At 43.7% G+C, this 72089-nt stretch overlaps 1 protein-coding gene across 4 annotated transcripts; it reads right to left on the bottom strand.

The window, feature by feature from the left end:
• Positions 1–21399: 21399 nt before the first annotated feature.
• Bach1 (BTB domain and CNC homolog 1) lies at positions 21400–56333 on the bottom strand. 4 transcript variants are annotated; one of them, XM_028756361.1, is made up of 6 exons: positions 56241–56333; positions 39909–40202; positions 35083–36426; positions 32772–32978; positions 24947–25377; positions 21400–24773 (listed from the first exon to the last, which is right to left on the bottom strand). In XM_028756361.1, exons 2-6 carry the CDS (start codon positions 40140–40142, stop codon positions 24746–24748), a joined length of 2244 nt encoding a protein of 747 aa, XP_028612194.1. In that variant the 5' UTR covers positions 40143–40202; positions 56241–56333; the 3' UTR covers positions 21400–24745. The 4 variants fall into 4 exon arrangements, with proteins under 4 accessions (XP_028612194.1, XP_028612195.1, XP_028612197.1 ...); XM_028756362.1 differs by lacking the exon at positions 56241–56333 and adding an exon at positions 41645–41725; XM_028756364.1 differs by having other exon boundaries at positions 21400–25377.
• Positions 56334–72089: the final 15756 nt, after the last annotated feature.

Raw genomic sequence — 72089 nt, 5'->3', positions numbered from 1 at the left:
GTTTACATTACCTTATAGCCATCTGTTTCAATGTTTTTCCACTGAGACCCAAGACTTGGTGTTTGTATACATGTATGACAGGCCTATTGCTGATTTTAGGCCTATGGCTGATTTTAGGCCTTCAGTGTGAAAGCAGGGCTGCCCCTGACATCTCCTCCCTTCTCTAAGTATAGAAGGGCTGTGGCAATTCTAAACTTGCGAAGGCGGGGATAGAGGCCTGACTTCCAGTATTTGAAGGGTACCTTGTAATGGCTCCAGTTCCCCTGTCGTTGTCCAGTGAGGCATGAGGGCCATACCCGTCCCGATGTCTTTTTCCTGGAGAGGGGATACTTTTGACATCAACCCCTATGCAGTCAGGCTTGTCCCTCAGGGAACCCAAATAGATATTTTTATCTTTTATTTATATTCCTTTACAGTGCTTAGCCTTGCAGCCTAAGCAAGAATTCAGATCTCCTGTCAGAGGGGGTTCTGGGTGGCCCCTCTCTGCTTGGTCTAGGGGCAGAAGTCCCCCCTTTTAGGTTGGGTGAAGATGGGTTTTGAAAACACCCTGTATAAAGTAACAACCTCATCTTGAGTCTCGTGGTCCTCCATAGCTAACTTATGATAATGTATCTGAGTAGGTTTTGCTACCAAATTATTTATCTGTTGTATCACAGAGTTAACCTGCCTATTTGAGGGCCAGGGACCAGCAGAAAAAAGCAAAAAGAACCCAAATAATGGTCCCAAGATGGGAGGAAATAGGGTTGACAACCTTGGAGAGGATGAAAACCAATTCTTGTACCAGTATTCATCTGTCTCTTTCTCTCTCTGATTTTTCTTAGGGCCTTCACTGACCTATTTCATGCTCTCTTTAACCCTCCTTGTCTTGTCTATGTAAAGGCAACCTTGTTCTTTAAGGGCTGTACACAGTCAAGAGCTGTACACAGCCTTTTCTATTGTAATAGAGTAAATCAAGTCCAATAAAGATCTTTGCGATTTTAGGAGGTCTCTTCAGACAGCGAAAGGAGGGATTTCTTCAGATTAGTGATGTCAATCTCTAGCTGTTTGATGTTCTTGTCAGTGGCCCTTCAAAGGTCTGAGTAGTATAAGTTTGGAGGCCAGCATCTGGATTAGAACTTCTAACAGCAGACATCATGGGTGATTCATTTTTACCTGGAAAGGAAAAAGAAGGGGATTCTCAGGGAGATTCCTCCCCCTGGATGTAAATTGTTATTCATCGTATTTATGGTTGGGCCTGGCTTTGTGGGGGTATCTATTTTTCTCATTAATCTTTTTGGTAGCCAGTTAGCTGTGCCTTCTGTGGTATCAAACAGGCATATCAATCCTCGGCCCCATAAGGGAACTGGGTCTGGGCCATTCCCTTTAAGGGTAAGAGGGTCCTTCTCCATATCTGTGGCAAAGTTTTGTTGGTCTCGGTGGTGCCAGAGGCAGTCAGCAGCAGATTTGCCATGAGCTTTCAGCTTTAGAGAGATAAAGGTGAACAAGGCATGATGGAGATTATTTCAGGGGGACTCCTTCTGAGGGGGTACTGTTCCCCCTCTTTTGTTTTTAAACCCAATTTTTCAGAGTTCTTGTAAAATCAGGGCAGAAGTGCCAACAGTCACTCTTTCCACACTCAGAGAGTCATGAAGACCCTATTTAAGGATATATAAATCTATATTAATAATCTTTTGTCAAAGGACTGTTATAGCACCACTAACAACTAATCAGACTATATAATATATCAATCAGTAATAGCTTCTTCTACTTTTTGTGAGATTACCTCTCTTTTGTCAATTAATTGTTGAGGAAAATTAGGATTTACCTCTCTCTTGAGAATATTGAACAGAGACTTAAATTCTTTTGTGGAGAGTTTAAAATAGGATCTTAGCCAATTAGCAACTCCTAGAAACTTTTAAAAATAATTTAAAATAAGTAAACTCTCTCCCTCTCTCTTTCTATCTCTCTCTTTTTTTTTTTTAGACCCTTTATCTGGGATGCTGCCTGAGTTCAAGCTCCTGGGAATCCCTTTTTCTCTCGGTTTTCTGGGGTTGGGTACAGAGCTGCAGCCTGTGACCTGCTCTATCGTGAATGAGCTTCTTGATTCTAGGTGGGGAGTCTGTCATTGTGTGAACAAAGAACTCACAGGAGGGTAAGTTTACTGGGGCATAATGAGTGCCTTCTATCTCAAAGAGAACAAATTACAAGATGATTCAAAATAATATTTTTTCTACTCACAAAAGGAGAGAGCAATGTATGCTTTGTGTATGTATATGAATAAAATGAGTGTGCATGGAGAAATATATATTTAGTATATATATATATATATATATATATATATATATATATATATATAATTTGGATTACGCTATTGGGAAATTTCAATATTTTATGTAATTTTTTAATTAAAGTAGTTGAAGAAAACATGCATGCATGCAAACATAGTTTGTTACAGCATTCTCTTCCATTGGATGCTTCTCTCTAGTGTAATGAATGAGGTTATCATTCTACTTCATGCATAGGAACCCTGCTTTTATTAGATTATTTTATGGAACCAAATTCCTCAGGATAAAATTATTCGTGGTCAAAACTATGACTACTTTCACCTTGTACTAACTTAATTTATATTTCTAGCCCAATTTATAATAATCATATGTGAGTATATACATATATAACATGTAACATTCTTATTTTATAATGTTAGCTCAGTTTAATTTGACATCTAATCTGTGAAATTAGGGTGATGTTTTCTTCTAACATGAAAACAATTATTTCCCCAAATAAACTTAAGAGCTTTGAATTAAGATAAGGAAGCTACCTTTTAGTATCAAAGTACTATGAACTAGACACAGTACAAAGGATTAATAACCATTTGTCTGCATTTATACCAACTTATGAAAGAAATAGCCCCTTTCATTGTTAGCTGCAGCTGATGACTTGAAAAACACCCTACAGTCTGAGAACCTCAAGTAAAGAATTTCCTCAACCAGATTGGCCTGGGGGGGATGTCTGTGAGGTGTTTTCTTAATATCTAATTGATAATGGAGAACCCAGCTTGCTGTCATCCCTAGGCAGGTGGGCCTAGGCTACCTCAGCAACTCATATGGAGCAAGCCAGTAAAACCATTTCTCTATGTTTTCTGTTCCGGGTTCCTGCCTTGGCTTCCCTCCAAGATGGACTGTAATCTGTAAAATGAAATAAACCTTATCCTCTTCTGGTTTCTTTTGGTCATGTTGTTTAACACAGGAATAGAAACCAAACTAAGACATCCATCCCAAAGCAAGGAAAGTTGATCAATGAAATGTAAGAAGTATACAGGTATACTAGACATTAGCAGTAAAGCTGCCTGCGCTCACCAACCGTGCTCTGACAATTGGAGTAGTGTCAGGATCCTGTTACAGCCTCTCCTTCATGGGCTTCTTTCAAGTCTTTTAAGCTTTAGGTTCTCCATCTGCACACAACAGAGCTCATTCCTTACAGCTCTAGGACTGAGGAAGGCAGCTGTAAGAAACTGAAGACTGGCACCAATGCTGCTATCCTTTTGCAGGGGTACACCCAGGCCGTATGCTTTGTGTAGGTGCTAATTTTTCTGCCTTGAGTCTGTCTATGTGACTCACGTCAAAGACACATGTGTAGAAGTCATAATTTGTCATGGTGGAACTTGCAAGTTCTTACACATTCTCATGGAACACATCCTAACTAATCTGCTGTATTGTAAGAGGCATATGCAACAAGTATATAAATCCCAAGTATGGACTGCAGGCATAGACAGCCAGGCTTCTGCAATACAACTAAGCCAACCTACATCTTATATGTGTGTAAGCTGCACTGCTGGGGCCAGCTCATCCCTACCACCAGACCTGTAGATACAAAACTGACAAGAAGATCAGGGCATATGAATAGTAATCGCATCTGTGAAAATGAAGATCCCCGGAGGAAACAAGATGGCAGCCTCCGCCTTAGGAGAGGAGATGTCAATGAAACCTGAGGACCCCAGAGGACTTGGCAGAAAGAACCTCAGTAAGTAACTAGCCTGGTACCCTGAAAAGAAAATCTGGAGATCATAATTTTCAGTTAGGTAGCAAACAAAAATAATCACTACATTTCACTACTTAGTAAGGGGTATTTTATTGATACATGATCCCTATAACCTACTCTTGGGTCCAGAATGAATTCAGTTCAATCCGCAGATAATCAAGAACTCAGAAGAGACGGTTGGGTCAGAGTTATCACCGGGCAACTACTGGAAACCCTTTGGGATTTAGCTCCTAAGAAAATAACGTTACGTCTTAATAACTGTGGGCATATGTTGATCCAACTTTTGATATCTGTAGTAGGAAATAGGGTCAGGTGCCTAAAGTCTTCCCTTGCTTGTCCCTTTAAGAAGTTCTTAGGACAACTACAAAGTGATTCCACTTTCTTTGAATTAGTAAGAGCAATAGGCAAGTTCTCTCTCTCTCTCTCTCTCTCTCTCTCTCTCTCTCTCTCTCTCTGTGTGTGTGTGTGTGTGTGTGTGTGTGTGTGTGTGTCAGGCTTTAACTTACAAATAATGTACAAATTTTTTTTAGAAATTTAGAACTAGGGGCTGGAGAGATGGCTCAGCGGTTAAGAGCACTGACTGCTCTTCCAGAGGTCCTGAGTTCAAATCCCAGCAACCACATGGTGGCTCACAACCATCCGTAATGAGATTGGATGCCCTCTTCTGGTGTGTCCGAAGACAGCGACAGTGTACTCATAAATAAAATAAATAAATAAATCTTTAAAAAAAAAAAAAAGAAATTTAGAACTAGAAATTTGGGAAATGAAGGTTTACCAGGCTTGGCCATTCAATCAAAATGTTTTTCATTACTGACACAAATACCTGAGACAATCTGTTTGTTAAAAGAATGAGCTAGGAACTGGGGCCTAGAGAGATGGCTCAGTGGTTAAGAGCACCAGCTGATCTTCCTAAAGGACTCAGGTTCAACTTCCAGCATCCAGGAAGCTCACAAACATCTGTAATACCAGTCTCAGGGGATATGCTGCCCTCTTCTGGCCTCACTGGTCATTGCACATATACATGGTACATAGATGTGCAGGCAAAACACACCCACACATAAAGTAATAAATATAGTTTTGTTTTGTTTTTAAGAGAAAGAAAGATCTTTGTGCTGAGGAGATGGGGTAAAGAGCTTGCTGCACAAACACAAGCCCCTCAGTCTGAATCCTCAGAACCCACATAAAGGCTGAACAGAGCAGTGCAATGCACCTTTCACCCCAGCATACCCACTGTAAATGGAGAACAGAAACAGGAGAATCCCCAGAGCCTTGCAGTCCAGCTAACCTGGAATACTCAGTGAACGAAATGAGCCTGTCTCAAACAAGATGGAAGGTGAGAACTGAGGCTGGATGCTATCCTCTGACCTCTTTAAAAATATATGTTATGGCCGGACGGTGGTGGCGCACACCTTTAATCCCAGCACTTGGGAGGCAGAGGCAGGCGGATTTCTGAGTTTGCGGCCAGCTTGGTCTACAGAGTGAGTTCCAGGCCAGCCAGGGCTATACAGAGAAACCCTATCTCGAAAAAGAAAAAAAAATATATATATGTTATGTATTATATAACATATATACATATAGACACATATACATACACATACAAACACAATATATGTAATATATATTGTTATATATATGTATATATGCATATACATAAGTACATATACATTTATATACATATATACATATATACATATATGTATATATACATATATATATGCATATATATATATATCCTAGCCACTCCCCTGAAGCTACAACCAAGCTTCAGCGGCCTTTGGGCCATACCATACCAACATGAAATTCAAGCCATACCAACATGAAATTCGCATGTGGGGGACTCACTTGACATTTCTGCTGGACAAAACTTGTTGAGAACCCTAACTCCTGCGCATTTTATGAGAATGATTTCTGGCCTTTCTGCACTGCTCTCCAACAGCAGTGAAATTAATTACACAGATTTCTTAAAATGCAGTATATGGGCATAGTAAATTCCAAATTCCTCACCTGAGTAATTTACTCAGTTAAGCAAAGTTTCATCTGTCTGTGTGTCAATCATACTTAACAGATAAAAGTCTCACTTTAGCTTAGAACGGGGAACCAATACCATCTTGAAAGAGTGGCTTCTTTTTATAATAATTGTTTTTCCACTTGCCTAGTGTGGAAAAACAAAGACAACATATGGAGAGCGACTTTTATTAATGATTACATAAGAAGAGTACCAATCCTGAAGAGGAAGATTTTGCGTGTATTTCATGCAGATAAATCGCTAGAAGCCACAGTGAATCTTCAGAAGTGTGTGGCCGGGCTTTAATTTAATAAATCCATTGGGTTATAAATATCCTGACCTTGTTTATAAAGGAAGCCAGTTTGTTCACTTAATGAAGACATCAATTTGCCATTCAGCCTGGACTGATTGCTCATTAGCTGCTTTCCCCTGACCAACAGCTCTAACTTTAGCAAACCCAAACTCTGTGCCGTTGTAGGTGGTGATGTGCTGCCATCTATAGCCGTAAAGGGAAAGATGCCGTGCAGCACATTCTGAGAGCCACAGCTATAGCTAAGAAATGGACAAGAATATACAGTACAGGATGGTGATGCTGCTGCTGCTGCTGCTGCTGAAGATGATGGTGAGGATAGGAAAAAAAATGCAGTCCCCAGTTCACAACTGTGGCCCTTTCACCATGTTAAAATCAGTGCAAGACACTCGCTCCAAGTCAAATCAAACAGATAAACCAAGCAATAGAATGTCACAACTGCAAAGTTTTAGCCCCATGACTCATGGTGGGGAAGGCGCAAAAGGGAAACATGAAACCTCTGATGGCTCAAGATCCACTAGAGTAATTTTCCAAGTAAATCCTGCTTGTGTTTTTACAGAATTCCTCCTGCCAGGGATTCTCCCCACTTTCTTCAGTGGCTTTCCTAGTCTAGAATGCCGTCATCAGCAACATTGTGCTGGCTGGTTTTATGTCAACTTGACATAAGCGTGAGTCCTCAAAGAGGAGGGAACCTCAATTGTGAAAATGCCTCCATAAAAGCCACCTGTAGGGCATTTTCTTAATTAGTAATTGATTGAGGAGGTGCCACCCTTGGGTCATGGGTTCTATAAGAAAGCAAACAACAGGGAGCAAGCCAATAAGCAGCACCCCTCCATGGCCTCTGCATCAGCTCCTGGCTCCAGGTTCCTCCTGCCCTGTGTGATTCCTGTCCTGACTTCCTTCAAAGATGGACTAAGGTGCAGAAGCCTAATCCATATAAACCCTGTCCTTCCCAGGTTGTTTTTGATCATGGTGTCTGATCACAGCAATGCTAAACCTGACTAAGGCAAATATTCAAAGCATTTCTGAGACCTTCTTAAGTTCCTGGAATCCTAGGTACCTGAGATATAACATGGATGAGACAGTTCTCTTGCCTCTGAGATGCTTATATCTTACTGGAGTGAGAAGAGTGGAGAATACACAGACATACTGTGCACTGTATAACATAAGACACCCGATTCTGTAGTCTATAGAATGGTGGCAAGTGGCATGCAAAGAGTACATAAGCAGTGTATGGGGCTGGAGTCAGGATGGCACAGTGATTACAGGAGGATGCATCTAACTAGGGTGGTCATAAGTGGCAATGTGCAGAAGTCACCCAGAAGCAGCACGTGGGATCTCCAGGGAAAGCAGAAGGTCTTCTGTCCAATGTCCAATAAAGAGATGGTACCTAGAATGCTGGAAGAGGCTTCGGTGCCTTGGGGCATTAGATTGAAGGACATGGGGGAAGTCCATGGCCTTGAAGGTAACTGTCAATCTATCAGCCTCTCTCTCTCTGAAAACCACATGGACACTTTTAGTATGATGTCCCAAGAGTCACAAGCACTCAGAATAAATTTTAACAAATCACTTCAGTTTTTGTGAATATCATTTCAACATTTTAATTGATAGATAGCTTTGAAGGTACCTGGCTATAACCATACTGGATACATGGGCATCTGGCCTTTATATTTAACACTTATCTTGCTCATTTATCTCGAATGTTTTAAAGACATCTTATGTTTCTCATAAACATTTTAACGTCTGCATAAGATTCTTCAAGAGGGGCATCTGCCTTTTGATGCTATTGTGATGATCAAGTGAGGAAAATAGTTACAGTGTCTAGTACAAGATGGGTCCTCTATAAACTACCACACTGTGTAAATATCCAGTGATCTAAAAGGTTATCCATGGCCATTGGCTATGAAAAAAAATGATGCTATAATGAAAGTCTTGGTAGAAAGGCATTTTATTGACTATGCTTCAATATACAATTCCAAGGGTCAAGGGCTATAGTAGTTGTATTAATTCACTTTTTTTCCTGTGATAAAATACCATGACCAAAGCAACCCAGGGAAGAGAAGAGGACATTTTGGTTTATGATCCAAAAATATTAGAGGAACGTTACACTGGGAGGGACAGCATGGACTTCTGGCAGGAATAAAGGAAGCTCAGTGGTTATTTTTTTTATCAGAATTTCAAAAGTTGGAAGAGAACAGGAAGTAGAGTGAAACTATAAGCCGTCCCAGCCCATCCCCCAGTGACGTACTTCCTCGAACAAGGCTCCACCTCCAAAATGTCCCATAACCCCCTGAAACAGTGCTGAAACAGTACAGACATCATGATGTTCTGACATTTTCTCTGCCAAAGAAATCAATCCAGTACGTTAAATTTGGCTTCAGGCAAGTGCTTGGGACACGTGCAGAATGCAGGCAGACTCTTTGTCAAAGTATCACACAAATGGTCCCCAGCACCACTGCTAATAGCCCCCTTTCTCCTCTGAAACCACATGAGACTGGCCTCTGCTTCCTGCGTTTCTCTCAGCACTGCTGGCTTCCAGGCTTCTTGTAGAACTGATAAATAGGATTACATGACTCTGAACAGCTCTGCACAATGGAGGGAATGATCACTGGAGTTAGAAACAGCTGACAGAATAGGAAATGGTCTTTTCAAGCCATATGTAAGACATGGTATTATAGTCTAAGATATATACCCAACGGTAAGGACATGGGAGATGGCTCAGTCAGTAAGGTGCTTCCCGTGCAACATGACGACCTGAGTTCAGATCCCTAGCACCCATAGAAAAACAGGCTACTACAGCATCTTGTAGTCCTAGCAGTGGGGAGGAAAAGATAGGAGAGTCCCTGTGTCTTACTGGCCAGTAACTCTAGCCAAATTGATGGGCTCCAGGTCCAGTGAGACTCTGCCTCAACAAACAATGTAGAGAACGGCTAAGGAAGACACACAATGTCAACCTCTACTCTCCATGCTCACATGAACACATAGGCATGTGTTCCCACATATGTGCACACATGCATATTCACACACAAGTCCATAGGCAGAGAAAGAGCCACAAAGGGTTAACATGCAAAACCCCAACCAATCAATGAGTTAATGAACTGAATAGAAAGAACACCAAAGAACAGATATAAATGGATACGCAGTAATATGTATATGTATTATATGTATAAGATGCTTGCACATCTATGATTACTGCTCTACTAGTCACAATAGCTAGGAAATGCAACCATCTCCCACACCCATCAGCAGGTGAATGGATAGAGAAAAGGTGGACATCTGCACAATGGAATTGTATTCAAATGCGAGGAAAAATGAAGCCATCACATCATGACATTGGCAGGAGGGGGGTGGGTAGAATTGGAAATCATTGTGTTAAGTGCAATATGCCAGGCAAAGAAAGATAACCCTGTGTTTTTTTCTCATATGTAGAATCAGATTTAAACTGTGTGTGTGTGTGTTTGTTTGTGAGTGTGTGTGTGTGTGTGTGTGTGTGTGTGTGTGTGCAATAAAAGTATAAGGAGAGCTATTCGGGGAGAGGAAGAGATCTCGAGGAGGTGTTGAAAGGGTAATTGAATAGATGTGACACGGAAGCTGATGATTTGTGGGAAGAAAGGAGACCAGAAAGAGTGAAGGTGTTGGAGAGTGAAGCTGTATACAGGAAACATAGGATTGAAATTTGTATTAAAATGTCACGAGGAAACACATTACTTTGTATACTGACTTTAAAAATAAAAGGAAAGGAAGCTAAGTCTGCTGTAACAGATACATAATCCTAACACTAGGAGGCTGAGGCAGGAGGATTGTAAGTTTAATGTCCTTAAACTTACAGGGCTACAGGGTAAGTTCAAAGCCAGTCTGAGCAAATAACCTCAAAAAAAAAAAGGAAGGAAGGATGGAAAGAAGGAAGGAAGGAAGGAAGGAAGGAAGGAAGGAAGGAAGGAGGAAGGAAGAAGGAAGGAAGGAAGGAAGGAAGGAAGGAGGAAGGAAGAAGGAAGGAAGGAAGGAAGAGAAAGAAGGAAGGAAGGAAGGAAGAAGGAAGGAAGGAAGGAAGGAAGGAAGGAAGGAAGGAAGGAAGGAAGGAAGGAAGAGAAAGAGAGGGGGCTGGGGATATAACTCAGTGGTAGAACACTTTCCTATAATGTACAAGGCCCTGGGTTCAATCCCCAGTAGACAAAAATTTTTTAAAAAATTAGTAAGGAAGGTTTGAAAAATAAAATTAAAACCATAAACAACTTTTAAACACATTATTCTTTGAAATTCCGTGTAGCTAGGCATAACCCTCAACTATTCGTACTTCAAAACAAAAGGACAAAGGAGGACACTTTGTCCCCTAGCAGCCCTGAGAGCAGGGGCTGCAGTCATTCACTCTTCATGCTTCTGAAGTCTTTCCTCCTACTGCAAAGTGGTTTGTCTCATGCAGCCACATAAAGCAAGCACAGAAAGCTCACAAAAGGGCCACTGTGTTATTTAATAGCTATGACTTAAACATGTTGACCCTTTGAACAAAAGAACTGAAGTGTGTCAAGATCTTGGAGTCCCAAACAAAAGAGTTCAGCTCCAAATCTTCAAAGGGTGGCTGGAATGGTACACACCATACTCATAAATGCACCACACACTTACACACACTCACACACACTCATACATATTCACACATACCACACACACAAGCACACCACTCATACACACACTCACATACATACCACACACTCACACACACTCACACACACCACACACTCATATACACCACACACACACACACACCACACACCACACACTCTCACACACAGCACAGTTTCTCTGTTTTGTAATTGTTTTGCTGAAAGTTGGACACAGATACCCAAATCAGCCCTACAGAAAGAACTTTGTTGGATTTCAGTCAATGGCTTCATACATAGATCTTCTTGTCCATATTTCCCTGGCTTTCTCATGGGATCACGCAGTTCATGTCCATCCCATCAACTCCCTAAAACCGAAGCTCAATAGCTGTATGGTCATCACTGGGTTCTAATAAAGTTCCTTGAACCTTTGCCCTTGTGAGTCACCATCTCGTTATCTCCCTCGCTAGCAACATCCTGCACTCTGTCACGAAACAAGTATGATACTCTTCCAGCTTGTAACCCAGCATTTCCCCGTACCTCAGATCTCTCACTTCCCACATTCCATGAAACTAGCCACCTTTGTGCTACCACAACTCTGGTGTGACCATAGCGACATACACAGCCTACAACCACAACCACTATCTTTCACATCCAAGCTTAATGAGACCCTCTAGCTCCTCTCAGTACCTACATAGGCCTTTGCCTAGGTGCTGACAACCAGTCTCCACCTGCTGCTCATCATTTTTATTTTCCCTGGCTTGCATCCCTCCTCAGTCCTAACCTTGAAGGTCAATCTCATCTTTCTTCTTTCACCACTATCCCGTTCCCCAGAAGCCCGCTGTGTGGGACAGAATGTAGAGGGAGCAAGGAGATTGGGCTCAGTAGAGAGATAGAAATAGCTCAGAGCGGAAGCTCGGCATCATGTGAGGAACACATAGATGCTCTACATATGGTTCTACTACATATGGTTTTGTAGCAGAAGCCACAGGCACTGCTGGTGTACCGGGGATGAGAGAGAAAGTAATGCACGGGATGACTCCAAGGGTTTGAGTCAGCAAAGGAACCAGCATACGGTGGTGCAATTTGCTGAGATGGAAATGACTGGAAGATGTGCAGGACCTATCAGGAAGTCACTCAAAGAACGTCTTGGTTATCCTGTGTGAGGCGATTATGACACATCTAAGAGGAAAGACTGAAAGAGCAACTGGAGTCCAGAGTATAGATGTGCCAACACCTCAGACTGCTCCTACGCATCGAAGCACCCCAAAGCATGGTCCTAGACAGCAACAAGGTTAGCTTGTTAACACTCAGTCTCTCTGAGGCCTAGGGGCTGGTCTCTGTCCTGCAAACCTGGAGCTTCGGCTGGAAAAGCTAACATGGTACAATGGCTGGGGTTAAAATTATCTGGAGGCTTCACTCAAATATGAAGCCCTATGCTTGAAGCTAGGCTCAGTGGGTATTGTCAGTGGGTGGGGTGCATACACATGGTCTTTCCATATGGCTTTCTCAGTGTGATGACCTCAGAGCATCCCTGCATGCTCATTATGACTCAAAGTTCCAAGAACAACTATTCTGGAGCTGAACAAAGGGACAGATCATCTTGCCATCACTGCCATAGAACTTCACCCTAGTGATCATCCTACTAGACAGTAGCATGATGGATGCCCGGTTAGACAGGAGGAAATGGTGCATTGCCTTTAAAGAATCTACAACATCAAGCCAGGGACTTGTGAGATCAAGAGTTGAAGGCCAGACTGGGCTACATGAGACTCTGTTTTCGTTGTTGTTGTTCGTTTGTTTGTTTGTTTGTTTTTAAAGAAGATAGGTTATCTCTGCAGGTGATGAAGAAAATGGAGAAGTGCTTCTGGGTTTAAGAGACCTGCTTCATGTTCATCCTGGAGGTGCAGCCCACAGTCTCAGCCTCTTAAGAGACTGGGCAGGAGAATCACAAATTCAAAGCCTGCCTGGGTTATAGAGTTCAAGGCCAATCCAGTTCACACAGTGAGACACTATCTCAAAACAAAAACTAGAAAGAGGGCAGGGGATAAAGTTCAAGAGAGTGTTTGCTTAGCAAGCAAAACCCAGAGTTCCATGCAGTACTGCAAGAAATGGGAATGAAGAGTTGAAAGAAGGGAGGCAAAGAGGGACGAGGGGAGCACCTTCATGTGAGAAGGGTCAGGAGGAAGGAGATGAAGTGCAGCTTAACTAGGAATGGCCTCAGGCTAACAGTACACATAGTCGCTGAGAGCAAACCCTTGTGCTAAGACTCCATACCTAATGGGTAAGATCAGCCAAATGCAGGAGATGTGATATGGTCATGTTTTATAAATAGTGCCTTCCTGCCTTTTGATGGTTGGAGCTGGGGCAAGTCTCAACCCTCCACCAGCAGATGTTGACTGAGAGGTGTGTAAGGATGGTTTTAGTTTCGAGGAGTTTAAAAACTCAAAAACAGAATGTTTAAGATATATGCTAGCTTTGGAAACTGGATCGTTTGACATGGAAACAGCATTCCAGCTGCGTTTGAACACCTTGTACCACTGCAGATAGCTGGCGCACAGCAAGCCAGCCCACGCCCCTGCTTGTCTCTCACTCTGTGAATTCCATTCACTTCTGCTTGATCTCGGGACCCTGGGATCAGCACCAGGAATGGCATGTGGTTCAGTCCTCCTTCATGGGCCTCATAGTTTTTTGGGCTGTTGATGCCTCGTGTTGTGGCAAGCCACCAATTAAGGAGGCACTGACACCCTATGCTGAGCCATGGAGAGGCATCTTGTAACTAGTATCCCACAATGGCCACTCCACCCAGGCTCTTCCCTGTACAAACACAGACTTTGTCCCTTGACACGAAGGCAGGTGCTTTATATGGCTTTAGACTGGCTGACCCTTGAGGCACACTTATAGTTCACCCCTACGTGGGCCCCTTCAGGGAGGCTATGAACGACGGACGGACAGGCTGCTTTTCTGTGTCTCCCTGAATGTTTACATGAGTAGCTCTGCCAGCCTCTCTGCCATTACATTTCTCCAAGGAGAAAGAGGATATCTGGCTTGGTAGAGACCTATTTCTCAAACCACCTATCAGAAGAACTAGGGAGACAGCTCAGCAGGTAAGAGTGCTTGCAATCACAAGAACCTGAGTTCAAATCCCCAGCAGCCACATTAAAATATATATGACCAGCAACATCTAGGTATAACTGCATGCCTGTAGAAGGAGGAAGGGTAGAGACAGGCAGATCCAGATCCTACAAGTTCTTTTCCCAGACAGTCAATTTGAAACACTGAGTTTCTAGTTCAATGAGAAAGCCTGTCTCAATGGAATCAAGTGGAGAGCAATAGAGGAAGGCACCCTGGTATCCCACAATAGAGGAAGATACTGTACGTCCTCCTCTGATCTCCATTTATGCATGCATGAACATGTGTACATACACACATCTATACAACACAGAGACATACAGACAAGTCATCATGCACATGCATAATAAACACACAGCATACTTTGATATACACATACACACCATGCTTTGCACATGTGCACTTTCATACACACACACTACACATCAGCTTCACTCAAGAACTATTCAAAGAACAGAAGGCTCACCCAAGGTCACTAAGCTCACGTGAATCTAGCAAAGAGTAAGATCTCAGACTCTCCTGCACCTAGACAAGCCCATCTCTATGGTATTACTCTATAGTACTCTCCACTCCTAGGAACTCACTTAAAGAATTTGGACTCTTGATACATCATGGGTTCTCCTATATATGCTGGGGAAGCAGAAACAAACTGGCCAAATGAATATTAGTACTAGTTTTAAGTCCTTCATGTGTTATTGTTGATCTCTATCCCCTGCCCCACTGTGTGTCTGTCTATCTGTCTGTCTGTCTGTCTGTCATCTCACTATCTGCCCTTTTCTTCCTTTTCTCTTTTTTACTTTGAGATAAGGTCTCACTCTGTAACCAAACTGTCTTTGAACTCCTTATGTAGCCCTGGAAACTGTGGCAACTCTTCTGTCTCCACATGTCAAGTGTTGGGATTGTAGATATGTCCCACCATGCTCAGCTGACATCTCCAGTATGTGGGGGACACTTGTCTCCTGTGTCCTAAGGCTTGTACTGAAATTCCAAGGTGGCCACATGCCAGCACACCCCATATTCTATATACAGAAGCATTTCCCTTGATTTATCAGTGTGACACATTCTAATGAGCACTGCCAATGGAACTTACCACAACAACAGTGAAGTGAATCTAAGTGTGTACTGTGGAAGAAACTTAGCCCAGTGAGCCCTTGAAATGTAGCCAGTGAGAATGAAAGATCATGTCGTTACCAATGTTCATTAATATTAAATAACCACATGCTTATTCTTGTATCACCTTTATCATCTAATATGTGCATATTTTATGCTTCTGTTAATTTTTCTTCTATGTTATAACATAAGTTGAACCTTTGTCTCTTTCTTTAGTGGTTCGCAACCTTCTTGATGCTGTGACTCTTTAATACAGTTCCTCATGTTATAGTAAACCCCGCCATAAAATTATTTTGTTGCTGTAACAAAGTTACAGTTATGAATTGTAATATAAACATCTGCTATGTGGGATATCTAAAATGGGACCTCCAAGAGGGTAGTGACCCAGAGGTTGAGAACCTCTGTTCTAAGGGATCTTTGGCTTCTTCTGGTGCGTGATGAAGGTTTTCTTTGTGTATGAGTGAATTATCTTTTAGGTTAGGCAGGAACTCCATGGAAGGAATGCAATATCCTCAACTCAGTGGATTTCTGAGTGAAGATCGGAAGAGAACCTCGGAGGTGGAGCCTGAGGGAAGCTGGACTGCTCTGTGGATTGCAAAGAGAACCAATCAATGAATAGAGAAAAGGAGGAGGGGCCAGTGTGCAGAGCTACAGCTACTGTAGCATGCGCTGGGCGGGCTCGAAAGCTCTCTGGCGCAGCATTCAGTCTGAAGCTACCAGTGTCCCTGAGATGTAAGCTCGATATCTCCCAGATTTTCAGTCAAGTCTAATCTGATCACAGAATAATTCATTTACCTAGTCAGATGGCGCTCAAGCAAGTGTTGGAAGGAAATGTAACCAGCCATGTTAACCACAAAATAAGACAACTGAAAAGCTGACTGGGTTTGCTGCAGCCGGCATCCAGACAGGGTGGTCATGAGACTCTAAGTCAGGCATAGTAATAACACCCACACATGCTACTGACAGATGAAAAACACATAAGGAAGTCATGTCCAAGAAGAATTAGTATTCTTTTAGCTGTACAGCTGTCAAGCTTCAAGCCCGGGCTCCGGAACTAGATGCCTCTTAAGATCAGGTCTATGCACTTATATTCCTCCTGGTCCCTTTAATGAGGGCTTAGATTTATGCCTGAGCCACTGCCCAAATCTGTGTCATTCCTTTAGTTCTTAAGCGCATACTTCACACTGACTATTTCAAGCATGCCACAGCTGTCTGCTCTCCCAGACTCTGGAAAACACAATCTATTAAGTTCTTCAGCTGGCCAACTTCTCCCACCTTATCTGAGCAGTTCATGTTCCACCCACACCTCATTTCTATAAAGTTTTAAACTCCATGCATGGTTCTCTGGTGAGCTCCACTCCTGCTGCTCCTCTGTGTAGCTGAAGCAGAGCCATCTGAGCAGGCATCCCTGAGCTCTAGGAATGCCATGGAAGATGTCTTGGCAGATTAGGCCTTCCACGGTTCCCTAAAAGTCACCCTTCAAATACTGAGCGCTTGTAAAGCTCAACCAAGGCCAAAATGTGTTTTAAAATGATCTTCCTCAGAAAACTTTCCGTTAAAGGCACCAGTGGGCAACCCTCTACCCAACATTCAAAGCTGTCTAAATCAAATGAAACTTTCTACATGATTATGTCACAAACCAAGATTCAAGCAGCACTTCCTTGTACATGGTGAATAGCATATCTGAAAACTGCTATCATATCATATATCATATAATATTGCAATAAGAAAATTGTTTGGGTCCTGGTGTTCAAAAGAAAGTTAACACTTCAGAAAACAACTGACTTTCTAAGAATAACTAAAAGCAAACTCAGAGTTGAGAGCAGCAAATGCAGAAAAGACGGCTGTGTTTAAATGAATAAGAAATGCACTCTGCTTGGTCCTGAAAGCCCACTCTGATCGCTTCCTTTAGACCTGAAGAACAACATATGGAGCAGAGGCGAGCGAGGTGGAGGGAATGTCTCAGGGGTGAGCACTTTGACTTTAAAGCTGGACCTGTGTCCGTTGTAGAAGTACTGTAAAGATGGGAGGGCAGGTTCAGGGCTTTCATTGCGGTCTGCCTCTCTTGAGGCCACCTCTCTATTTTCTCTAGAATTTCTCAAAGCTTCCAGATTCACAACTCCATGTAATTCTTCTCCATACCTCTCCCAGTGTTTGGACAAAGAGTTTCCCCTTAACCATATTATTCACTGCAGCCCTTGGAGGTGGAGTGCCCTAGGTGACTGACATTAGGGAGGAAACTTGGTAGCTCTCATCTCTCCTTGGTCACTTTCCTCCTTCGAATAATGTTCCTCTCCCGAGAAGCAGTATAATGTTGGGGTTGGTCTGGTATTTGTAATCCCAATGCTAACTACTGGCCCCCAAGATCTGGTTACCCCATGAGATCCTCACTCTCATGTACACCAAGTGATGCTATGTAAGCCTTGCTCCCCAAGTTGGTCAATAAAAGGCTAAAGCCTGTGATAGAGCCGTGGAGAAAGGCGGGACTTGATGACAGAATGGGAAGTCTCAGGATAGACCTGAGGAGAGAAGTAAGGAGACAAAAGGGAGGATGAGGCTACCATGAGAGGAGATGGACCATGAACACGTGGCCAGGAGAAACAGGTAACAAGGAACATTTGGCTGGGATGTAAGTCAGAGTAGCTCAAACCCAATCTAGGCTTACATCTGCCTAGCTGAATATATAACTACTTTTACAGAATAGGTCATGCTGTGCTGCTGGGAGGAGACCTTCTCTCCATGAAAATGAGCATAGGGAAATTCTTTCCCTCCAACAAGAGAAAACTGCGAATGGAGGTCTATTTGCCTAGTTCTGGAGTCTGACACTCTGCGCTTGCGCAGAGCAACTCGTCATCAGCAATTGGGATTTAATTTGGTTTTCCATCTCCTACCATTCCCCTTCTCTAGTTTTAACCGTAGGGAAGGAACATGAAAGATACCTGAGAGGCACAGTAGAGAGAAGGCGTGAGAAACAGACTGTGAAGAGTACTTGTGTGTTTAGATCTGTGAGCCCCAGCTCTGCGCAGGCTCAGAGCACAGCGTGTTGCGCAGGCTCAGAGCAGGCTTTTGGTAGCCAAGTTACTGCTGGTCTAGGTGGGCATTTTTAACCTGGAAGGTTGCCACAGTGTAGTGTTTTATCCAGCAAATGTGAGTTCCTGTGGAGGTTCCTTCCTGCCTTCCTTTCGCCTTAGCCTTAGAGAATGCCATGTAGACACTTTTAAGCCAAAGTCACTTCACTGGATCCTCAGCAGAAATGTGATCGCCATTCACTGGAGTGAAAGTCCCTCAGGAACACCATTATATTGCCATGACTCCGAAGGGACTATTCACTGTGACACACACACACACACACAGAGAGAGAGAGAGAGAGAGAGAGAGAGAGAGAGAGAGAGAGAGAGAGGATTGTAGCTCTGTCACCTGTGTTGAAGACATGCAAACATACAGGTACTCATAGCAGCCTTGCCAGAAAAAAAAAATGATATTCCTATAATGAAGCACCCGGAATGCGCAGTACTTTATGGAAGACGCCCAATGTGTCTGTAGAAGGGAATGTCAACAGGGAATACCACTGCCTTGCCATGCTTTGACTTCTGCCCATCATTTTCGTCTCTGGAGAATCTACTACATACGGTATTTAAACAGCGGAAATCCCTCCCAGGCTCCAACCCAACTGCAGGAGGCCTTTCAGAGTGTGCATTGTACCTGGCTAAATAGTGAGCAGCAGACGTGGGAATCCTCTCCAGCTCTAGCAGCTGCTGTACCAGTCACTGCAATGCCCTAGCAAGCTTTGTGTGTGACTGGAGGTGAGGACCTGAGATTCTGCAGCTGTGGTCTTCAGTCAAAGAATTCAAAGACCTTGAAGTATAAATGGGAAGAATATGTACTGATTACTCAGTTTCCAAGGCAACTGGGTTCCAGTGAAAAGTAGAACACTCTTGAGGTTCTAGCTTTTGAGAGATATTTCTGCAAAGCCAGTGGGACACACTAAATTCCATCCTATTGGCCATGGAGTGAAGAGCAGAGATTTCAGCCCTGACTGCAAGCAGCCCCTCTTCAGTACTTCGTGCTGTTTAAGCCTACACAGAGAACAGCCAATCCCTAGGCAGCTACTTTTTAGGCCACATTCCAGTGACCCTGGCCTAATCACAAGGTCTGAGAGAGTTTGCTTACTCAGGCTCCTTCAACCCATGCCAGAATTGTCCTGTTGGAAAGGAATTGTAAATTAAGGGATCATGCAATGGTTGGTCTGTCTCCTAGCACGCTTTCAGTCAAAACCTAGCCATTTCTAAGGAGTCCCAACAGTCTGAGCACAGGTTGTGAGTTCCAGAACAAACAGTTCTCTCAGAAGCAGAAGCCAGTATTTTTTCCCCATGTACTATTGAGTTCTCTTATCATGCTGACAATAGTAGGTATGAGTTCAGAGGCTTTAGTTTTATCTGGGACAAGTGATTTACATCTTGGTATTAGCTTACTTCAAAGAAGTATAGCTGTGGGGCCACAGCTGTGATAACTTTACCAGTCCACTTCCATGTGCTAAACCACTGGTTCGCAACCTGTGGGTCACAACCCCTTGGCGGGGAGGGGGCAAATGACCCTTTCATAGGGGTCACCTAACACCATCAGACAATGAAGAAATTTACTTTATGACTCATAACAGCAAAAGAATTAGTTATGAAGCAGCAACAAAATAATTTTCTGGTTGGGGATCACCCAGCATGAGGAACTGTATGAAAGGGTCACAGCATTAGGAAGATTGAAAACCACCACTTTAAATGGTGATCTCATCAGACTCTAAGCCTTAGTCTTAACCCTTTCCAGGTTCCAGGAGGAGCTTTCACGGGGCAACAAAGCTGAGGTTTCCAGAAGCCCCATTCCATCCCAGGCATGAACCATCCTGCTGACTTGCAGGGCTGTATGAGGTGCTAGTTTTCTTAAACTTTGAGTTCAGGTAGGCAAATTATTTACTTCTTCTAGACTTCAGGACTGATTCTTTGAATTTGTCCTGACTAAAAGCTGAATAGACTTTTGTTCATCTGCAGAGTGTAACTACTGTAGTCCTTCATGGGCATCTTTCTCATGGGTAACTTCCTGTGTTGGTGTTCCTTGACTCCCAATGCAGAATCTCTGATATGCTATCAAGGTTCGAGGCAAGGAGGGAGAAAGGGGATTGATTACAAATGGGAAAGATGAGCAGTGTAGTTCTTGTGTAGTTCAGAGTACACAAGAAACATCTATTTATTTAGTTAACTAGTGTGTTGCTGGGTCCACTTTACAGTCCTGCATGTGACAGCTGGAGCTGGAACCTGGTGGGGAAGTGACTCCCTCTTCCCAGCGTGTCAATGAGAATTCGCAGACAGCAGCTGTGTCTGCAGACTGACAGATTAGAAGTCGGAATGTTACAGGCACAAATGCTATCCTATGTGGACCTGTGGCAGGCTAGCTTCAGCCCTCTGAAAACATCACACTACTTGTCACCTGAACATTTTCAGATCTCTTAATGCTGTATCAGTCTCCTCAGCATTTCACGTCAGTGTGAGCAGATGCCTCAAGACAACAACTGGTGAGGGCTGGTTGCCTGTTACTGTAATGTGCATCCTACACCAGAACAGTTGAAAATCAGTGTTAACAGAACAGGCTGTGGCCTTGGATGGCCACAAAACCAACCAGCTTCTCAAAGTCCTTGATGAATAGATTTGAGAATCTTCTGTGTGAATGTGTTGTGTGTGTGTGTGTGTATACACATGTGTGTTGGTGCAGGCATTTGTCTGCCTGTATCCTCACTGGCCTGGAACTTACTAAATAGGCCAGGCTGGCCAGTCAGAGAGCCCTAGAGACATGCCAGACTCTGCCTCCCTGATTCTGTCATTGTTAGGCACACATGGCTCAAGGACCAGTGGCAATGGTCTGGAATTTTTTTAATGAGTTCTGGAAACTGAACTCAGATCCATGGCCAAGCTGTACTAACTAACATACCTCCTCACACCCTGATTGATAAACACCCTTTACATGTACCTACTCCACACACTGAAACTAAGGAAACCAAATGCAAGACTAAAAAAAAATCTGTGATCCTTCTGATACCAGAGAACTGGGAGGATTTGTTCCCCCCCCAAGACATAAAATATTCAACTAACAAAAATTCTCCCCTATCAATGCATAATCTGACTTGTAATCTAATGATTGACATGGTAAGTTCTCATGAGCAGTGAGACAGGAATGTACAACTGTAGTCAACTGAAAGCCGTGTTAGGAACTTTATTAACAGTCTAGCATCACCATCTAAGACTTATACTGGCACATCCAGACAAGCACATTTGAAAGAAAATGTAATTAAATATTATAAGGTATACTACTAATGAAACATGGGCTTAATAGGGCAGGAATATATAAGTTCAGTGGTTTTATTTGCAGTTAGAAAAATTATATTATGAAAGATACAAAAAAATTATTATTATTATTTATTTTACAATCAGTATGCCATCTTTTACCATTATGGCTTAAATTTTCATTCTACCCAACAGGTGTCAAAAGAATAATTTAGTCCATGCCTTAATAAAACAGTTAAAATATTTACAAATTCAAAATAGATGTTTTCATAACTGAAAAAAGTTCACCTGAGAATTCACTGTAACATCGCCATTTGCTTCTCTTTCTTTCCAAGTTGTTAACACAGCTGAGAACTCTCACACCATCTCTGCCATCCCTGTATCGTGTATGTTGAATTCCTAACATAAAATTGGCTAAGCATCAAGCTACAGTAAATTGTTATCTTCATATTTATTTTGAATAAAAACAATTTAACAAATTATTTTGATTGTAGCTACAGTATTCAAATAAGGGGCAAAAATTTAAAATGACATTATTGTATTGAGTCAGACATAACAGCTTTAAAAAAAAAAAATCCCTGGGCCTTGAGAAGGCCAGCTCATACAACACGGAGCTCTGATTGTGTGACTATGCAAAACGCCAACTAAAAACATTGTCCAAGCCCTGCATGAAGGAAAAGGCATACGTTGTACACATATGATCCTATCATTTGTCTTCGGCATCCCCCACCCCCCAAAAAAATATTTCCTTAAAACAAATTTTCTTAGTAAAGAAAACGTTTTAGAAGTTCACGTTAAAATAGGCATAAATGTATAATGCTATGCAATATATTTCCATTATTACCCACCTTACGGCCCAAAGACAAAGGTAAATCCTGTCCTGTCCACCTAATACAACTTGAAAATCACGAAGGTATGAGGTAGTGTAGTTACTTGTATTACATGCTGGCTGTTAAAAGTAATGCTAAATTTTAAGAAATATTACACTTGGCCAATTACCAGACACCATTAGAATTAACCCTTAATGCTAAACTGTTCATAGATAGAAATTTAAACCAAGTGTCATTAAAAAAATACCTTTAAACTGAGGAGAGAACTGGATTTTATCATAAAATGGTAACTTTCCAAAGCAAATATTTACATTTAAAGCAAAAGATGTGACATATGTACACACAAGAACCGATGACAGACAGCCGAGTGTACAGTGAGGTAGGAAATCCATTGGCTTGTATAAGATTTTACACTTTGTAAACCAGAGAAGTTTTCATATTATTTTATGTTAAGTTGAAGTCTAAACTTACAAATATCAAATAGCTGCGTGGGGACATATACATACATATGTATATATATGTATGTATATATATGTATGTATATATATGTATTTATACATATATATACATGTGTGTGTGCGTGCATATATGTATATGTATATATGCACGCACACACACACAGAGACAACTCTTTTGTAACATGGGAAGCATTATCACACAGCGAGCACTCTTTCCCAGGCAAACTGAGTGGACTTTTCAAAATTTCTAGGAAAGAATTCCAATTTAATTTTCTCTTCCAAAGATGAAACACATATTCCCCTCCTCCCTCTCTTGCTGCACCTCAAGGAAAAAGGGCAATATCTGATAAGTCTAAAATCATAAAATATTGCTGCTGGTCCCCGTTCGTCTCATGGCAAACATCAGCTTGCCAGTGACTGGATACCACTCAGGGTAGTGTGCACTTTCTCGCCCCCGTCCCTCCCCCCTCCCTCTCTCCCTCTGTCCCTCTGCCCTTCAGTAGATGCAGCATGCAGTGCAGTGTCTCTTTCAGGTACATGACCTGGAGTGACCTGGAGAGACGAAGTCCTATTGACTGTTGCCCTGCACCCTGACACAGGACTCTAAGTGCTCCTGGGAATGGACTCCCTTGTTGGAGATGTCTGATGCAGAGCAGCTTCAGACTTCAGGCTCTCCCCTGCTCTCAACAGGGTAGGAGAGCTTAAGGGTCAGACCCTCCCCAAAGTCTGAAATCCTATGTACCCTAGGCATATAAAGTAGCGTTCAGAAGACTTTGCATGTACTGTTTTGACTACAACCTGCCTCATGAGATCAGGACTGAATATCCCACATCTCGGTGCTCAGAATACCTCCAATGTTAAGGCATCTCACACTCCTTGAACAGGGATATTGAACCTGTAAAAACAAGGTTTTGTTTCCACTGCTGAGATCTACAAGGTGAGATTCCAGAATGGCTAAGAATCACTGAAAATGTTACGGGGGTAACTGCTCAGATTCTTATCAATTCATTTTCTACCAACATTAAATAGGCACAGACTGATCTTTCAATGGCCAAGTCAAACTGGTGTGTGTGTGCCTTTACACCATACCAAATGGAGGAATAGGAAAAAAAATAAAGTAAAAGGATTAAATCTGGTTCTCAAGTGCAAACCCATAATGGCCGAGACCGAATTTTATCGTTTCAAACGCCAGTACAGTCTCGGATGTTTGCCTCAACACGGCTTTTTTACAGACCACAAGTCTTCACTAGGATACCAACGAGCTGCTCTTCTGGTCAATGTAGACATTTCCCTCTCCTTGACCCCAACGCCCTCAAGGTCATCCGTGACCTGCAACGAGACGATTGACAGCCTCACACAGAGTGAAGCTCTCCCAGACTGTGGCAACTACGGTTCTGGCCAGATTGTGTGCACACTCAGGCCGCTTCGGCCTAACTCCCAACTTCTTCCTCCATGGGACAAGAAAAGTCAGGGAACAGAAGATTCCAAACAGCCTAGACAAGGTGGAGACTAAAGAGAGGAACAGAAGTGAGAGCAGAGAACATTACACTTTCTGATTTGTGCAGCCAAAACTCCTGGTCAATACTGAGGACAGCAGAGGCCTCCAGCTCAGGCCAGCTGTGGCCTTTGACTAGGCCCTGCCAGGACAGCCTCAGTCACCAGGTCCAGCCCATGCTGGACTTTGGTAGGAGCTGAGGAGCAGAGTGTTAGAGTTCAAAGGAGATTTCTTTTCCACATTACAGCTCTGCATAAACACTGAGTACCCCACTTCTGGGGAGATCACCACTGCACTGCTTAGGGAGGATTCTTCTTTCTGATCAGTAGGTTATCCCCAGCCCAGGAGGACTGTGTGCAGATGCTTCGAGCTGTCAAAATGAATACTGTAGCTTCCATTGCTGTAGTTATTTTGAACACTAGGAGATTATTACCTGGTCACTCTATATTTTCACATACAATTTCCCATCATCCAAGAGATAGCACGTCAGATCTCCTAAGAAAACCAAAGAGAACTCAGGGTCATCTTAAAGAGAAATTCCCTCAACAGAAAGCTACCAGGAGGAAACAGGGCTGCTAAGCAAGAAGACACGGCCACACTAGGCTCTCAAGACAATGCCAGCACATCAGAGGGAAATCCATGGGCTGAAGGATGCTTGTGTGGCTTACTCATCAGTAGTACACTTATCAGACATCTGCTGACAGAAGTCTGAGATCCCAGCACTCTGCTGACAGGGCTCCAACCTCGTGGCCTGCTCCGGGACAGCTGCGGTGGTTGGCTGGGACTCCTGTATAAGCTCCTGGCTGGCAGAGCTGCTTGCTCGTCCACAGGGAGGCGGTGCAGTTGGAGGCATGTCAGACACACTGAAAACTGATGTAAAACCAAGCTCACTATCGGGAGTACTTTTCCCTTTCTCAGAAATTAAGAAAGAAAGCGGGCAGTCTGAGGCCGAGTACTTGGCGAGGATCTGAATCTGCTCTGGACTCAGAGCGGCTTCCTTGCACACTTGTTGACAAAGTCCGGTAAGGTTCTGCTTTGTCTCCCCCAGCGTCGACAAAATGTGATCTCGCTCCTTCAGCAAGCTCTCCTTTTCACTTTGCTGTGCAGAGGGGAGAGAGAACACAATGGTGTTTATTGTGTCCACTGACATCTCTAAGGCAATCAAACACTCAGTTGTCTACAATGTCGTCTTCAGTAAGATCATGCTGAATGCTGCCTTTCAATCAACTCAAACACACACCCATGCCAACTCACCACAGACACACACGCAATGTTTGCTGCAGCACTACTCACAATACCTAAAAGTCAGGAGATCGACCAAGATGCCCAACCACAGAGGAAGGGGTGGCGTGCATCAGTACACAGTGGAATCTTTTCCACTATAAAGAAAAACAAGGTTATGTTGTTGCAGGAGAGCAGATACTACTGAAGTTTACAATAAGCAAATTAACCCAGTGTTCGAAACACAAATGTTCTCCCTCATATGTAGGTCCTTGATTTTTATATAGACACATAAAAATCACATATGATATGAAAGCAGAAACAAGTCTAGAGGAACAAAGAAGACTAAAGGGAGTGGGAGGTAAGACAGGGATGAGGACGACGTTCTCAGTGTACAATATGCGCTCATATGACAGTGTCCTCATGTAATGGAGTATATATATACTATTCCAAGTACATAGTATTCCACGCACAAGACATACATAAACTGAAAGTTAAACACACAGACACAGACAGACACACACACAAACACCAAATACCAAAGGCTCATAATACTTCATCCAAAACCCGAGTCAGTCCCTATATTGGAATTCAATACAGGTATGCACACAAGTGCTCATATGTGTGTAAAGTTAGCACCCACCACCAAACATCTTTATACTCTTAAATGAAACACTGAAATATCAAGTAAGGTAGAAAGTAGGGGAAAGAACTTGTAGCTGGTTATCAAAATGGGCTGGGTTCTGGCCACGACTCCAAGACAAACTCACTGTCAGAAGTGCTTGGGTTTGAACTGTGGGTAAGTACAGACTTGACCCTGTGTGGAGACCAATAGAGTTCCTAGATTAGCCCCTGAAACTTATCTCACCGCAAGACTCAGCTAATGCCTGCTTTCCTGAGACATGACTGTGAACCCAGCATTATGGTCAATGTCTTAAACATGCTACCTCATCTATAGAATCCATACAGTGACTTAGTAAACAGGAGTAAGACTTCAGCATACCCATACAAGATGCCGGGGAGGTCAGTTCCTATAGCGTAAGCAGTGACAGGGTTAAGAAAGTGTACCACTTAAGTAAGTTTTCCTGGTCTGTCCCTTCTGCCCACACCAGGCATCACTGCCGCATTCCCTTTCCCCCTCATCCCACCTCCTCCTTCACCTCCTACCGCTCACTTCTAATCTCTTACGTGCTAGGCAACCTAATCATCGCGCTGCTTGTAAACGAGAGTTAATGCTAACTGAGGGCCAAAGGTTCCCACATGAAAATGACTTGTGTCTTAGGGAACCAGAGGCCACCGCCGTCTGCTTTCTGCTCACTGACAGCTCTACAGAGCCAGGGTTGCTGGAGACCACTGAGATGGGGTATTTCAGCAGTAATTTCTAACTGTCAAACTTTTGGTCCCTCAGACACAAAAACAGTTTAAGGGTAGTAAGAGCTCTGCTAGATATGGAAGTGCTCTTATGGTTTCATATTCACAAATATATTTCTACAGTGTTATGTGAGAATTCAATTATTAGTGGTGTTTGTAAAACATTAAGATTATATCATATTTTAAAATATGCGATGAATAGAAATTATTGTTATAAGCACAATATAAATTTTTATAATTCAAAGCAATTCTCCAATTTGTTCGAATTTCTATATTTCTTTTCAAACAGGAGCAGGTGAAGAGTGAACATGCACATGCTCGTTCGTGTGTAAGCTGGCTCTCACTCAGCCATTTCCTCTTACACCGCATTTGTCAGCTACAGACTTCAGATCAAATCAATCTGCAGGTGTCAGGAGGAGAGCAGCACTGACTTCTATTCCTGAGAAGAGACACATTTCATACCATCTGTGCCCTCTTTTCTTTGCACCTCTCTGCAGCTCATCCTAGTGGGAGCAGAAACAAGACCCTGAAAGAGAGTAAGAACTCTCTTTACTCAGTGACAGCAATACCAACATCTGGCTTCCTCTGTCCCAGCTGAGGTGAGGCCATTCTCAACAGCAGTAGACTAACTGTCAAGTACTGCCAGCCTTTTAAATTAGGAAAGGTTAGCTGTAACGGTGACTGTGTGGGCTTCCTCCCAGAAACCAAAACCACTGCTCAGAGACGTTAGATCACAAATATTATGTAATTTCTGTATCTTCATGTAACTATCTGTCTATCTATCTATCTGGCCCCTCCACATTCACATTCACACTGCAACACAAAATAAAAATGTCCAAGAAGAGTCAGGGGACGGCTCAGTGGGTCAAGAGTGATTATTGCCCAGACATAAGGATCTGAGTTCAAATCCTCAGAACCCAAGTAAAAAGTTAAACTGCACTGGGGGTGGAAGGTCTTAGAATGACTGTTGTGGCTTGCTGACCAGGCAGCCAAGCCAAAACACAGCAAGCTGCAGGTGTGCTCAAAGGGCAGAGGACAATGGAGAAAGAACCCGAATAGCCTCTGGCCCCTCATGAACACACGGGAATAGGATGCACTCGTGCCCTCCTCCCACAGACACATAGAGACAGACACACATACACACACACCAAATGCACCCCAAACATACACCACAGACACACACACACGCACATGCACACGCTTTTAAAAATAACAATGTCCCACAGAAGAGGACTTGTGCCCAGGTACACCACGAGCTCTAGAATCTTCCTTCTGCTCCTCACAGTCCAGCAAGTCCTTCACAGCCACATCTGCAGCAGTTAACTGGTGTTTCCATTTAGTCTATTTTGAAAACATCAATTTACCTGGGCAAGTCAGAATAGTTGCTAAGTAGTAAAAGGAAACCAACACACCACTTCAGAGCATTGTGAGTACTGCCCAACAGGGGAGCAGCAGGAGCTCACAGTGAACCTAGGCAACTTCAGTGAGACACCACCTGGAGACTTCTTCAAAATGGGGAAGGCAACAGTCACGGCTTGCTTAACATCTGTGAGGCCCTAGGCTCAGTACTGGGGCGGGGGGTGGGGGTGGGGGGGGGACAGTGTCTGAGCACCCCAACTTCAAACACGCGTTAACTTCTGAAGATTATAATCATGTGATCCTTAACAGGAACATGCTCTACAACATGTCTTCTGAGGCAACTAGACCGCTGTACAAACATGGAAATGGTGCCCCGTGCAACACACCTGGGCTGAGATCGAGCCTGTTAGCTCCTGGGCTACACACCTGAACAGCGTGTTCCTTCCTGAAGCTGTAAGTGTTTGCATATCCGCACCTATCCAAACATGAAAGGGCTCCGTGAAGACGTGGCTCAGAGAATATGCACCTGCACAGGCCCCTGCACAGTGGAGCTCCCAGGACTGGGTGCTGCTCTGGCTGGAGGGAAAGCCAGCGAGCCAAAGGTTTGGACATGACTGTGTTCACCAGGGCCCTGGCAAGCATATATTCAGGCTATCCTAACTGCTTCAGTGCATCGCATTTTTTTCTTCAGTAGTAAACCTAGTTCATTATAAATTGTTTACTTTATACTTCAGGGTTATTTTGTAACATTTGAAATAACATGGCAGCCGGGCAGTGGTGGCACACGCCTTTAATCCCAGCACTTGGGAGGCAGAGGCAGGCGGATTTCTGAGTTCGAGACCAGCCTGGTCTACAGAGTGAGTTCCAGGACAGCCAGGGCTACACAGAGAAACCCTGTCTCGAAAAACCAAAAAAAAAAAAAAGTATTGAAATAACATGGCTTACCATACAAAAATAAGATAAAATAAGACGGTGATGGCAGAGTTCCAAATGTACCTAAAGTTAAGTACAAATACTGTGCAGCTATAGCAAAAGTATTTTTTGTGTCCTTAGCCTTTCTGTATTCCTTTTTAAAGTACTTTCAAAGTATTTCATAAAAAAAAAAAAAAAAAAAAAAAAAAAGCAGCACATGCTGGCCTGGCTTGCATAGAATTAGCAGTACCAGTGTACCTGATGACACCACGACACCTTGCCCCTCTGGAGGGTCTTCAGGGGTGTGACACACATGGAAGAACTCTTGTGATAACTCCGGTTCCACCAGCTCCCTTCTGAGGACCTGCCTGGGGCTCTACTGAGAAGGGCTCACCTTGCAGAGACAGGTACAAGGTAGTGTGGTTGGTTTGTATTGTGTTCTCCATCATCCCCGCAAATAAGTAGGTAACAGACGCTCCTCTCTGTCAGGGAAGCTTTTCAGGGGCACTTGTTTCATTACATTAATTTACTTGGAGGACGGTCAACGTGCCATGGCACATATGTGAAGGTCACAGAGAATTCTCTCAATCCATCATGTGGGTTCCATGGGTTAAACTCAAGCTGGGCACCAAGCTCTTTCCTCACTGAGATGGCGTTCTAGTCTGAGAATCAGACTTCTAAAGGAATCTGCTGTGGTCTATAGAAGTTACCACTTTCTCCATATGTTCTCCTGCAGATTCCCTTCCCCCGCCTCACCCTATGTATGGTGACAGCAACCTGTGAGCTTCCCCACGGTGGGGAAACTGATTCAGCAGAGCACTGAATCATGCCATGATGTCACCATGTGCCATGCATCTGTAGTTTAAGCATCACATTTTATACTTCCGGCAGCTTTCTCATTATTATTTGCTAATAAACATACTTCTTGCCACCCCTCCTTTTGGAGAAGGGCATGTGAGACAGGAAAGCAGGACTGACATTTATGTGGAGTGCACCCCTTGGCTCTGCACCTAGTGTTTGTAAATGACTAGGATGAGAGAGGTAAGGATTGAGTGGGGTTCAGGGATCCCACACCCACTGCCCAGCTCGACCACACAGAAGCCACCAGGCTCTCCAGGCAGGGTTTTGTGACAGAACTGAACTGTGAGAACAGCAGACTCCATCAGCCGTATGCGTGGGCTGCTCTGAAAGATTCTCAGCTCTCTGCTCTGGTCTCTGTTCTGCAGTCACACACAAGGACATAAGCCTCATGAGGTCAGTCCTCCTCCTTCCTCCTGGGGCATTTAGAGATGACTGGAAGTGTTACCATGTTCATGAATGCCTTAAGAGCTGGGAGCAACCCACTCATGGGTTCCTAGCTCCACGCTGTTCACAAGACCTGGCTCTGTCCTCCAGACTCCCCCTTAGAGCAGATTACTCCATCCACTCTGAGGATGGTTCCTGGGTACTGTACCCAGAGTCTAAACCAATACAACAAGTAAACAGGACTAGCTATTTTGATTTCTGTGTTCACAATAAGGCCACAAAACTGGAAGGCAATGACCTTTCTCTGTTGATAAAAGGAGCCCTTCAGGGCTGAGAGGAAGGGAACAGAGGAGCCCCGATCAGAGTTCACAGCTGAGCTGGTCAGTCTTACAAGCTAGGGTCATCCCAAAAGGAACCTCAGCTGAGAAAATACTTCCGACAGATGGCTTGTAGGCAAGCCTTGATTAATTATTGAAGTGGAAGACATCTACCCACTATGGGCAGTGCTACCCCTGGGCAGTTAGTCCTGGTTAGCTGAGCAAAGCCACAGAGAGCAAGGCAGTAAGCGGCACTCCTGTGTGGTCTCTGTTTCAGCTCCTGCCCTGACTTCTCCAGATATGGACTGTGGACAAGGAAGAGAAGTACACCTCTCCTCCTCAGGTGGCTTGTGGTTGTGGTGTTCAGCATAGCAATAGAAAGTGAACTAACACATTGTCAGGAGGAGACATGAGGAAGGAAGCCAACAGAGGCCTGGAGAGCTGTCTGTAAGTAAACAATGATGTGGCCGGAACAAGAAATCACTTGGATTTATTGGGTGCTGACTCTAAGTGATCCTTGGGAGTTCTGACACAGCAAATCATTCGCTCGTCACAAACGAACATCTTAACTACAAAGTGGTAAGTAAGATCCCACCCACCCCACACTTTAGACTGCATCTCCTATCCTCCTCATCACCCTAGATATATAAACTCTGCTTAGAAAAAAAAGTTATCCAGCAACCTAGTATCTGCCTTTAGTCACCAAATATGGGACCTCTGAGCCAGGTAATGGCAACCTGCAAAACTACTCTGAAACACACAGCCCATGCCCTGTGCATAAAATACAGTGACTCTTCAGCAGACGTGTTTATTTTCTGGAGTGAGAAGACTGTGACGCCCAGCTGGGGGAGAGTTATGCAGGAAGCAGGGGCAAGTGCTCTAGTTCACTCCTAAGACAGCCCCACGTAACCAATAGTGTAAATAGCATACACCACAGTAACGGACAACAAAGACTACACGCTCATCCATCCAGAGGCACCCAAGCGCTAGAGAGGGATACGAAAGACAACCAGAGTGTAACGGTACTTGCAGGCCTGCTGCCTGTGTGAGTCTGCTCTGTGGTCCTAGGAACTCTAGTCAGTCTGAGGTCTCACCTGACTTCTTCATCGTTCTACAGAGTTATTCTTGTACCTTTCCCCTAAGTATGTGTGTGGTATATACATAATAAAGTACTCTTAAAACCAATCGTTCTACAGAGTTATTCTTGTACCTTTCCCCTAAGTATGTGTGTGGTATATACATAATAAAGTACTCTTAAAACCATAAGAACATCTTTTACATCTTACTGTTGCTAATCTTGCTCAGAACTACAATGTTCTTGAAGTGCTTGAAGACCAATTATAAGCACAGCTTTAAACTTTCACCCTTAATTAGCAAAGACACAAAGCTGAGTATCTGAGGACTCTCTTTACTGTCTCCAGCTGCTGCTGCCCTGTCACCTAGCCCATATGTGGCCCTCAGTTGGCCTACACCCTCACTATCCTCTCACACAATGGAGGAAAATTAATAATTTTGCAATTAGCTTATGCTTTGAAGCTGGAAGAGATAGATCCAATAGGCAATCACTCCGTGCACTGAGGATCGTGCCGCAGCTCAGAGGTTTCTACTCTAACCACATCACGTCAGACTTTTCCCTTGGCAGAGAGAGCCTGGTTCATCTGCTTGGTCTTGGTACCAGAACAATTCAGGTCCGTAGTTCTACTCAACTGGAAAATAGCTTTTACAGGAATCAAACATCATAGATTAAAGTACTGTATAATTGCTTTAATCTTTATTCAACCACTAAGGATTAGATAGAACAGTCATTAAATTGAAAAATCATTAAAAAAAAAATACCCAGAAATACTTTCCCACCTACACATTTTAGTATATCATGCTAAAAATGTAGAATGCATACAAATACAAAGAATTAATGAAAACTCTATTTTATATCTTCTAATCCTCCTAAATATGTCCTAATTTCTCTTAAATGGTACTTGAACTCTGAATCTTACCTTGGAATTTAAGTAATTATTCTACAAACAGAAAGATCTGGGCTTTAATAACTACGAGATATCTACCCACTCACCAGCTTCTCGATTTCTGATTCAAGGTTCTGGATACAGTCAAGCTTCCTCTTGCGACAGCGCTGCGCTGCGATTCTGTTCTTACTCCTCCTGCGGATGTCATGGATACAGTCCAGCTGCTCTGGGGTCAGTTTGTGCATTTTCAACAAGGACTGGAAATCATTTCGTGAGAGTGAAATTATTCGTTGAGCATTGAATGGCAGTTTCACCTAGAATGTGAAGTAAACATTAGGACCTACTGCAGAGAAGTCACGCACTGCACATTAGCTACACAGGAAGACACACATTACATTTTTCAGAGACTTTAGCACATTACAAAAGACACACCTTGGGTTGGAGGAATGGTTCAGAGGTTCAGGGTGCTGCTGGCCCTGTAGAGGAGCTGATTTCTATGTTCAGCCTCCATATTGGGCAGCTCACAACTGACTCTGACCCCAGCTCCAGGGATCTAACACCTCTGGCTCTCTGTGGACACCAGCGCGCGCGCACACACACACACACACACACACACACACACACACGGACACACATATGCACCTAAGTAAAATAAATCCTTAAAAATTAGTTTCTACATAATCTACCCCAGTAAGAACTAATAGTCCACCTGACACTATTGGCCTGGGAGAGCATTCAAAAGTCAAACAGTTCAGCAAACCAGACACACCAGCCAAACAGTAATGAATTTAAAACGAACTTACCTTACTACTGTATGTTAGTATTTTACTAGTTAATATGTTACCAACTTCGTTAGGTTTTGCCTAAAGCATTTTTAATATGTGTTCCTCAAAAGCTAAACATCTCACTTGCCAATGAAGAAAGTATTAGAACAAATTAGGAATATTTTTTCCTAGAATATTTTTGGTCAGTCTGTTTTGGAGGTGCCAGTGACTGAACCCCAGGCCTTACAATCCATCTCCCTTCAGGAAAAGCAGCTTTCTCAGACTTACACCCTCTAATTGCTACAAAGCAAAAGACAGTGGTGAAGAACGGGACACGGAGAAATGGGTCCCGATACAAGGATGCCAGGAAGCAGTACCGATGCGATGAAAACCAGCATCAAGTTTCAGGAAGATTAAGGTGCCTGCCACATAGTCAGTACTTCCTACCCCCAGGTACCTGTCCAAATGAACTGAGTTCAGACCTCAAAGTCCTTTCTACACGCACTGCAGCACTCTCATTCACAACAGCCCAAGCAGAGAGACCACCTGAGCCCTACACATAGCTCAGTGGACAAAAAAAAAAGAAAAAGAAGAAAAAAGGGGGCGCATGTGCACTCTGTGGAACTCGGTCAGCCATACGAAAAGGAAAGCTGCGGTCTGAAGAGCATCATTACACCAAGCAAAATCAACCAAATTCCATAGAATGAATCCTACATTATCTTACCTATTACAGGTGATAACTAAAACAGTCAAATCAACAGCAACAGAAGAGCGGTGGGCCTCACGCTGGGAGGTGAGGTGTGGCAAGGGCGTTCAGTGAGTTTCAATTACAAAAGCAGGTTATAGAGATACAGCATGCTAATGCAATGAACAGAGCTAAAAACGCCATGCTGTGCACTTAGGACACTTGCATAGGCAGGCCTCCTGTTATCACAGACTTGAAATGCAAGTAAAACACACATAAAAAGGAAACAAGTATGATTGAAAATTATTTAGAGAAGCAAAATGAGAACAGCCACTGTAAAGAGAAGCTTGGCTTTTGACAACTAAAGGTTCCTTATTTCATACGCACGGATCCCTACTTTCTATTACTGAAACATATTTTACAGAAGCAAACATCAAGCAGTAAGTACAAACTTCTATACACTGAACGCACAGATGAAGCTTGATGTGGTTAATATAAGTTAGTAGCTGCAAGTAACTCATGCTAAATTATTAAGATATTCATTAAACAAATACTTAAAATGGCTAAAGAAAATAAAATAATAAATAAAATCAATAGCTATGAAAATTAATTCAGAGAAAGCTTTCCCTACACACCACAATCCTACAGCTATTCACAGCCAGCCACAGCTCACATACCAGACTGGTCTCAGGTTTGACAACCTGGGGACTACAGGCACTAGAGACTAAATGATGCTCTCGCTTAAAAGTTACCACTTATGAAAGACTTGCTGTCCGGTCTCCTTACTGAGGAATGTGATTACAAGTTACTCAAGCCTGAGTTGTGGTCTCCTCCACAATTAATACGCCCAGCAATGTGCAATGCATACACACACTCCACTTCACCACGCGGGAGCTTGTCACGTGGTCTCCCCCTCCCCGCATCCCCATGAATGGCCTGGGTGAACAGCGAGCGCACATGTCCACTCACCTCACAGTCCTGCTCCCTGGCAGAACAGGACTCGCTGTCGCCTTCTGTGTCGGTCTCAGAGTCATCTCCCAGGCTAATCACACAAGCATACGGGCAAGGCTCCTGCTGAGGCTCCGCAGTGTAATCATAGTTTCCAATTTCCAAGTTGCTTGAGCAGCCTTCAGAACTCAGAGTACTGATAAACGGGCAGTTGACGGAACTGAGAGTTGTGAAGGTCCGCTGGCCTGGCTCTGGGCTCTCGCTGATCCTGATACCCAACCAGGGACACTCAGACCGTCTTTGCGAGTAGCCCTGTTCTAAGCCATCTTTGGCCACAGCAGGCGACAACTGCATTTGGCAAGGCGAGTCCGTGCTGCAAATGTCACTCCAAAAGCCTTTGGCCAGGTGCTCTGCCACCTCTCGCTCCACACTACTCCGATCCTCAGACGCAAGGCTGCTGCTGTCTTCTTTGGGGCCCATGTTAGACTTCAAGTATAAATCCTGATTTTCCAATGGCTTCTCATCCTGGCCATCTGGACCCGACAGAGGCTTTTCTGTTTTCACTGTTTTACTCTGCATCCCAGCAAAGCCCACGTCTCCTGACTGCTCATATGTGTGTAGGACTGACAGGGAGTAGAGCCCGTGAGGTCCTGCAGAATCCTGAGGCAAGGACGTCACTTCGGTCTGCTCTGCAGTACACTGAGGGGTGGGGTCTTTGCACTTTGTGTGTTCACTCTCCATGGCTGGCTTCATTCCTTCACATTTTAAAATCACGTGTAAATCTGCACAGCCCTGTGCTCCCCCTAAACACTCAAGTTCGGATGTCTCATTTGGCTGGACAGAGGCAGTATGGACATCTCTGATGCTGGATTCTAGAGTTCGGATCTTGTCAGTTCCAAAGGCTTTCTGGAACTTTCTATATTTGGGGCATAAAGATGGCAATGCCAGGGCTCCATCCTTGTCCACGCACATGGACTGGCATGTCTGACTGGCACTGTCTTGGAGGGGAGGGGATGCTTTTACATTGCCCTGACACCTTTGGGAGTCACAAGGAGGAGTCTGAACACTTTTCTTTTCCAAGAATTCATCTGCTTCATCAATTTCTAGGTCTTTCTGTTCTGAAAATGAAAATTTAAAATCTGCCTTCTGACAGTGTGAGGAGAAGCATTTTTTTCTTGCACATTCCTGCTGCTCTGAGGTGGAGTCCAAAAACTTAAACTTGAGAAACTGAAAGCAGGATTCCTCGATATTGTGTACGCTTAGAAACTCCACACACTTGTACACTTCGTCAACATTGTCTTTACTTAAAATGAGTTTGGCAGTGTAGGCGAACTGAATTAAAGGTTCAAATCCTTTAACTGTTACCTGTTAATACACAAGATAAAGATAAACATGTGGTTCAACAGCTGTCTGATCGAGACAACAGAAGCAGCCGAGCAACAGGGAGAGCGCAAACTGATCTGGGATCACCAAACAACAGACACGTCAATTCCCTAAGAAGAGATAACCCTGTAGGACATCGAATGACCTTTTCACAGGGGTCACCTATCAGATACCCTGCCTATCAGACACTTACAATTCATAAAAGTAGCAAGATTGCAGCTATGAAGAAGCAACAAGAATAATTTCACAGTTGGAAGTCAGCACAGCATGAGGATCTGTGTGAAAGCGTCACAGCATCAGAAAGGTGGAGCTCACTGCTCTAGGAAATGTCAAACTAAGGTTAGGCAGAGTACAACCCCTACTCAACAGGACTAAACCTCCAATTCTGTAACATCACATCAATCCGTGCTACTCCTAAGACATGACCACGATTCCCCCATGTGGAAACAACTCTCCTATGAAATAAAGCAGGGCGGATCCACCCATTGCCCTGCTAGAAGAAAAAGACAATGACTGTGCAGGGTGTGTAAGGATAGCATAGCTCCCAGAGACCAAAAATGTGAGCAGCAATAAGCCACAGAGGGGATTTTTAAGAATGAAGAGCATTGCTGCAGAGAGAGCTCCGAGATCACAGGCACCAGCAGTTCTTGCAGAGACTCTGAGTTCGATTCCAGCACCCCACATGGAAAGGCTCACGAATGCTATCACTCCAGCTCTGGGAGATCGGATGCCTGCGCTCGCACCTGCACTCGTATCATACAGATACACATAAGCACATAAACATGTAGCTAAAAAGAATAAAATAATAAAAATAAAACAAACAAATAAATAAATAAATAAAACAAATCTTTAAAAAAAAACAGAACTACTGTCTTGTGCCAAATATATCTAATAGTAACATTTTTAATGATCCAGACTGCAAAGGTTCTAAAATTCTGTCTCCAGGCACTGAGCAGCAGAACCTTTGAGCATATATTTGTGCATTTATACTGACTCTGTATTTGCCAAGCTGGGCAGAAAGAGACTCAAAATGTGCAGAGAACACTCAGCCTCACATTAAATATGTAAATTACTCCAACACTTTTGAGTTACTATCAAACTGATCAAAAATACTAAGACTTGTCTAAAACATGCTAACTTTATAGCATTTAGCTTGAAACAGCTAAAAAAAAAATACACACCAACAAATTCTTTAAGAAGAACAGAACTGGATCATTTTCAACGCTGGTGGAAAAGTCCAATGGACACCCATTTTAAAAAGTCACTTGGTCATTTCTTATAAATCTAAATGTGCAACTACCTTATTAGCAGAAATTCACTTCTGGTTTTTATTCCTAATAAATGAGACCGTGACAAAAAAAAAAATTCTATACCAACTTTTATCTGTACCAGATAAAAACTGAAACTAGCCGGGAAGTAGCGTCGCACACCTTTAATCCCAGCACTTGGGAGGCAGAGGCAGTCGGATTTCTGAGTTCAATGTCAGCCTGGTCTACAGAGTGAGTTCCAGGATAGCCAGGGCTACACAGAGAAACCTTGTCTTGAAAAACCAAAAACAAATCAACAAACAAACAAAAAAACCTGAAACTAATCTCAGTTCCTTCAATAAGTAAAAGGTTCTAAAAAGAAGAATTAAGACATAACTATTATAGCATTCATCAGCAACTCAGAATAAACTGTTGACACATGAAATTGAATAATATCAAGGGAATGATCCTAAGTGGGAAAAGGGCAATGCAAGAGGGGCACACAACCCTCAACAGTCCCACCTACACACCTGCTTGGAAACAAGCAAACTTCACAAGAGGAAGACAGATCTGTGGTGGCCAGCATCTGGAGCCAGAAGAGGGAAAGCGGTCCGGGGCCAAGTGTGGGGAGGAATTAGTGTAAGGAGCACACGAACACTTGGGTGCTCGGCTGCTCTAGATCCTAACTGGCCATGAATACAGGAACCATCACAGAACTCTACAGAAGCGAATTAATGCATATAACAGAACAGCCATCTGACTACCAGGTGTGAACTGTGTCTACAGCAACATTTCTGTGAGAACACTATTAATTATAAAACGTGAGCCATAGAACACTGAGCAAAGACTAAAAGGAAACTCTGCATTACTCTTTGCAACTGCAACAGATATATAATAATCCTAATAAGAATTTTGGTAAGAATTTTCCAAAATATGCTAAAACTATTAAGTAATATATGCAATGTCTGCAATCTACTGTGATAAAACAGTTAAAATATTTGAAGACATGTGACTTATACTTTGTCAGAATGAACGTGAAACATCCAAATATATGCATTATATGTATATCTGTGTATAAATATATACACCTCTCAAAAATCCATTAAACAAACTTTGTTCTACCTGCAGAACCTCCTTAAAGAGCCAGAAATGTGAGCTGTAGAAAGCACGCCGCTGTGACTCACGTCCCTTTGTAAAACACTGGGAAGGCATCCTTGACTCACACCTCAACACTCCAGCCACAGCCACACAGATGCAGCACCAGCACAGACTCCCTGGGGGTTAGTTTGGAGATCATCCAATTATGGCCAACGGGGGAACATCTGCATGATACCTCATATACAATCCATTCTACACACTTCCTTCTCCTCCTCTTCCCCTTACAACTCTGTGTCCAAAGTCAAAATATGCTAATGGCCATGACTACCAAAGCACATACTCCAGTAAACAGAGCCAGGAAGAATAGTGCAGCCAGCCCTCCCCCACCTCAGACAAGTCCCTTGAAGCTGAGACAATGGCAGAGACAATAATATTTATAAGCTTGAGTTATACAGGCAGGGTGGAAATGCGTGTGTAAAACAGGGCTCCATAATAAGACAACAAACCACTTCTTATTTTTAACATTTATTTATTGGAAGGGGGATGAGGAAGGGTTACGCCACCATGCATGGAGGTCAGAGGACAGCTCGCGCGGGATTTACTTCTCTCCTTCCACCATGTGAGTTCAGGAAATTAAACCAGGTCAACAGCTTAGCCAGTGTGTTTACCTGCTAAGCCATCTCACTGGTCAAGACAACACATCACTTCTTTCACTAAAGCACAATGTTAAGAACAAGAAAGAAAACAAGGAGAAATCCACTTATGCATTGCCTGTTTTTCATGGGAAATGTCTCAGGAGAGTGCACACATCCTGAACCAGTGTGCTGATCCCTAATCACACAGCCAGCACCCCCTAAGCCAGAAGCTGTCCAAAAGCTTATACTCCATCAGGTGGACTACGATGTAGGGATTGTATCAAAATATTCCACTGTTCAATGTTAACATCCAAAGTGATAATTTTACGTGTAAATATTCCTACAACAAATGCCGGAGAAGGGTTGCTACAGTGATGCTCCTTGGGATACCCATCTCCCCAGGAGACTAGGGTTTGTTTCAGTTCATAACCAGAAGGTAGCTAGGTAACAATAGGTTGTAATCACCACCTCGGTGGCCCCTCACCTCTTCAGGCAGTGTGATGGTGAGCTCTGCGTCAGTCTGGCCTACGATTCTCGAGTGGAAGTAGCTGCTGCATGCAGCCAGCACCGAGCGGTGGGCTCGGAAGCGCTGGCCCTCCACCAGGACAGTGACATCGCACAGCACGTCCTTCTTCCGCTGGTCATTGAGGCTGAGCAAGACGTTGGTGCTATGCACAGAGGACTCGTAGGCAAACACTGCACTCTCACTCACAGACATCCTGGGTGGCAAATGGGATCAGGGAGAGCAGTGGAAAGCATGCTTCTCACTGTCATCGACCTGCAAACACACATGGAAGATGTCACTTAACAAATCCTGTGGGAACTGTGTTTTAAACGACAAACTGTGAGTATAAATTAAAGTATGTACTTGTCTCTGACACACACAAAAAAAAATGAAACCAAAGTCTCAAAGGAACCATCTAAATTCATTCAATAAGCTTCAAGTAAAGCACACTGACGATAGCAGCAGCTCTACTTTTAAGGCAAGAATCTGAGAAAGTGCAAGAACTTCCTGAGGCCGGGGCTGCCTGGATATCTGAAAGGAAAGACAATCCACACTGAGGACAGGTTTGATCTGGGCAAAGGGCTGCCAGAACCTTCAGCCAGAATCCCACCTGCTACTCAAGAGTCCACTGATATGAACAGGGTGGGAAGGTCACACATTTGGGTATGACAGCCTCCCCCCGAACCCCCATGTTCCATTCACCCACAGTGGGGCGAGATTAGGAAAAGGCTGTGCCTTCCATCTAGAGACTCCAATCAGCACAAGGTGATGTTGGGTCACCAGCACGGGAAAGCGGCTCCTCAGGACACAGAAGTTGAGTTCTACACACTGCACTCTGGGAGGTCAAAGTCAGGCAAAGACATGACATCACCGAGAACATGGTCTATAATGCACAGAAAGCCTTTCCCTTCCTCGAAATGTTACAACATAAGAGAAAGTCATCACAACCTATTTGGACATAAAGTGGCTTCCAAACATTTGTGATCACATGCATAATAGTGGCACTCGCAGAAAGGAGGTAACTGAAATACACGCATGGCTATTTATCTCTGACATGACTGTTCTGATACACATACTCTGAGACACACAAGAAACTGTAACTGAGAGTCTAAGAGTTGCCACTTTCCCGCAGGCCCCTCCCCTCACCACGGTCTGTATTGAGCATGCCCAGTAGTGTGAATCCCGCTGAAGCAGATCAAGCGCAGAAGCCCCTCTGCATCGTTCTTTTCTCCTGACACCTGACTCACTGCCTGGCCACCAGAGGGTAAGGGAAGGAGACACTGTCACTCATTCAGGTTTGATACAACAAAAGAGAGAAAGGAGAAATCATAACTACTCTCACAGTCCACACAGAGCACAGGTGACTTCCACCTCCCAGTCCTGGTGTTTTAGCTATAAACACACAAAATCAGTTCAAAACTTCTCTTCTGCTTCGCATTTGCTTTTACACAGGTAAAAGATTAAACTCCTTAGAAGTGTAAATGAGAGCACTGTCTTTCAGTATGTGGTTAAACTCTGTATCAGGTTAAGGATCCAGCCCGCCTTTAGCAGATCCAGCCGAGCACACAACAGCACAGTTGACTATGAATTAAACATGAGGGTGAGCAGAGCTTGGGGTTGTACTTCTGCAGAAGGAACAGATAGATTCTTTATAAATGGTTTTTCGTGTTTCCATCATCAACAAAAGGAATAACTAGGTACTGCTAAGCAATTACCTTTCCAATATCCTATTATCCAATGAAGAAGGATGGGAGCTCCAGGGCCAGGAGTGTCCTCCTTCAAGGCAGCTGTCCACACTGACCTTCCAGTCAAGGCAGACTCCACAGCTACCATCTGCCCCATGATGGCTCTTACACCTTCCTGCCTCCCAACTTAAAAACCTTTAAAGGTGTGTTACGTGTCCATTTAGCACAGCCACGGAAAAGCCTAGAGACGGATGTTACCATCAGTGTGCAACGTCAGGAGCTCAGCCCTCTCCACCAACGTTCTGTGTATGCCCTTGTCTCACCCCACAACAGCTTTCCAACTTGCCATTTCTCTTCTCCTTGGAAAGACAGCAGGAGCTGTGGGCAGAGAGCATCAGGAACTGATCTGAACACCATGAGAACCCACTAAGAAGGCTAGGCTCTCTCCCTCCCAGAGGATCAAGTGCTGGTCCCATTTGGGATCTCAGTGCTCCCATGGTCCCCCGCAAAACACTCCTCACTTAGGCAGATACAGATACACAATGATACAATTCTGTGCTGAGGCCTGGGGCCCTTGCCTCTTACCCTTCTCTCCAGCTCTAACCCAAGTCCTCATTTGTACAAATACTTTTTCTCCTACACTGCTCCCAAGCTTACATGGGTACCAGTGTAGTTACACAAAATTAAAAACTAGAAAAAAAAAAAATGTCATGTATCAGCATTTAATTCTTACCCCATACAAAGTACTCTGACATTTTCTACTTTTTAAAAATTAATCCCAGGAACTAGAGATATGGCTCTGGGGTTAGGTTTCTTGCTATTGAGGAGGGCGGAAGTCTGGATCCTAGTACCCATTCTGGGCAGCTCACAACTTCCTTTAACTCTGGCTTCAGGTACACAGCCATCTTCTGGCCTGCCCCTCTCCATCTGCCTGCCTCTTGGATGACTTCAGCCAGCTGACTCCTCAAGACCTTTAAGTTTGGCCTAGATGTCACAAGTTTGTCTAGACTGTGTTCTGTCACAATCCAAGTACACAGCACTTGCCCAGATAGAGACATCTGCTGCTGAATAAATGGCTTGACATTTTAATACAATCCCAGATCATGTAATACAATCCAAATCCAAACATTCCACGTAGCTATCGGTGAATGGAAATGCACTGATCAGGGCTCACAGAATGAGGTGCTTAGATGACTTTTGAGAACCACAAAGGCCCTCAGGATCCCAGCTCAGACCTCTTGGAGATACAACCCTAGACAAGTAGCTTAGGAGTAAGGACCACCAACTGCAAACACTACCACTACAGTGACTTGCAACGACAAAGACACTTCAACATCTGTCCTCATTACTGAGGGGTAGTACCCAGGAGTGTTACAAACTAAGTGTCAGTAACCATCTTCACCTAACACCTTAGCTACCTAATGACCATGCACGGTTCAACGCCCACCTTAACCTTATGCAGATCCTTAACCTGAAGCAGAGTTTAAGTACGTACTGAAAGACAGTGCTCTCATTTACCTTCTAACACTTCTCAAACCTAAAAGCAAAGGACAGCACTGCAGGCACCCACATCTGAAACTGCTGACTTATTAAAACCAAACCTAGACTCACTACACTGGACTAGTTCTGTATTCTCAGAAATGCGCCACCGCCCCACTCAAAGCAAGGGTGTGCTGACAGAGCTGCTGACTCACTCTCTGGAGCTGACCAAGGATGAACATGCACTTCAAAACTTCCTGAACTTCAGTTGGGAAATGTCTGTTCTCTACCCATGGTGTACAAGTTACATTTTAATAGGGCTGTTGTTTGGTTGGTGTTTTCACTTTCAAAATGACACTGGAAAATAAGGCACAGGGCTCTGATTCATCACGATGTAATGACACTTCAGATAAGGAAAAAACTCAACATAAAGTGACCTAAGATGGCAGGGCCTTGTGTGTGAGGATAAAGCTACAAGTGTGAGAAGAACTATTTACCACACAAATCCCAAGACAATGATGTATGTTGTCCGTATAAACAAGACCACTGTCCAAACCTTCTGTCTTCACTGAACAATAACACAAGGTCTTTTTACAACGGCTACCTGTACCACTCTACACATGAGGTGCCACGAGAACACAAATGAAAAACAGGCTTATTCAAGAACTCACCCTAGATGCTCAAATGCAGGATCCAGGGTAAGTAAACAAGGCAGCAGCTGTCAGCCAGTCACACAAGATACCCAATAGGTATTACAGCAAGTACTGAAGTAAAAGCTGGTCACTGTTCACTTAACCATACTACTTAATTAACGAGAAAAGAGTACTGTCAAAAGAATCCTGTCAATCGTGTGCATGCATGTATGTGTGTTATGTGTGTACACACAAATATGTACGTGTCTAGACAAACACTGACCGATGGACATCAGAGCTGATACACACGGCATTCATCTTGGCTTTTCTGTGTAAGCAGTGCCTGGATCTGCAGCTGATTCAGCTTTCTGAAGCTGACTTCCTCTCCTTTCTAGAAGGTTCTTCTCCTCAATGCTTCTGCTTCTGGCTGTCCTCATCAGCTGCGGTGACTTCATGTCCACCTAACTGGACTGCATGGCTTTTGATGGCAAGCTCCTGACTCCAACACTTTTCTTGATTCTTGATCAACTTCTAACTCCCCAAGTCAGTTCCAAGCTACCCAGATATGAGCGTTCTGAACTCTGGTAGTTGGCCTTACATAACTCTTTCAAGTAGATGACAGACAATGGACACACTATGGTACGTACACACTTAGCCCTTTGGCTTGGGCTGGGGGTGGCTTTTATTTTTCTTTAAAATGTTAAAAATTAAGATGAGGCTGCCCACAGAAAAGAATCCTCAACATTATAATTTTTTTTTAATTATCATTCTAGAGTTTTCAAAAAACCTTAACATCAAAATTCATGGAAATTCAAACCAGCAGCATCTTCCCAAAACCGTAAGACTCGGTCAGTTCTCTTAGCCTTAAAGAAGCCTAAAGCAGGGTTTGACAAGAAATGCTGCTGAAAATACTTTTTTTTTTAAGCCCAAATGAACAACAGCAGCAAAGCAGAGGCCAGCAGCACCCTCCAAGAGGGCATGATTGAAAGCTAGATCAGGAAGCCCCTGGAGAAACGGTTAAAATGTGCTACAGCTAAAGAGGCATAGCTTTCTAAAACCACATTTTTAAGTTAGCATACAAAGCAATGGGCTTCACCCAGCACTTTCACACCCTGTTCTAACTGGTCCTCTTCAGCTGTGCTCCCCACCCACCACCGCTCTTCTCTCTGCTTCCACCCCTCCCCTCCGTCTCCCTCCCCCCAACACCTCCTTGTGCTTTAGTGGCAGTGAGGGATGGGGGGTTGGGGGGAGTCTTTCTAAAAGTAGAGAAAGACACCCAGACCCTGGCAACACTGGAGAGCAGCTCGCGTGGGCTGGACTTCTCCCTCTTCCCAATCTGAACAAATACATAGGTAAGTCATGCCTTGTTTGTTCAGATTGTTTTCCTGGCTTTTGTTTTGATTTTTTTTTTTTTTTTTTTTTTTGAGACAAGGTTCTATATAGCTCTGGTTGTTCTGGAACTCACTCTGTGGACCAGGCTGGCCTTGAACCACCTACCTCTGCCTCCCAGTTGCTGGGATCTAACATGAACGCCACCATTCTTAGACTCTCTTATATATTTTCAGAACTAAATATCATATTTGAAATTTTAAAACAAAGTTAGGCTTAAAAGCAAGGAGTTGGAACTGTTGGAGAAGCCAGGAAAAAGTAAGTATATAACCATGAAACCAGCAGCAAGGCACACAGGTTCTAACTCCACATGACTTAGAGTCATCTCCTCCATGTCCCTGGCTACAGGAAGCTAATGACCTGCCGTGTGTCACCGTCACTGTATATTAACATGAATTTTCCTTTTGATATGCTAATGGGTTGTGTCTTGTACTACTATCAGGTTTCACTCATCTGAATGATTTCACTATACACTGATACTAAGAACAGCTGATGTTTCTTTTTTGTTGGTGTTGGCAAATATTTCATTATACAAAATATATAAAAACAGATAAGTGATCTGGCCTCAGCTTGGGATACTAATAAAGCTTTATTAGACATCACCCCGACACACACAAGGGCTGATGATGTCTAGAGCAGAGGAGGTTTGTGCATCTTCTACTGAATTTATTCCTGTATGTTTTGTGGTCTCTGTAGCACTGTAAATATATTTGAGCTCTTGAGCTTTATTGTCTATGTTTACTATATAACTGCAACATATTTCTGAGCTATGAACCAGAGCCCTACAACGTTAACCAACTCATTGATTGTGGCAGCTTCCATGCAAATTCGCATTTTTCCATGCAGTCATACCTTCTAAAAATAGAAGGTTTTTCTTTCTTCCTTCCTTCCCCTCCATTTCTTCCCTCAGTGCAGTGACTGGTCATGTGACAGTAGGGGACCTGCCTCAATCACCTCCAATGTGGCACAGTTTTAGGTTACAAATCAGGGTTCAGATGATCCTGTCCTATCTTAATGAGGCCAAGCAAACAATAAAAGCTATTTAGAACTGAGTGAGGCGGGCTCTTAACAGGAGAAACAAAATCGTCATGAGTATAAGAGGGAGGGGAGAGAAAGACAGGAAGTCAACCAGTCTCAGACTGATACACAAACATCCTACAGACTCAGAGGTGGTCACCAAAAAGTTCAACACCAGATCTGAGTAAATACAGCATCTCTGCAGTTAGGATCCGGTGAATCAGGCTGTTCCCTCTATCTTTTCACATTCTAAACAACATACTGATTTCACTAAATGCAAACCTGAGAGGCATTCACAGAAATAATGACAAAACCCAGTCAGATTCAGTTATATATAAATTGTGAATAAACTGACTGCGAGTAAAACCTCTGTTTCAAATAGGAAAGGCATCCAAAAGAGAAAAATCAACTTTAAACTAAAATCTTAGATTTTGACCAAATTAGGAGTTAAGAAAAGGTGGTACAGGGTGTGAGGGGAGATGTGGCTACGCAGGACTCCTATCGCCAAACCGTAATACAGAGGTCCCTCTAAATTCTTGATCCTGCCATCTCCTCTGAGATGGTCAACATGGTCGACCTGACAAGCGGTCCTGAGGCAAGCCTCTGGGCACACCTGTGAGGGCCCATCATACACGTAGGCAGCACTGCCTGCTGCAGTACTTCACCTTACTGATGCTGAGAACCTTAAACACACCATTCATGTTGTGGTGACCCCGGACCATAAAACTTGTTTTGTAACTACTTCATAATGAATTTTGCTGTTATGAATCTCAATGGAAATCTCTGATACGCATATCTGATATGTGACCCTGTGGGGGTCGAGACCCACAGGATGAGAACTGCTGGCTCGAGAACAGCTTTCACTCTTTGCCTGCTTGTTTTTGTGTCTCGCTGGAGAGTTCATTTTCCAGCTGTTCCGACCACTATCACTGTCTACACTGCACCCATCCCTGGAAGATATCAGAACCCAGGCTTCAAGCCTCTGGTACCAAATTGGGGCTGCTGAGACATCCAGCCCCATGGACTGCTGAGACACCCAGCCCCGTAGACTGCACAGCTCTGGTTCTCAGCTTCACCTCCTGCCATTCAGAGTGCAGAGAGTCATCGCTGGACCTCTCAGGCAATATCCTGTAAGCCAATCTAATTAACTCTCTTAATATACACGAGTTCTCTTGGTTGTTCTGCAGAGAACCCGGGCTAATACACACTTATACTTAGAATTCTCTACTTTTCTTTCCTGGGAAGGGCACTTGACACTCTCTCCACTTCCCTCTCTGCAATTCCGTGTGAGTCCACCAAAGCCAAATTGTCAGTTTCCTCCAAGTTCCCTCAGCAACATTCAACACCCTTTCATCCCCTCCCTGCAATCACTGGGCTGCCAGGATCCCAACACTTCACCAACTTCCAACCTATCTCTCTGGTAGGCTGTTGTCTGTTAATTATCAACCTGACAGAATCTAGAATCATCTGGTGGAGTGTCAGCCTCTGGACACAGCTGTGAGGGAAGAGCCTCGTGGGAAGACCATCATTCCTCAGAGCAGGGGCAGAGGAGCCAGCTCGGAGCTGGCACTCAATGCTCTCATCTCTCCTTTTCCTAACTGTGGAGGTTATGTGGCCAACAGCCAACTCCTTCCACCTTGATGTCCCGGCCAAGATGGACTAAACACTTGACCTGGGATCCAGGGTAAACTCTTTCTCCTCTAAGATGCTCTTGTCAGAGTATTTTATCATAGCAGTAAGAAATGAAGATAACCTTCCTCTGCCTGAAAGCCTCCAGATTTTAGAGAACTGAGGCTGTCCTCACATCTCACCTCATCTTGGCCTCCCACAAACCACCTTCACGGGCTTATCTAAAGCCACAGAAAGAATATAAACCCAAGATCTCTAGATACTCCTGTTTGTCTGTGATCTAATCGTGACTTAGGTTTTAATCTTCAGACTCACATACCCAGACATACACTCAAATTATTATATGTATGCCAAACAGGCGTCTCAAATTAACACGAGCAGTAATATCGGGTGTCGTCCATCACCACACTCCCAGGATATTCATCAAGATATTGAGGTAATTTTTTCTTGTTCTTCTATTTCTGCAAATTATCAGCTATAAAGACACTACCTTATAAATAAAAAGAATAGCTATAAGCATAAAAATTATGCCTTAGTTAAAATGCAGCTCATGTTTATTTTAAAAGTCAATTAAATTAAGGGACAAGTGACATTTCCATCTTCACAATGGGGTTTCCTGCACTCATCATAAAGGACCGGCTCTGTGGAAAGTCTACCAGTGACTTTAACACAGGATCCCACAGCTATGGCCCAACGACCACCAAATACACATGAAGTTTTATTTTAAAAAGTGTCTTGGCTCTAGGGAGGTCATGCTCTGTAAGCATGAGAATCAGTTTGGGTCCCCAGCACCCAGAGTGGCAATTTACACTTGTCAGCCCAGCACTAAGACTGCGGGGAACTCAGGAGGCGTAGGCAATCGCGTCTCTGGGTTGTACTGACCAGCCAGCCAAGCTAATGAATGAGCTCCAGATTCAATGAGAGATGTGTATCAAAGAAGAAACAAAACAAAGAGCCATGGTGTGGGAGTGACAGAAGAAGACATCCAGCCACCACACACACAGAGACGTCAGCCATTAAAGCCGTCAGCGGTTCCAGCATTTCCCTGGACGCTGACATACTGAACCCTGGCTTGGGGGAATCCTGATACAAGCAAGTGACAGGCCAACATCTATCAGACTTTTAAGGAAAGTTTTATACACTGATAAAGTGGCTGGAGTGGAGGTATCTCTCCTTCCAGAAAACTCAGTCATTGAGATAAATGAACTATCTTGCAACCCTGGGAGAACAGATGCTGGCACTATCTCCAACTTTTATCCACAGCTAAGCTTCTGGAGAATGTCTCAGACTTGCCAACGCAAGCAGTATCCTCCACCGAGCCATGAAGTCATCTGACTAAGGCTCCTCTGACTTCCCCAAACGTCAGCTGGTAGCCTGCTTCCCTAGCATGTTTTACTACAACTGGCCATGCTGTGACAGAAGTCTGCTGGCCTGTTAACTAAGCTGTAACCTCTGTAAAGTTCTGCCAATATCTAGAGACATTCCTGGCATATAAAGCCATAAGGATTTGTTTCCTATATTGCACACATAAATGGAGTGTCTAACAAGCTTTGATGTCACACATGTTCAGATAAATTTAGCAGCCCACCCTACTATCTACACACACTCACGAGTATCTGTGTGTGAGTTTGGAAGTGCAAGAACAAAGCACCATCAAACCCAAAATATACCTTACCCATCCTGAACCCCAAGGATCACTGCTGCAGTTAATGGGAGTGGGTGAGGGGACATGGTCCTCTCAGAGCCCTTCCACCAAGAACAACTCCTCATGTCAGCTGACTCTAGAGACTACTCCAAGGGGTCCCAGATACTTGAGGTCTGAAGCTAACTAGACCAGGGATGAAGGTAAGCCCTCACAACAAAACACAGATCACAGAAACTCAAAGAAGCAGAGCTTGATCGCGTGGAGTCTTTTACTACAAAGAGATAATCAAAAGAGTATCAAAACAGTGGCCACAGAGAGACTCAGCATCACCTGCAGTCTCCTTTGATTTCTTTCAATGGTGCTACAACTGAAGGTATGTCACTGGAAGATGCTCTCTCAGCAGGGCGCCATGCTTTTCACCTGCTAAGTCAGGCACACCTAGGACTCAAACATTCCAGAGGTGGAGGCAGGGGAGTTGTGGAGTTCAAGACCAGCAAAACCCTGTCCAATAACAAAGTATTTTACTAAAATGAAAACAAAGGGAGGGAGGGAGAGAAGGACGGAGGGAAAAAGGGAAGGAAGGAGGGAGGAAGGGAAGGAAAGAATAAATATATGTTTTAATAATAGATATTATCTTATATTATGTATATTGCATATATATTTATAGTATTGTATTATATGCACAATATTTATTGTAATATATATATACATATACATATATTTAAAAATCCATAAATTTGTTTGCTGATTCATCCCATTTTCCCATTCAAAAGATGGCTCTTACACAGGAGAAAGCTGTGTGCTGTGCCAAGAAGACAAGTCAGGAAAGTACAGTAAATAAACATCAGTTCCTTGGAAATGACACCCGAGCCAACACAGTAATCAGTTTTCACTTCAAAACTAGTGGTTAAATATAAAATATACACATAAAATTACTGTTCTGGCCAGAAACCACTTACTCTGGAATTACAGCCTAATAAATATATGAAAACATTAATAAATGTTTATAGCTTTATATTTTGTAATCAACTCTCTGAACTGATTGAGCCAACATCAAAAGGACACTGGCATCCTTCTGGTAGAGAGAGAACATTAAGCATAGGAAAACACCAGTAAGCAGGGAGTGGGGTGGGTTTCCCCACCCCTTCCTGTGGATGCTGAAGTCTTCACCTCCTCGGTCAAAAGCAATAGAACAGAAGGTTGGGGAAGAGAGAAGGAGGGCAGAAACATCACTTTACTGTTTAATCTACATCTTAGAAACACACATGGCCCACTGCTAATGTCCAAGCTACAGAAGAACAGCAAAAAGGCTCTGCCAGAAGAAACTTCTGCGTGAAATTCAGACTTATGGAGGAATCAGAAAGCAACTGTCCAGTGTCACTGACCCCATCTAAAAATTGCCAAAGACTTTAAAAACATTATCAGATAGGATAGTAGATTGAGTAAGAGTGGCTCCCACGGGCTCATAGATTTGAATGTTTGGTCATGAAGGAAGGGCACCGCTTGACAGACATTAGAAGGTATGACCTTGTTGGAGGAAGTGTGTCACTGAGGTGGGCTTTGGAGTTTCAAAAGCCAAAGCCAGTCCCAGAGTCTGATCTCTCTCTTCCTGCTGCCTGTGGATACAAATGAAGAATTTTCAACTCTTTCTCCAGCACCATGTGTGCTACCATGCTCCCTGCCATGAAAACAGATAACCTCTGAAACTGTACAAATGCCTCAGACAAATGCTTTCCTTTATAAGAGCAGCTGTGGCCATGGTGTCTCTTCACTGCAACGCAACACTAAGACAGACAGAAACCAGTAGTAATCATTTTATTACAAAAGTATCCTTTTGAACAAAGACTATCCTAGGGCTTTGAGAAAATGCATTTACACTTCCTTTTAACAGAATATAATTTGCACACAACTTCAGTGCATTGTGAACATTTCCAAACTCTCCCAATGCTGAGAAGGGAGCCTGTAGCTGGCCAGCTTCAGGGCAATCTAGGTACCCTAATAGCAGTTAGTTAAACACCCAGGAAGGACTCTGACAGCCCCTGTTTCTTTGTTCCCCAGGTGCCTTGGGGCAATTTTTAGTAAACTCTGAGATCCTATGTGGAAGTAAGAAAGGTCTGCTCTGAGAATGATGAAAAGAAAGAAAATATTAGGTATACAAGATGGGAGACAGCACAGCACCACAGCCCAAATTATATCTGCTCAATCCACTCTACATTAATTACAGGTAAGAAGTGAATTTCAAGATCTGTTTCTTCTCTATCTCAAGAGAAGGCTTAGAAGAATGAGTGAATTCCAGCCACTTCCTCAATAATCATGGAGTATGATAAAAGAAATTCAAAACCTCTAAGTGTGTCAACTCAGTATACAGTCAAGGACACATAACACCATCTCCACTAAACTGCTACAAACAGCCAAGCTTCAAAGCCCAGAGGACCAGAACTAGCCCACACTGGGTCGCTGTGCAATCAGACAGGTTAGCAAGCAAACAGAGCCAAGGCACATTGAGCATGTTGGGGTTGGGGGAGGGACAGACAAATCTCGCCAGCAGGAACTCACTCACACAGGGTTGAACAGAGTTGAAATCCAAGTGTTTGATGTGCATTAGGAACCATCACAGGTACAACTGCAGCTAAACACACCTTGTCCTTGGGTCCCTATCACAGGTAACCTCTCTGCAGGCTTGTCATCTAAAGGAAACCCAGGGCTTACAGGCTGGAGGGTAAATGTGTATTATACATGCTCCACATAAACTGGACGGAGTCCGGGAAGCAGAACCAAGAGAACAATTCCATTCCGGCACTAGTAAGGTCAGATTTAGTGGCTGCTAAATCTGGCGGTGAGAGTACCCTCAACTAGGATTCAAGGATGCAAACAGAAAATTCAAAGTACTTTTTACTGCTTCAAAACCCAGTTACATTTAACTAGCACAGCGGAATGGGGTGCTCCACAGCTCTGCCGAGGCTGAGAGCCCAAAAGCACCAGCCTGAAACCTTGCTACCAACTTAGCATCAGGGTCCTCTTGAGTTGTATTTCTAGTGGCAACACCTGCCGTATGTATGGCAAGCCTCCAGCTCACCTGTGCTGGTAGCCGCTCGCTCAGCTCCCAGAAGGACCTAAGAAAGCCATGTAAGAAAAGCATCCAACCTGCCTCACTCTAGAAAATAGCACAACAGAAATAGACAACAGAAAATAGCACCTAACAATTTATGTCCTGACCACTTGATTCACAGTAACACACTTAATCCTCACAGCAATTTATGATGAAAACCATCATCATCCCCACCACCATCATCCCCATCCCCACCACCACCACCATCATCCCCATCCCCACCACCATCATCCCCATCACCACCACCAGCATCATCACCCCCATTTTTCAGAAACAGCAAGACACAAGTTCCAAGCTGACCCCAAGGCATAAGTATGATGACTTTGCTGGAACACGATCTTTAGCAATTCAGTTCTTTATCTCCCACTCAGAGCATATGGCTTCTCTATCAACTGTACGGGGAACCCAACTTTAGGTGTCAATGCCATGTACTACTACACCAGGAGCCAGGGGTTGACAGTGATGTAAATCACTATTTTACCTACAGTTTTGAAATGTTTCTCTCTGCAAAAAGTCTGGGCTTAGCAAACAGCACTCACATTCCCCATGCGTCGAACATCACCTGAGTCTGTTACTTGGCATATCTTTTTTTTACTCAAAAGAATCTCATAAATCATCCATCCCACCACCTAAAATAATCCCTTCATTCCTCAAGAGACTCAGGATTCAATTATCCCACGAACAGAAAGAAAAGTGAAGGGAGGGGACTGTTAAAAACCTCAGCCGCCGACAGAGCAAGCTGCCTGCTCTGTGAAGAGTCCACTGAGACAGAGCAAGCTGCCTGCTCTGTGAAGAGTCCACTGAGACTTAGTCATTTTAACAAGTTTTGTAGATGTTCTTGAGAGAGTCACCACCACAGTACAGAGGTACAAAGGCATAGGCTCTGAGGTGGAACTGAATGGTAAACAGTAGCCGTGCCTCCCGGGCCAGTGAGACGGTTCAGTGGGCAAGGGTGCCTGCTGCCAAGCCTCAGGCTGCAGTTTAGTGCCCAGACCCACGTGTGGTCGAGGGAGAGCACCTATTCCCACAAGTTGTCCTCAAACCTTACACAAATACACATACAGAGAGAGAGAGAGAGAGAGAGAGAGAGAGAGAGATTAAAACAAAAATGTAAAAGAAAAAAAAAACACTAATAACTACTTCTAAGAGGTTGATAGTCTAAGGAATTCCACTTCCCAAGGATTATCTAAATGCACAGCTTTAATAATAATCACAAGAATATAAAAAAAGGGAAATCCACAGGCTTCCAAAGGGTAAGAGAAGGCTGTAATTTTAAAGATTTTGTTATAAATATTACATTCCAATGCGTAACTTATCAAGCCTTCTAGCCGATACTCTTCGGATCACACACACACCACCAACCACCTACAAATCCAATGAAATTTGTATTCCAAAAGAATATTTTGAATAACTACACCTTCTCAGGAAGAGATCAGAAATTAAACACACACACACAGAGAAATCTGTTGTAGACTTGGAATAATGGTAATAGTGGAAAGTAAATTTTATATTCTTCAATAGAAAAAAGGATAGAGTGCGCATAGTCACATTATCTAATATGCAAATATTGATGTCACTCTGCTTCTTTTACTTCTTGCTGTGGGTATTTTCATGTTAGATCAATCATCCTGTACAGTACCTGAAATCTCCTAACATCTAAAAGAGACATGATTGATAACCCCTAAATCTAAACCAGCACACCAACCACTTCCCCGCTACAGATGTTTTAAAGGAATGACCATCAATAATAAAGAATTTGGTATCGTTCTTGGGGCCCATGCAACCGTTGAGGGGATGAAGGCACTCGCCACCAAGCTTGATGACCTGAGGTCCTGCCCCAGAACCCACAGGATAAACAAAGAGAACCACAAATGCAAACTGTCCTCTGACCTCTGCACAAATACATGTACAAAACAATAAATAAATAAATAAATATTTTTTTAAAATCATCATTCTTTTGGTTAAAGGGAAGAATCCAGTTCTCCTCCTCTTCATACGGGTTTCCTTTTCCAAACTTTGCACCGAGGACTGATGTGAGTGTGTGTTCATTTTTTTTTCCAAGGAAAAAGAAATCACACAAGATCCATAAAATCAAGAGTGAGGCAGACACATACATAGACCCCTCTTCTTTAGCTTGACCTAAGAAGACCTGCTGATTCTATTCTTTATCACCTCTCTGACCCCAGAAACTAGTTATGCAGGAAAACCTAAAAGCCCTAATAGGAAATCCCCTTTGTGGCCTCATAAAAAATAAACTTTTATAAAGAGTAATTAAAGCATGTATCCACCACTCTGTATCAATACCAAAAGGCAAATCAAGGACAGCAAAGGAATGAAATGTTACAATACTGTTTCGTTAGTTACAATCCTGCTGAATGCCTTACTTCTATCTGAAATCTCTCAGACACAGCTTCCTGCAGCACAAATTGATTCTTCCCGCAGTAGGCCACGAGGCTGCTGTTTAAACACCACCTCGGTGTTACTTGGCCACGTCCTAAGCATGCTCTCCCACGTCATCCACTGATTACCTGTCTCAAAACACAGCCCGCAGCTGGGCCCCCTCCGGCCTCCTGAAGCAACCCCTTGTGTGTGCAGCTCAGCCTTTTATAGTGGAGGCATGTGATGCGAGGCGCGTATCTGCACCAGCTGTTCCTAATTACCTCTCAGACTGGGGTGAATGACTCAGCAACACAAACTCTTTTAAAGAGTCACCCTACCTTGTTATCCAACCAACGTAGCGAACAAAGGGAAGCCACTTGACAGATCCGACGGTTAAACAACAAGAGGCGATCACTCCTCCAAAGCTACCCAACTCCAAGATGACTCATCAGGAGCCTTTTTTTCCCCTAGACTCCCTTACGATGTCCAAAGCCAGAAGTGGCAAGCGCCTTCAAGCCCAGCCCAGAGCTTGCACCACTACCACAAGAGCAGGAAGAATAGGCCAACCCATACCTCTTCCCATTTCTCTGAATGTTTGTAGAGCTCAAAGGCTCGGCTACTAACAAATCTACAGTGGTCACCCTTTAATCTTTCTGACCTGCCTTCCCTGCAAACCCAGTGGGCTTAAAGGAGTGCTCCAATACCTAAACAATGACCCAGCAGGGGCATCCTCCAAGGCGAGCAGTCACAACTCTACAATTCTCCAGAAAAAGAACAGCATCCTGCAAAAAAAAGTCTTTGTTCTTCCAAGCCTGTCGCAAGGAGCTGGATTTTCCCACACACGTTCTTTCAGAATTACTACTACGTCTGCCTTGACTCAGCGCACGCTAAACGTAGAGAGCTCACTACATCAAAAGCCACCGGCGCATTTCCACTAAATGACACCAAAGTACCGGAGAAGATCGAGAACGCGTTGGCCCTGGCCCTACCCGACACAAACACAAAAGCTGGTGTCGTTAACACCGAGATCCACTCTGTCGATGCTGTGCGAGTCTAAATTACAAACGTGCGCCAAGCTGCAACAAAGGGAAGCGCGGACCGCCGGGTGGTCCCGGAACCCCGGCCGGCTCGGCCTTGCCCCCGCAGCAGGCTGAGCGGGACGCGGCCCGCGGAGCGCGGAGCGCGGAGCAGGGCGGCGCCGGCACGGCTAGCCCGGAGAGTCCGCGCTGCGCATAAACAGCGCGCAGCCCGCCGCCCCTTCTAGGCCCGCGCGGCCGCCCGCCACCAGCCCCGGTGACCCCCGGGAAGGACGGAAGGACGACAGCCCGCACCGCCCGAGCCACTCACCGGAGCCGAGGCGCCGCGCGGCCCGACTGCAGGCGGCAAGCGGCGGTCAGGTGACTCACTCCCTCCGCGCGGACGGCCGCCCGTCTCCTCCCCTGCGCTCCGCTCCACTCCGCCACCGCCGCCTGCGCCTCTCGGCGCTAAAGCCCCGCCCCAGGCCCCGCCCCGCCCCATAGCTGAAGCCCTGCCGAGATCCAGGCCACGCCCGTGTCTGGAGCCACGCCCCGTTGCAGGCCACGCCCTCCGCTGGTAATATCCTCTCTATTTTGCCTCGGGCGAGTTCGATGTGGCTTTGCGGAGGTTATTGCTGAGCGCCGGGCCTCCAACCGCGTCGCCCTACCTCTGCCTTTGGTGGCAAGGTTACACGTCACTGGAGACCACCTCCTCCTCACCTGCTGAAGAAAAAAAAAAGGCCGATGCCTCCACGGCCCCAAAATTGTTCTTCCCACCTCCCCCCACACACATACAACAGGTTAGATAAGGGTCTTCTGCCCCACGCCCCCCCACACACACACCCGAAAACCTTGGAAGCTCGGTTCAGCCAAGCTCCTGGGCTGCTTTCCTGTGGGAGCGCGAGAACCAGGTGTTTGAATTTGCTGAAAAAGGTGTGTCAACATCTGTCTGGAGCTCGGCAGGACTTTTAGGAGCAGATTCCGAGAGGAAGAGGCTGCTGCCCCTCTAAATGATCACTAACTTCAGTTCAAGTTGTTTGTGTCCGATGAGGCCCTTCCTCGAAAACCACAAGGCATGTAACCTGAAGTGTGCTTTGCTCATTATAACCCATTAATATGCATGCATGCTTTCCTGATCAAATCCCTTTGCTCCTTGAGCTCAGCCAATACTACTGTGAGAGTTAGTCCTGTGCCCTTCATACTTGCCAAAATAAACTGAACTCTTATCGGCTAGCCGTGACCGGCATCATTCACCAAGGAGCAAACACGTTGTACTGGGCTTCACACACATCCGGAATATTGTACTAAGCATATGGCAGCCTACTTCTGTCCTTCTATGCTGTACCACCGGGAAACATGGATACATCAATGTCTGGTGATGTCAGCCGTCTTTCCTCAAGCCCTGGTCATGCTTCCATCCTCAGCTGCTAATCTGGGTGTTTTTCCAATTGTTTACTATGTTCACTGTTGTTCAAGGCAGTGTCTTTCCGCAAAGCTGCAGTAGCTCGCGGCAAGGCTTATCAGTCTGAAGAGTGTACTGGGCTAGACAACCCGATTAGAAATGAGGAAGGAATTACCACCCGTGAGGCATGTGGTCCCCTGAGGCCTGTAGCCCTGGGAGGACATGTGGAAAGAAACAATGTTGCTGGCTTCTTGGGCATTTCCCTCAGTTGCAGATTCACTGTGCTCCAGTTCCCACCCCCACCACCACACACACAGACACACACACACACACACACACACACATGCTGAGCATGTTTACAAATTGAAGTGCACAGTTTCCTATGCTCTTCTGAGAGTGTTTCATCTGTCAGCAGTTAAGGATCTCCTTGGGATCTTTCCCATTACTCATTTCTTAAAATATTAATTAAAAAAAGATTGTTCAAATGCGTCTTCTCTCATGAGGTTTTTAAAGGGGAAAAAATCTTTAAGAGCCTGGGAAGGGTGCTGGGAAGATGGTTCAGACATTAAAGTGTTTGCCTTGCAGGTGTGAAGACTTGACTTCAAATCCAGTACTCACCTGTAATCCCAGCACTGGAAAAACGGAAATAGGGGGATCTCTGGAACTCTATAGCTAGCCAACCTAGCCAAATCAATAAGCTTCATGTTCAATAAGAAACTCTGTCTCAAAAGCAAAATAAGGTTGAGAATTATAAGACACTGGAGTTGACCTGGGTCCCCATATGTACATCCACAAGTGTACATGCGCATGGACACATGAATACATTCACATGCATACATCCTTGTGATGGTTTGTATGTTTGACCCAGGAAGTGGCGCTATTAGGAGGTGTAGCTTTGTTGGAGTAGGTTTGTCACTGTGGGAGTGGGCTTAAGACCCTCATCCTAGCAGCCTTCGGATGAAGATGTAGAACTCTCAGCTCTTCCGGTCACTGTCATGCTCCCACCTTGATGATAACAGACTGAACCTCTGAACCTGTAAGCCAGCCCTAATTAAATGTTGTCCTTATAAGAGTTGCCTTGGTCATAGAATCTGTTCACAGCAGCAAAACCCTAAGACAATCCCCTATACAGAGAGAGAGAAAGAGAAAGAGAGAGAGAGAGAGAGAGAGAGAGAGAGAGAGAGAGAGAGAGAAGGAAATTTGATTATTATTAACTAATACTGACAATCAATTGAGAAAATCAGCCTACTGTACAACACAAAGAGTCTATGCTACCGCATAGCAGAGACTCACACTTAGTGCTTCTTTGTCCCATAGCTGTGGTTTCCCAGTCCCCATGAAGATGTACCCATGAAGCAGGGACATCCCAGCCTGTTGACCACTTGTGTTCCTTGTCTTAGCAAAGTGATCGGCAAAGCTTTCCGTGCGACCACCTCCTGGCAATACACCACCATTCTCACACTGCACTGTGCATGGGCATTGTCACGTTTATTTCAAAAACAATACTCTGTTTTCAAACATTCCTCACCTACTCTCTCTGAGACATTATACTAGCTTTATCACAAAAACAAGATTGTGTCATTAACACTGAAACACATTTTAAATAACTCGAAGCCACTGCCAAGAAGAGATTTTTTTCGAAGAAATCTAGAAGTATTCGCCATCGTTCTCTCTCCCAGGGACAGAACGCCTGGCATGGCTCTCAAGATGAAAAAATCCAAATCTTTCCAGGAACCAGCATGTGGTGACTGTGAGGGACAACATGGCACCATATCTTAACAAAACGTAGCATGTGTCAGATGATAGTTGGGTCTTCCATTTTCTTTTTCCTTATGTCAGGGGTGAGCTACAGAGTCACAGTTACTGCTCAGTCACACTCAGGTCCATGTCTTATTTCCTAGGACACCCTACGGTCCCTCTAACAGTGACTCAGGACAACCTCTGTCATCTCTCCACCGTCTGAGCTTCTGTAAGTAAATATCCACTAATTCCAGTGGCAAAAACTCTGGGTGGGGCCAATCTAGGCTTTGAACTACAAGTAGGGAATGCTGAGATAAAACAGACCCCTACCTCCAGTGATGAAGAAGTAAAGCCATAACCCCAACTCTTCATTTGAATCTACGTGTGTGTTCACGTGCGCTAGTGCGTGCGTGCGTGCGTGCGTGCGTGCGTGTGTGTGTGTGTGTGTGTGTAAAAGGCATTCTTTATTTGAAGATAATGAAAGACTCCCTAGGGAACAGTGTTTACTGGATAACAGAAAAGAGAAAGAAGGTGAAGAGAAATAGTCCAGTGAAGAGAGAAGGCAGAAGCCAGGAGTGGTAGCACACCCCTGTGATCACAGAGCACAGGTAGTCATGAATTTGAAGTCAGTCTGGGCTACATAGCAATATCCTTGCTCAACCCCCGCCCCCCAAAGCATAGATGGCAGACAAAGGGAATGAAGATTCTAGAGCAGAAAACAACTCTGTGTGACAAGGACTGAAGGTGTGAACAAGGTGATAGGGAGACAGCAAATTTAATGACATCCAAAGTGGCTCAAAGACAGAAAACATCTGCACTTCCAAAATCTAGCAGAAGGCTGTAGTGAGATAAAGATGGAGGCAGAATTTGTCTTTCTTCCCGTTGTCTCAAACCCGGTCCTGCTCTGAGGAAAATGTGGCTGGATCTAACCTTTAAAAGGAGTGACCACTATTTCTTCTCCAGAAATGACCTCCCTGAGAATGTCATGCAGAAAACCAGACACCTTGCTATTAGAAGGTCAGCCTGAAACACACCTCTCCATTCTAGCTCAGGGAAGTCTCCAGCATCAAATCCTGATCATTTGCATGAGTTCCTGCCATGGAGTACTTCCTCTAGATGGACATAACAGTAGGTTGTCTTTATCAGAGCAGCTGTGATTACCCATAAGAGACCCTAATGATGAGGCCTACTGATGTTCTCTCAAAGAAAAAGGCGAGGGGCTCATTAGTTCCTCCTCTTAGATTTCAATGACTAACTTGCACCTTTCTGCCAGCCATCTGTGATTCTGCCCTAGTTCCATGTGGTCTTGAGAGATGCCAAAGTGAAGCATTAGAAAGTTCTCGGAAGGCTAGGACTCCATCTGTGCAGCTATAGGGAAACAGTCATGTCTTTCCATTGTACAGGTTTTCTGGGGTTTCCCACCCTCTAGTAAGTAACCCCTCCCTCATGATTCTATAAGTAATCCCCAAATGTAGTGAATCATCAAGATAGGTAGATAGGATCATTACATTGATCTATCATTAATACCCTATTTGGAATGAAACTGAAAATATATATCCTTAACAGATTGTGGTCCAGGTAAAAGAGTACTTGTATTTTAGAATGGAATGACGACAGTGAGTGAGATGTGCTGAAATCCTAGAGAAGAAAAGAATCATAAGCACAGACGTCATCACAATAGCCTGTTCCCTAGACTGGAATGCCACAGGTAAGAAACACTTTCAGTAAAGAAACAATTTCTCTCTGAGATTTAAAATCTATAAATAAAATCTGTGATGACAGGAGAGATGTCTTTGTCACAGAGACACAGAGAATTGAATTAATTGGAAGTGGTTGATTTGTACCGCTGGCCACTCCAGCTTTTGTTCCTTCAACCTCCATGCCCTATATTTCCAGTGGCAAACCTTAGGACGCATGGGCTCCCCCATCAATTGTCTGTGTATAATAGCATGTGACATTACCAGCTGAGTTGATTCCCCACCAACCCATGGGTTGTCTATGGCTATATTCCTTTCTTAAAACCCTCAATTTCTCCCAGGCCACTTTCACCTTAAGTTATAACTAAAACAACATCACTCCAGGAGTGCTGATACAAAATGTCCTGTTTTGCCAATCTTCCACATTAGGATGCATACCCCTCCTCAGTGTGTTCTGCTCTTGTCCCTGAGAGTGGCCTCATCTGGTTCTTGCCAGTTTCCTGACCTACTAATGGTCAGAAGTTGAATATAAGTGCAGTGACTATGTTAACACATCTAAACAAGAAATGTAGCTGTGGGAAGTTAACTCGTGAAGACAGGAAACAAAAGCCAAAGGTATAAGCAGTGATCCTGTGCACTGCCTAAGGTTGAAGATGTGCGGCCATAGACATAGTATTTGATCCCGGACACTCCTACCTGGGTTGACAGGAATATAGACGGCCATGGTCTGTAACATCTAGATCTTAGTCGTTGTGGTGGTTTAAATAAGAATGGCCCCCATAGACTCATATATTTAAATGCTTTAAGAAGTAGCATTAGGAGTTGTGGCCTTGTTGGTGTAGACTTGGATAAAGTGTGCCTCTGGGGGGTGGGATTTGCAGTTTCAGATATTTAATACAACCCCAGGATCTATCTATCTACTACCTACCTACTATCTATCTACGTATCTATCTATCTATCTATCTATCTATCTGTGTGTGAATGTGTGTGAGTGTGCATGTGTGTCTGTCTGTCTATCTGCCTGTCTCTGCAACCCACACATCCAGACGTTGAACTCTCACATCCTTCTCCAACACCATGTCTGCCTGCACACTGCCATGCTTCCGGCCATGCTTCTTGCCATGGCAATAATGGACTAAACTTCTGAAACTGTACACCAGACCGAGTTAAATGTTTTTTTTTATAAGAGTTGCCGTGGTCATGGTGTCTCTTCATAGCAGTAGAAGCCCTAAGACAGCCATCAAAATCATTCCCCTCACACTCCTCTTTTCTACTGACATCTGGCTTTGGGTGTAACCATACTTCTACCTACAGAGGCAGATAGAACAGTGGGCAGACAGTGCTATTTGATACAATACAGTCCTATTGATACAATGTTGTTGTTGGCAACAGTCTCATTGTAAATTACCCATCTTCCAGTGCAACTTTGTATGTATGTATGTGCCTTTGAAAGCTGAATCACCACTGATGTTTGTAAGTCAGAGTTCAGAGTCAACAAGTTCAGAGTCACCATGAGATGGATGAGGCAAACCCTGGCAAGGCCTGGTCAGGGGAGTCCCTATGCCACAGAACCTCCTTTTGCATTCATCTCTGGTAGTTTCAGGACTCAACATTATTCTCCAGTCACAGTATCTTTCTTTCTCTAACTTCCTTCTAGTAGACACTCCGAGGTACCTGTTCAATATCAGTGTCTCCTGCATCCTTCCTAACAGGATTCTGACTAAGCGTGTCATATACCCACTGAACCCCTTCCCAGACTCCTTCATCACACACCAAGCTCTGTTCAGCAGGAACCTCATGGGATTTCCAGGAAAAACTCTTACTTTCCTGAAACCAAAAGACCAAACCAGCTGGTACGCAATTTTACTACTGACTTTCCCTCCCCCAAATGACAGGAGGAGGAGTCCTTTCAGTTAAAAGTTTAAAAATCAGAGTCTTAGGCCAGCAGGATAGGACATGTAGACGCAGCTCAGATCCTCAGCAGCTACCTTGAGCAGATAGATGCCTCATTGTGGTTTCAGAGTTTACTCTTCTTCCTCAAGGAAAGAAATCCCCATTCTTCTGAGTTTCTCCAAGTGAGTTTCTCTTACAATGGGCTAGTGTGTCAACCCATAGGTCCTATAATCTCACGGCTTAATCTCAAATCTCCTGTTTTTTTCTGATACATTCCAGGATGAACAAGGGCACAAGGACAACTAAGAAAATAATGGATCAGATGGAATTTTTAGCACAGCAAGATTCATTTTTGAGTTCTACCCCCCACCTGGTGACAGAAGCATGGGGAATCTTCAGGAGGTTAGTAGGTGGTAAGGATAAGCCTTGTGACTCTGGTTGGTGTCTTTGTAACATTCCTGGGGAGCTCCCTCACTCTTTCCACCACATGAGGGTAGAAAAGGAAGAGCTCTCACTAGAACCAGCCATGCCTAGCCCTTCCCTTAGAATTCCATCCTCTGTGACTGTGAGAAACAAACGTTTAAGTCACTGTAGTGTCACTGCAGTGTGTGGCGTCATGTATTGCGATGTAAATGCTTGAGGCGCTCAGGCTCAGCCTGCGATTACAATCTGGAAGCTGGCCAGAGAGTGAGCAGCGGTGGGCGAACAGCAGTGTGACAATAATGACAGAAAGAGAGGGCCGGATAAGTGGATCTGACTATGAAGCTATGGAGACTGTTATTATTTGTCTTCCAGATTACTACTTCCTCTTGAGTATAAGTAGATCACGAAGAAGAATGCAGAGATGTCAGTAAAAATACTCTGACTAAGTTTCAGGAAGTGACTCTTTTGAGACATGGAACAGCTGCCAGAGAGGGGAAAGGGGAAGTTACAATCCTTCAAAACAAACTCATGGATTTTAGCTCGGTGTAAACTCTGGGAGAGTGTGAGAAATAGTAAGGCATTATCCTGACACTTCAAGCTCTCAGTCCTTTTTGATGCATTAGAGAACAGAATAACTAATGAAGACCTGCATCATAACCGACAGGTTACGCCAACTGCTTTGTGGGTAACATTTTAAAAATCAGATGCATGTTAAATCCTTATAGATTAAAAAGAGCCCACAGAAGGATGAGACATTAAATTCCATTAAGTTAAATCTTTATATACCAAAAATCTGAAACTTTTACATAAGTCAAAGGAACATCTTTAAATCTATTCTAAAAGCATCAAGTTAAATTCATTAGAACTCCTGAAAATGGCCTATTGGCTAAATAAGACCTTAGAGATGTATTATGGCCCAGCATTGAACATAACACTAGATGGTAAATAGAAGAAAAGTGGCAAAAAAAAAATCATAGTTGTTGCTGAGCTAACATACCTTTTAGAAGAAATGTTACTCAGTGGTAAAATTCCTATTAAATGTCTATTTTTAAGTATGCTGCTGAGAATAAGGATCTATAAATCATTGTCATTAGTAAGAACACAGAGAGATGTTAGGAAAGTGTAAATAGCCAGAAGGAGCTTTATTCTAGTCAACCCTCTGAATACATCTTTTCCCCACTTACTAATTCACAAACCATTTTCATAGGTTTTGTTTCCTCTGCTACACCACCTTCTAAAGCAGATTTAAAAGGAATCACCCCAAATGGAAAGGTAGAGTTGTCAAACAAAGGGTTCGAAGCAGGTGCTGAGACATCCTTCAAACTCATTGACCAGAAGCCCGTTCCTGCTCCCGGGACCCTGTCTGAGGATCTTGTAAATAAATACAGATACCCGAACTCGATGCCACCAGCTTCAGTGTTGTCCTGTTACACTGATTGACATTCATGGCTAGAAGCTTTACTGCGTGTGCCCTGTGATTCACAATCACTTCGAAAGCTGGACCAATTCCTTAACAAAGAGGTTATTCTAATACATCTTACTGTGATGATCAACAATGACAGACCCCTGACCTCTGTGGAGGCCAGCTTGGAGTCATGTCAAGCAATCTAGGGATGTCACGGAAGAGGAAACAGGAGGATGTGAAGTTGGACTTCCTACTAACTCAGCAAGTTCAGACAGTAAGTGTTCAGTAACCTTGGGTACTTAGCAGTCCAATGACAGGGAAAGGCACAGGGCATAGGGATCACTGCAGGCTGATCTTAGAGGGACTTTTGTCCCCGAAGAGAGCCATCTCAAGATAATCATGACAGGCATGGACTTTAGAGCCCAGCAGTTTGAGTGCTGGCTTCACTTCCTGCCACTTGGGCTTGTTTTCTTGGTCACCAATAAGAGTTATCCTGGTTCTTATTACAACAAAGTCACCACAAATATTGAACAAGACAGAACAGAGAGCATTTAGAACAACCCAAAGTGTTAGCTTTGTAATAATGGAAAACAGGATAATTTTTTTTTTGGACAAATTGAAAGCAAAGGTATTATCAAAGATCAGACCCCTGAGACCCCAGTTTTCTGACTCTGAGATAGAATCAGAGCATGAAGAAGATGTTAGTGCAGAGAACTGAGTAGTGGGGCACTGATCACTAAAGGAAAACTCCCTGGGAGGTCTTAGCTCATAACTCCTCATCGAATGATAGCTTTCAAGATAGTGAAACTCACGGCTTCAGCACCTGCTGTACTTTTTTTTTTTGATATTTTATTTACATTTCAGATGTTATCTCCTTTCCCCATTCCCTCTCCCACAGAAACCCTCTATCCCATTCCCCCTCCTCCTGTTCTATGAGGATGTGCCCCCACCCACCCACTCCCACTTCCCCACCCTCGAATTCCCTCATACTGGGACATCCGGCTTTCATTGGACCAAGGACCTCCTCTCCCACCTATGCGCAACAAGGCCATCCTCCCCTACATATACAGCTGGAGCCATGGGTCCCTCCCTATGTGCTCCCAGGCTGGTGGTTTAGACTCTGGGAGCTCTGGATAGTTGGTATTGTTGCCCTCCTCCTGGGGCTTCAAACCCCTTCAGCTCCTTTAGTCTTCTCTCTAACTCCTCCATTGGGAATCCCATGATCAGTTCAGTGGTTAGCTGTGAGCATCCACCTCTGTGTATGTCAGGCTCTGGCAGATCTCTAAGGAGACAGCTATATCACTGTTGTACTTTTTTTAAAGACTGATCATCTATGGAAGTTGCTTGCCCTCCCCTTTCCTGAGTATGCCAAATTAGAAATGCCTGAGACTTTGTTTCTCCCTGGGAAGCACATAGGCCAGAACATAAAGATCATGCTCTCTTGGCCACAGTTAGGGGACCACTCCACAATACAACATAGTCTCCAAGTTCCCACTGCAAGCCTGTCTCCTGCAGGACTCTTCCCTGAGACTGCCCTTTGGTCTGTGCAGTAGCTACTTTTCTTATAGCTGTGGTCAACCTGACCAGAAACAACATAAGAGAGGAAGGTTTATTTTGGGCATAAAGTTTGAGGAGATAACCCATCATGACAGGGAAGACATGACGGTCCAGGTTCTGCTCAGAGTGGCCGGAGCCTGCAACTGGGATTCATTGTTGAGTGATACGGATCATGAGGCAGACCAAGACCTTCTTGATCTTGGACTTCCAAGCCTCTACAACTTTGAGCCAAACTGATATCATTTCTTTACAAAGCTACCCAATCTGTTATTCTGCTACAGAAACATAAGTAGACTAAAAAGTGGGTCTTGATCAGACCTATATATGTCATAGCCTTGATGTTCAACCTTCAGAAATTTTTATTTATAAGTCACATTGTTTATGTTTATGGTACTTTTAAAAAGTAGCCTGAGCAGATTAAGACCCTGAAATGCCTCACTTTATAAAGTGAAGGTATACTCTTGGATCAGAAGACCTGAGTTCAAATCTTACCTCACCATTTATTAACGCCAACATGTGTGAGGTTGCTTCCTCCCTGTGAACACTTCAATCTAAGTAACTTCCATTTGTTCTTAATTGTCAAGAATTGCCTTACATTTTGAGCTGCCTCGATAAGCAGTTGCATACTGAATACTCGGTACAGATGTAGGTGGTCTCCGTGCATTACTTCACAATCATCAAACCATGTGTGTGTCTAGCACTGCTTCATGATGAGAAGTCATGATGATATGTAACAACGGCACAAAGGTGTTTTTGCACGGCTGTCAACACTTGAGAGACTGCAAAGATATTTTACACCTACTTCATTGAGCATCCTCCTGGTTGGTATTCATTCACAATCCCAAAGATGAGAAAGTAAAAGGGGATGTTGGGCGTAGCCAACAGGAACTTGTGGAGTTCAGAGCAGCATCCATGGGGAACAGAGACGATCATCATTTCTCTACAGTTAGAAACAGGAAAACTATTTGCACTTATGATCAGTAGTCACCAAAGTAAACTGAACAAGAACACAGGGTATTATTAACTCAGGTTCTTCAAAAGGCAAACACCAAGGTGAGATGCCACACTCAAGGATGGTCAGAGGGAACGTCTATATGAAATGAAGTAGAAAGACTTTGTGGCAGGTCTAACCTCAGTCCAGGAGATGAGAACTAGGCAGTCTAATGAAGCTTTATCAACACCAGCAGACAATCCATGAGCCTAAGTCAGAACCAATAGAACATCCATGGCTCCATGAATGGGGTTGCTAGAGAGTCCTCTACACTTCAACACTGGTCAAGAGCAGCCCATGCGGGCCGTGGCTTCAAACAAAGTTACTCATCCACTCCCAAGATTAGTAATTGTACCACTGATCAACAACAGCTCTGCACTGTCATTCAGTGGGGGACAGGGAGCAGGGTGCATCCTCATACCCCTTTAACACACCCCAAAATGTCTCTATTGGGACATCCTCTTTATTCTCAATGCTTTGTAGAAAAAATAAATCCACTAGCCACTTTTTTTTTTCTTTTGAGACAGGGTGTCATATATCCCTGCCTCAGATCACTATATAGCAAGTATGATCTTGTACACTGGGTTCTTCTGCCTCTGCCTCCCATCAACTGCTAGGATAATGGGATGTGTGCCACCAGGATTTATTCAGGACTGAGAATCAAACCCAGAGCTTCACACACACAGTGCAAACACTCTAAACACCTGAGCTATCGCCCCAGCCCACTGGTTAGCTTTTATTGAGGCCTTATCTGTACCAATAGCTGGGCACTTGGTGTATTTTTGTCTTTTATGGTTCTCATGTGTCCAGAGAGGAAGATATTACCATTTCCAGTCCAGAGGGGAAAAAAATTCAAGGTTTAGAGAAGCTAAAGAATGTCCCTAGTAATACAAATCTAGAAAGGGGCAATATCAGGGTTAAAATTAGGCATCTGACTCCTGAGGCAGATTTATCTATTGAACACTAATAATACTAATTCCACATTAAATAATGTCATTATGAGAATCAAATGAAACCACCTGGGTAAAATCCCACAATGCATTGCTTGGGTGGTAAGAGCTCAAGGAATATTATGTTTACTTAGTCGTTGAGCCAAGACTCAGTTCCAGCTCTGACTAATGTGAATGTCTGTGTCTTGCCCACTGATCTGGAATATTCATCCAGGTAAATTCTTCATTTCAATCAGATAGTATTGGGAGTAGCTGCAAAAGGCATTTAAAAAGCAAAAGCAGATGTGGAATTATGTATCGCCTTGGAAGAAATCGTATCCGTCACACAGATAGAATTCAATGATAGGGGGTTCTAGAAATGCCAGGTATGTTTCCTTTCACTCCCCAGGGAAGAAAGTCACACAGGTGCGGCTTGTTTCCTGCCTGTTCATAACTAGAATTATGCAAGATTTACCAGGCAAATGTGTCAGGGAGTAAAAGATGAGACAAATCACTCTGGCCAATTTTAAAAGTGAAAAAGGCGCTGCAGAAATACCTAGATCTTTACTTCTGCCCAAGATGGCACGACAGGAATAAGACTTCCTGCTTTACCACAAACAAACAGGCAAACACTTTTAAAAAGAACGCAAAATTATAATAGAGTCTTTTACATCTTGGAGTCTAGGGACATGGGACAGTGTCCCCTGAAAGAAGAAATCCACAAGGGATACGTGTTGTGAGCATTCACTGTCTAGTACATAGAATTCCCAGGCAGAACCAAGGGGTTGAGGTGAAGAAGTTAGAGCTAACGGTCTAGGACGAAAACCAAGATAGCTAGGATTCACATAAAACAAAATAAGGGAGCAGGTAATTGGGAGGGAGTAGGGAGAGAAAGAGAAAAGGGGATAGAAGAAAGAGGCAGAAGGGAGAGAATCTACACAGAGTTCTGCAGCCTAGCTCTTTAGTGTCGGTCTGCTCATGCATTTGGAGAAAATGCTGGCAGATGCATAAATTTAATAAAAAAGGCAGAGGAAACAAATCCTACGAGCTCCACAAAGCTGGAAATAGTTGAAGCATCTCCTTGCCACAGAGGAAACTCTTCTGATAGTGTAGACTGTAGAGCAGTCAGAAGGATGTTGATTTAGAATTTGGACAAAGTCAGCTCTGAGAGATTGCCCTGGTCCTACTCAGTGAGGCTCAAAGGCTCAAAAGAATTAAAGGACCTTCTTAACTATCTCAGTGAGATTCAAGAATATTTATTCATGGAGTGTCAAATCTGTCCATTCGCAACAAACTGCTTAAAATATTGGAGGAAATTAACAGCACACTAGACACTAGGGAAGAAAGGATTGATGTGGCACTGCAGCAGTGGAAATGATCCAAAATGAAGTTGATTTTAAAAGCTGGAACAATGACAAGATCGTCACTTTCTCGTGAGGCAAATGGGAGCAGCCCACCAGACAAGTCATTGGAGTTGCCAAGGAGATGAGAAGGAAAACTATTTAAAGAAATAAATGGTTAAAAAGTTTGCCAAATATGAAAAAAGCTATGAAAATATTTTTTCAAGAAACTCCACAAAGGCCAAACACACAGAGAGAAAATTGCCTGTCTGCTTTGCTACCTTCTAACCCTGAAGGCATTATAGCCAAAACCAGCTCCTCAACGCTTTTTTTGCCACTACAGATCAAAAATTCATCTCCTGACTGGAACTCTCCCCAGACTGCCAAGAAATGATACAATGTTTCAGGCTACATCTCACATGAAATGTAAATAGAGAAGAGACACTTGATGCACGCCAATAATTAAGCCATAGGTAAACATTTTCATTATTTTAAACTCAATAAGGAAAAATTGAAGATGATTATAAAACCTTAGCACCACTTAAAAGAAAAATAATAAAGACATGAAGACTCAGGGTCCTTTCCCAGATGGCTTTCCCAGTTTGCATTCTGCTCTTTGCTAGCAGGAAGTTTCAGATTCCCCTTCCACAGTGTACTTTGACTAGTTTGAGTAAGAGTGGCCCATCTAGGCTCATATATGCTGGGTCAGTGCGGGGCAGGGGGTGGGGGGTGGGGGGGTGGTTGTTAGGGCGGGACACTACTTAACTGGTGTGGCCTTGTTAGGAGAGGTGTGGCCTTGTTGGAAGAAATCTGTCACTGGGGGTGGGATTTGGGCTCAAACCAAGCCCAGGCTCTCCCCCTTCTCCCTCTTCCCTCCTTCTCTCCCTCTCTCTCCCTCTCTCTCCCTTCTCTCTCCTCTCTCTCTCTCTCTCTCTCTCTCTCTCTCTCTCTCTCTCTCTCTCTCCTTCCCTCCCTCCACCCCTCTCTCCCCCCTTTCTCCTCCTCATCTCCCTCTCCCTCTCCCTCCTCTCCTCTCGCTCCTTCTCCTCTCCCTCTGCCACCTCCCTCTCCCTCGGCCTCCTCCCTCTCCCTCTTCTTGTCCCTCCTGCCTCTGTAGCTCAGATGTAGAACTCTCAGCTACTCTCCAGCCACACATCTGAGCCCATACCGCCATGATGACAGTGGACTAGACCTCGAAACTGTTAGCAAGCACCAGTTAAATATGTTCCTTCATAAGAGTTGTCTAGGTTGTGGCGTTTTTTTCACAGCAAGAAAAGATCGCCTAAGACACTACTCCAGGTTACTCCACGGCCACTGCAGCATGCATATGATAATGTACGGACTTCTACTCCTGAAAGTGAAGGTGTAAGACAGAGGAAGGCAGAAGCTATAGAGCTCTGTGTAAAAAACCTATGGTCAAAAGTTACAGTGTAACATCCCATGGGTTATGTAACTCCACCCTGAGCAAAGTGGGAAGGTACTGGGGGAAGGCATAAACAGGATGACTTGGGTTCATTGGGGTAAGCTTGGAGGTTGGTTAACCATCAACCTAAATTGAAATTAAATGCACAAGAAGTGCCACAGCTGATAATAATCAGCTTAACACACTATTATTATTCAATCCAACAATATTTTTTTTCTAAAATGTTTGTCTCTGTGTTTCTAAAATATACACACATTCTCTTACCACATCACAATGACGATATGTTCTAAGAAGTGAGGTGCTAGGTGATTTTGTCATTGTGTGAGTACAATAAATAGTACTCACTCAAACCTAGGTGGTGAAGGGTTATTACTTGGTGTGGCCTCTTGATATCATCGAGAGATACAATGTACGCAGACAGGCAGGTCTGCTACAGGCAGGGAATGTGGTTTTACAGGAAGCATTTCTTTTTCTCTAAGTAGAATTACCAACTATAAAAATAGGAAAAATATAAATAAGAGTACTATGCTACACATAAAAGCCAGTAACATAGTAATGTATGACCATTCTCAAGTAGTATACCCTATACATGATTGCCCATTTTGAATACTCTATACTGTTGTACATACTAGGCTTTTTACACTGCTAACAGCACCAACTAATAAGTGACGTATAATGACACTAGAATGTCTACATTATCATTAGGTACCAAAATATTATATGCAGTATACACCATGTTTGTTTAGTTTTATCTTTATTCAAAAGGTAGTATTATAGGCAATCCTTTGGCACTTGGTTCTTAGTAAGATGCATCTATTTGTGACTCTTACAGTACTTAATTAAAAGTAGTTACTATTCCATTGTGTGATTACTAAATGTTTTTTATATCACGTTCCTCTTAATGGGCATTTGATTTCTTTCCAGGTTTTAGCTGTTACTGAATTGTGCTATAAACTCTCTTAACATGTATAAGGATTGTTTTATTTGTTTTTATATTCTTAAGAGTAGAATTTATAGGTCACCTGATATGCTGGGTAGTAACTGTCAAATTGACACAATCGAGAATCACAAAGAAAGAGACCCTTAATATGGAATTACCTTGATTAGGTTGACTGTGCAGCATTGTTAATTAATGTAGGAAGAGCCAGCCCGTTGTGGGTGGCAACATTCCCTAGGTAGGGAGTGTCTAATCACAGAGCAAGTAGCAAAGATACATTTACCATCATTTTGTTCTTAACTGTGGATGTTGACAGAGTTTCTGCCTTGATTTTTCCCAAAACGATGGGCTGCAATTTAGAATTGTATGGCAAAGAAACCCCTTTTCCATTGTGTTGCTTTGTATCTGTCAGATCAACAGCTACATAACTAGAACACCCAGTA

Source organism: Grammomys surdaster, unplaced genomic scaffold (assembly GCF_004785775.1).
Source record: "Grammomys surdaster isolate TR1022 unplaced genomic scaffold, NIH_TR_1.0 126118, whole genome shotgun sequence".
In the NCBI taxonomy this organism is placed as follows: domain Eukaryota; kingdom Metazoa; phylum Chordata; class Mammalia; order Rodentia; family Muridae; genus Grammomys; species Grammomys surdaster.
This window is presented reverse-complemented; position numbering and strand designations above follow the sequence as displayed.

Bases quoted from the DNA above. Each gene is read 5' to 3' on its own strand.
- Bach1 (XM_028756361.1), bottom strand. From the start codon at position 40,142: ATGTCTGTGAGTGAGAGTGCAGTGTTTGCCTACGAGTCCTCTGTGCAT. The intron at 25,378-32,771 runs GTGAGTGGGTAG...CCCTCTGCACAG, and splicing joins AATCAGAAATCGAGAAGCTG to CAAAGTGAAAAGGAGAGCTT. The intron at 24,774-24,946 runs GTAAGCCACACA...TGGTTTTCTTAG, and splicing joins GATAAGTGTACTACTGATGA to GAGATCTGACGTGCTATCTC.